The following is a 72,089-nucleotide window of genomic DNA, read 5'->3' on the forward strand; positions in this document are numbered from 1 at the left end:
AAAATTTCATTAACAAAGTCTTGGAAGACGGCAGGGGCGTTGCATAGGCCAAAGGGCATGACCAGATACTCAAAGTGTCCATCTCTGGTGTTAAATGCGGTCTTCCATTCGTCCCCCTCCCTGATGCGGATGAGATTATAAGCACCTCTTAAGTCCAGTTTGGTAAAGATGTGGGCCCCTTGTAAGCGATCAAAGAGTTCCGAGATAAGAGGTAAGGGATAGCGTTTTTTTACCGTGATTTTATTAAGTCTGCGGTAATCAATACAAGGGCGTAGGGAGCCATCTTTTTTGGACACAAAAAAAAATCCAGCTCCGGCAGGAGAGGAGGACTTGCGGATAAACCCCTTTTTTAAATTCTCCTGGATGTACTCCGACATGGCAAGAGTCTCTGGAGCAGACAGAGGATAGATTCTGCCCCGGGGTGGAGTAGTACCCGGGAGGAGGTCAATAGGGAACCGGTTTAAGACAGTCCTTGTGACAAGAAGTACCCCAGTTCTTGATTTCTCCTGTGGACCAATCAAGGGTTGGGGAATGGCGTTGAAGCCACGGTAATCCAAGAAGAATTTCAGAAGTGCAGTTGGAGAGGACCAAAAATTCAATTTTTTCATGATGAGGTCCGATGCACATTAGGAGAGGTTCCGTGCGGTAACGTACGGTACAGTCCAATCTTTCATTGTTAACAGAATTGATGTAGAGGGGTCTGGCGAGACTGGTCACCGGGATGTTGAACCTGTTGATGAGAGAGGCCAAAATAAAATTTCCTGCAGATCCGGAATCCAAGAAGGCCATAGCAGAGAAGGAGAAGGTAGAGGAAGATATCCGCACAGGCACAGTAAGGCGTGGAGAAGCAGAGTTGACATCAAGAACTGTCTCATCTTTGTGCGGAGTAAGCATACGTCTTTCCAGGCGGGGAGGACGGATAGGACAATCTTTCAAGAAGTGTTCGGTACCGGCACAGTACAGGCATAGGTTCTCCATGCGGCGTCGTGTCCTCTCTTGAGGTGTCAAACGAGACCGGTCAACTTGCATAGCCTCCACGGCGGGAGGCACAGGAACGGATTGCAGAGGACCAGAGGAGAGAGGAGCCGGGGAGAGAAACCGCCTCGTGCGAACAAAGTCCATATCCTGGCGGAGCTCCTGACGCCTTTCGGAAAAACGCATGTCAATGCGGGTGGCAAGATGAATAAGTTCATGCAAGTTAGCAGGAATTTCTTGTGCGGCCAGCACATCTTTAATGTTGCTGGATAGGCCTTTTTTAAAGGTCGCGCAGAGGGCCTCATTATTCCAGGATAATTCGGAGGCAAGAGTACGGAATTGGATGGCGTACTCGCCAACAGAAGAATTACCCTGGACCAGGTTCAGCAGGGCAGTCTCAGCAGAAGAGGCTCGGGCAGGTTCCTCAAAGACACTTCGGATCTCTGTGAAGAAGGAGTGTACAGAGGCAGTGACAGGGTCATTGCGGTCCCAGAGCGGTGTGGCCCATGACAGAGCTTTCCCAGACAGAAGGCTGACTACGAAAGCCACCTTAGACCTTTCAGTAGGAAACTGGTCCGACATCATCTCCAAGTGCAGGGAACATTGCGAAAGAAAGCCACGGCAAAACTTAGAGTCCCCATCAAATTTATCCGGCAAGGATAATCGTAAGCCGGAAGCGGCCACTCGCTGCGGAGGAGGTGCAGGAGCTGGCGGAGGAGATTGTTGCTGGAGCTGTGGTAATAGCTGCTGTAGCATCACGGTCAGTTGAGACAGCTGGTGGCCTTGTTGCGCTATCTGTTGCGACTGCTGGGCGACCACCGTGGTGAGGTCGGCGACAACTTGCAGTGGGACTTCAGCGGGATCCATGGCCGGATCTACTGTCACGATTCGGCTGGCTGGAGGTGGATCCTCTGTGCCAGAGAGGGATTGGCGTGGACCGTGTTGGTGGACCGGTTCTAAGTTGCTACTGGTATTCACCAGAGCCCGCCGCAAAGCGGGATGGTCTTGCAGCGGCGGTAGCAACCAGGTCGTATCCACCAGCAACGGCTCAACCTCTCTGACTGCTGAAGATAGGCGCGGTACAAGGGAGTAGACAAGAGCAAGGTCGGACGTAGCAGAAGGTCAGGGCAGGCAGCAAGGATCGTAGTCAGGGGCAACGGCAGGAGGTCTGGAACACAGGCTAGGAACACATAAGGAACGCTTTCACTGGCACAATGGCAACAAGATCCGGCGAGGGAGTGCAGGAGAAACACACTAATTAAGCCTGCTGCGCCAATCAGTGGCGCAGTGGCCCTTTAAATTGCAGAGACCCGGCGCGCGCGCCCTAAGGAGCAGGGCCGCGTGCGCCGGGACAAGACCGACGGGGAACGGGTCAGGTACGGGTGCCGGGATGCGCATCGCGAGCGGGCGCCTCCCGCATCGCGAATCGCATCCCGGCTGAGAGAGATATTGCAGCGCACCCGGTCAGCAGGTCTGACCGGGGCGCTGCAATTGCGAAGAGGTTGCGAGCGCTCCGGGGAGGAGCGGGGACCCGGAGCACTCGGCGTAACATCTACTCTGAGAACACAAGAATCGGGTACATTAAAATCCAACTGGATGGTCCTTTTTTCCATTGACATATGCCCTACACATGAGAAGGTTGGCAGATCATGCTGACATGGGAATTAAAAGGAGCTGGCCAATAAGGAATGGTCCTCAGTGACTTCTCTCGCCCCACCGGCCTTGATTGATAGATCTCTGCCTGTTTGAATATAGGGAAACATCTATCAATTAAGGCCAAGGGTGAGAGGGGCATTACAAGGACAAAGGAGAAGTCACTTGTGTCTACCCGTCCCCATGATTCATGGTTTAGGCAGCATAAAATTGATGGCAGGCTCCCTGTAACATAATGTTTATAGCTATCTTAACAAACAATTGCATAAGAGACGACTCAAGAACATATATAGATAAATAATACATCCTAAGATGTGTAACTTTGTCATTACCAAATTCCGAAATAACAGTCCTAGCGATTCACAAGAGAACTCATGCAAGCTCCAAACCATTGTGTTTAGGCAAAGTAAATCTTAACAACTTCACCTTGCCGGTAATGTACAGTCATTCATTTATCTTTCTCATCCACTGTTTAAACATAAGCACTTATAATCTAACAGTTCATTACACAAGCCATACAACCTTCAGAATGTGACTTTGATGTAAGGGGGTTGTAGGTTTGCTGCTTGGATTTCTTTATCAAACATCTGTGCGTAATTCAACGTCTAATGCTGATTGGGCTCGAATAAAGGAAAATGTCTCACAGTGAAGCCTAGAAATGAGTCTTAAACTGTGAGGGCACAAAAGTGTCACTTAAAAAGAGGTTCTTCTAATAGGACATAGTGGGAATTAACACTTTTTAATTGGAATATTTTTTAGATTAACGAGAAATTTGCCTCTCTTCTACATTTCATTATTGGTCTAGTATGCAAATCATTTTCCTTCCAAAATGACCTCTGAGTACTTCAGATCAAAATGGCAAAATAAACATTTGTTGCCTTAATTCTCTCCAGCCACAGTATAGGTAACAATCATTAAATAATGAGGAAAACAAAAAGCACATTCTATTTTTAGGGAACCGAAAAATTGCTTAATACCTGGAGGAGAGCATATTTAAAGGAAGAAAAACTACCACAAGAGGACATAGTTTTAAATTAGAGGGGCAAAGGTTTAAAAGTAATATCAGAAGTATTACTTTACTGAGAGAGTAGTGGATGCATGGAATAGCCTTCCTGCAGAAGTGGTCGCTGCAAACTCAGTGAAGGAGTTTAAGCATGCATGGGATAAGCATAAGGCTATCCTTCATATAAGATAGGGCCAGGGACTATTCATAGTATTCAGATTATTGGGCAGACTAGATGGGCCAAATGGTTCTTATCTGCCAACACGTTCTATGTTTCTATGTTTGTATGTCAATTAATGACCAAGACATTTTTATCTGGAATGTCTGATTTAAATGTATTAGAGAATAACTACATATTGTCAGACATTCTGCAATCAACGGGTGTGCGCAGGACATGCCGGCGCAAGAAGTACTCGGAAATGTGCCCTTTCCAAAGATGGCAATGCATTAATGAGTGGTTCCACTAAAAGACACATTATTTCTTTCTGCAGAAGTCTGAATTAGAATTTCCACAGAAGATTTTTCTGTTGCAGAAGTTCCTTGGCAGGCATGGTGCAGCAGAATCCCATTGAAAACCACAGGACTCTGCTGCAATGGAATTTCCGAGCTGAATATTTTCACTGGATTACGGTTTGAAATTCTGCCATGTGAGCGAGGTCTTACAGTTCATCATGGATATAGCCATTGTGTTGCAGGAAGAATAAGCAACTACCCATAATGGATTTATTTGTCATTAGGCAATATGCAGTTATACTGTTTTGTTTTTGTTTTGTTTTTGTTTAGTTTTTTTCAAAAAAGGGTGAAAAAATAAATTAAAATATCAAACCAACAGTTACCTCTCTGATCCAGCACTGGTCCCATGTTCATACTCCGATCAGAACCCAGTGCTTTCTTTTGGAGCAGACATCATCCAACAGCCATGCAAACGACCACAGGCCTTAGTATATGCATGTCATCCTCTGGGCATCATGTTTGTGAAATCTGCTCCAAAAGGAAGACCGGAATGTGTATATATATATATATATATATATATATATATATATATATATATATATATATATATATACATATATATATATATATATGGACATATATATATATATATATATATATATATATATATTTTTTTTTTTTTTTTTTTATATAAAGCTTTAATGATGAGGCCTGTTTTGACCTTAATGACTTAACTCTATTTTTCAGATCTGACAGGTCTCTTTTTAAAACAACCTATAAAATGTTTTTTTAATCCTTCCAGTACTTATCAGGTGCTGTATACTACAGAGGAAGTTGAGTTGTTTTTCTGTCTGACCGCAGTGCTCTCTGCTGACACCTCTGCCCATGTCAGGAACTGTCCAGAGCAGGAGAGGTTTGCTATGGGGATTTGCTCCTACTCTGGACAGTTCCTGACACAGACAGAGGTGTCAGCAGAGAGCACTGTGGTTAGACTGAAAAGGACAACTCCACTTCCTCTGTAGCATACAGCAGCTGATAAGTACTTGAAAAATTAAGATATTTTTTAATAGAAATATTTTACAAATGTGGAACTTTCTGGAACCAGTTCATATGAAAAAAAGGGTACTCCGCCCCTAGACACCTTATTCCCTATCTAAATAGGGGATAAGATGTCTGATCACGGGGCCCCGAATCTGAAGACCACCGCAATCTCTCCTGCAGCCTCCTGTCATCAGCTGCATGTAGCAAAGTTCGCTCCGCGCTTGATGACTCATAATACAGGTCCCCACCCCCTCAATGTAAGTCTATGGGAGGGGCGTGGCGGCCATCAGTGGCAATCAGATGCGGTGGTGATCAGATATCTTATCCCTATCCTTTGGATCAATCCTTTCACCGGTGTTCACTGTGCTGGATAAATAACATTATTGTTTAATAGTACAAGGTATAAACGTATAAACATGGCGATATATATTGCGTATTGAGGTTTTTTATGATAATACAGGGCTTTATTGGGAAAGGGATACTTAGTTATTTTTTGATGCTTTACTTTTTTTTATTGAAAAATACTATTTTATGTTTTTTACATCTGATTGCTGTTATAATATACTGCAGTACATCTGTATTGTAGCATATTATAAGTGTCAGTATACACTGACAGGTTGCCTGGACCTTACAGACTTCCATACTTGGCAGACAGGAGGCCATATTCTGGCCTCTTGCTGCCATAGCAACCATCAGGACCCCGCTATTACATTGTGGGGTTGCTGATGGGAGAGAGGAGGAGCTCTTCCCCCTGTTAATACTAGGAATGCCAAGCTCAGTACTAATCATGACATCTTTGTATCTATGTGGTTAACATTGCCATGACCGACCCAATCTCCGCCTTGGCAACTGCAGCGGGATCCTGACAGTAGGAGATAGACAGGACATATACATACATTTATTTGTGGGAATGTATCCACAGATAGGACTATGCATAAGTCCTGGGAAGGGAAGGATTTAATTTTTTTTTTTTTTTGAGAGCTGTTAGCAAAATAATATTTTATAATATGTCTTTCTTTATTTTGTCCAACTTGGGAACTTCAAGCAGTGATCATGTGATCGCTAGTACAATGCTTTAAAATATCATAGTATTCTAGCATTCTAAAGCACTGCTGTATGTTTATGTTCTATACATAGGCAGTCTGTTAGGATGTGCCTCTGGATGACATGGTAATCAATTGCACCCCGCAGTCTCTCCCATTCTCTATCATTCTCCTTACATGTCGCTATTGACAGATGACATGACCATGTTGTGTTCTGAAAAATTAGCAAGGGATACTTTTACTTATTCAGAAGGGACATCATATATTCATAAGTTCTATGCTGAGTTGAAGAAAACTGATCAATACCAGATCTGCGCATGAAGTTACGGTCAAGTGTTGGTCACAGGGTCAACTTAGAGCCATTAATACACAGCTTCTGTTATAAAGACATAAAAACTACATAGAGAACCAAGTCATACCAATAAAGACAAAAGTATGCTGTGCCTTGGGTTACAAATATTTTCCAAACAATGTCCGACACAATCCTTAAAGGAGTACTGCAGTCTTTGCCACTTATTCCCGATCTGTAGGTCTGATCACGGAGGGTCCGACCACTGGGACCCCCTGCGATCTCCCAAATGAGAACCCGGAATTGCCGCGGCTCTGCTTGGCTAATGCGCGTTTCGGCGACCTCACTGAGGTCAACAACATGCCCCCTCCATACAGCTTTATGGGAGAGGTGGGGATACAGAAACACTGCATCTCTGCCTTTCCCATAGAGATACATGGAGGGGGCGTATCGGCCTCGGCATCATGCTGCGGCTGACACATCTCTTGCACAAGAGAGCTCTGTACAGGAGGTCACGGGGGGTCCCAGCAGTCAGACCCCCCGCGATCAGACACTTATCCCCTATTTTGTGGATAGGGGATAAGTGTCTATGGCTGCATATCTCCTTTTCTTATTGTATTTATTTATTTATTTATTTATTTATAAGTCTTTGATAAGCCTTTTAAATCACTTCACTTTAGGAATGTTAATGTTAAAAACCTATAGATGGGGAATAGATGATAATAACTCTGATTCACAGATCTATGTCTCATACTACGTCACCAATCCTGGCGTGATACCCATTAGAGGAATGTTCCAAACTTTTCATTTAAGACCTGTTTTGTTTTGTTCCCATTGACTACAAAAAAAAAAATTGATCTGCCAAAAGCATACAGAATTTTCAGTACCTCAAGTTAAATAATGGCCCTTTATATTGTTCCTTCACTGATGCTCCTCAGAAAACAAAGGGACAATTGACCTACGGTGTCTATGTTTACGGTGTATATGGTGTCTACGTTTTTAGTTTTTTTTTATCACACTTTAGTCTTATTTAACCCCTTAAGGACACAGCCCAGTTTAACCTTAAAGGGGTTATCCAGGAAAAAAACGTTTTTTTAGATATCAACTGGCTCCAGAAAGTTAAACAGATTTGTAAATTACTTCTATTAAAAAAATCTTAATCCTTTCAGTACTTATGAGCTGCTGAAGTTGAGCTGTTTTTTTCTGTCTAAGTCCTCTCTGATGACACGTGTCTAGGGAACCGCCCAGTTTAGAAGCAAATCCCCATAGCAAACCTCTTCTACTCTGCTCTCTGCTGACATCTCTGCTTGTCTCGGGAACTGCACACTGTTGCCAGACAGAAAACAACAACTCAACTTAATCCTTTTCATTATTGAAAGGATTAAGATTTTTTTATAGAAGTAATATACAAATCTGTCTAACTTTCTGGAGCCAGTTGATATATATAAAAAAGTTTTTTCATGGATAACCCCTTTAAGAACAAAGTCAGTTTCATTTTTGCATTTTTGTTTTTTCTGGCTTCTAAAATCCATAACTTTTTTTTGTTTTTCCATCCACAAATGAGGGCTTTATTTTGCGTGACCAGTTGTACTTTTTAATGACACCTTTTATTTTACCATACAATGTACGGCATAACCAAAAAAGTTATATTTTGTGGGGAAATTGAAAAGAAAAATGTTTCACCTTTTAGAGGGTTTAGTGTTTTACGCAGTGCAAAATGACATGTGTGTAGAAATAACATGATTTATTTATTCTGTGGGTCAATAGGATTAAAATAATACCCAAGTTTCCACTTAACTATTATTGTTCTACTTAAAAAAAAAATCTAACTTTTTAAACAAAATTAGTATGTTTTAAATCACCCTATTCTGACCCCTTTAACGCTCTCATTTTTCCATATATGGGCTGTATAAGGGCTCATTTTGGGCCATGATCTGGTGCCTGCATCATGTACAGGACATAAATGTATGCCCTGGTGCACCAAGTCCCAGCACATCATGATGTACAGTTACGTCCGTTGTCCTTAAAGGGGTACTCTGGTGGAAAACTTTTTTTTTTTTATCAGCTGGTGCCAGAAAGTTAAACAGATTTGTAAATTACTTCTATTAAAAAATCTTAATCCTTCCAGTACTTATCAGCTGCTGAATACTACAAAGGAAATGTTTCTTTTTGGAACACAGAGCTCTCTGCTGACATCATAACCACAGTGCTCTCTGCTGACATCTCTGTCTATTTTAAGAGTAGGAGAAAATCCCCATAAAAAACATATGCTGCTCTAGACAGTTCCTAAAATGGACAATGATGTCAGCAGAGAGCTCTGTGTTCCAAAATCAAAGAATTTCCTCTGTAGTATTCAGCAGCTAAAAAGTACTGGAAGGATTAAGATTTTCTAATAGAAGTAATTTACAAATCTGTCTAACTTTCTGTCACCAGTTGATCTAAAAAAAAAAAAAAAAAAAAAAAAAAAAAGGTTCTCCACCGGAGTACCCCTTTAAAGTTTAACAGAAATTATTTTCTGTTTTTCTTCACCTGAGATGCCCTTTTTGGGGGAGGGGTGTCAGTAAAGATTTTTCCAGAAGAAAGCATGCACTGGGTATAGCATCTGATTATCTGATTTTCTGTAAGTTTATGGCTTTTATTTTTGCTTAAAAAAGGCCTTGACTATAATTACGTTGTCTTGTTGTTGGATTTTGTAGCATTTTTCCCTGTACAAAGCAAGTGTATGAAAGAATTGTTGTTGATTTGTGAGACCAGAAAATACAGGCTCTAAAACATATCATTTAAAAAAAAAAAAAAGAGACACAAGAAAAAAAAAGTACATATAACATAAAAATCCACTGGTGTTTTTAGTCAATTTTAGTCTTTTTATTTTATTTTATTTTTTATTTTTTTTGTACCCAGTAAACAGATTCATATGCACCATGAATAACTGAGTAAATAAGGAAGCATAGTATTCACACTGTTACAATATACCTTAACCTTCTTTTATCACTTGGGTCCCATATTCCCCAGCAAATCATAGCTATTACGAGGCCATAAAAGCCTTTCTACAGCCGCTATATATTGTTCTGTTATTTGAGTTCCATAGTTTACATATAGCGCGGCTCGTAATTAGGGCTGAGAATGCACACAAAGGTATTTACCTCGACTTATACAGCGGCTGGAGAAAAAAAATTATTTGACAGCTCCCACCGGAAAATGCCTCCAGAGATGTATATGTTATGCTTCTTTTTTTAGTATAGTCAATAATATTTTAGCACATTTTATGCATAACTAGAAGTCGATCTTTAACTCTGACACTGCAATTAGCCTTCCTGTCAAAGTAATCTATGGAGAACGGTTGCGGATCCAGTCGAATCCCCTGACCGAATTGTATGTAACATTTTTATTTATTTATTTATGTTTATTGTTTTTTTTTCTGGGAAGGGGGTTTGGGGATCAAGAGGTATTGGTTAAAATAATTTATAGCGTTATTTTTTTTTCTTTGTAAATGTTTTTTTTTTTTTTTTTTTATAAGTCTAATAGTATAGAGCAAACCAGTAATACAACAGAATGTGGGGATTTTAATCTAAAATTATAAAAAAATAAAATTGTAAAATTATAAAAAAATAAAATCTAAAATTATAAAAAAAATTGTAAGCAATTTTACATTTCCTGAAAATACACCCTACACCCTAAAAATAGGCCCTAGCTGTATTATATAAGCCCTACCCTGAAAATAAGACCTAGGCCTGTGGTCTTCAACCTGCGGATCTGCCGCTGTTGCAAAACTACAACTCCCAGCATGCCCGGACAGCCGTTGGCTGTCCGGGCATGCTGGGAGTTGTAGTTTTGCAACAGCGGCAGGTCCGCAGGTTGAAGACCACTGACCTAGACAATGCCCGGGCTGCAGATATTAAAAAACAAACTTAAACTTACCTTCATCCTCCGTTCCCCCGTTGCTAAGGAATCGGCCTCACTGTCCTCCTCTGTTATCGCTGCTTCCTGGTGTTGGGACGTCACAGAGCCTTCAGCCTATCACTGGCCGCAGCGATGTCCCTCCTCTGCAAATGATAGGCTGAGCCCACTGTGATGTTAGAAGCCGGCCGGCTTCTTACATGACAGTCGGCTCAGCCTATCATCGGCCGAGGCGGGACATCGCTGCGGCCGGTGATAGGCTGAAGGCTCTGTGACGTCCCAACACCAGGAAGCAGCGATAACAGTGGAGGGACCATGAGGCCGGTTCCTTAGCAACGGGGGAACGGAGGACGAAGGTACGATAAGTTTAAGTTTGTTTTGCAATACCCTATTTGCAGCCCGGGCACAGGAATAGATACAATGCAGCGGCCAATCATTATTTGGGGGGGAGAGAAGCTGGGCTTGCAGGTGACAAACGACGATTATTACCCCAATGTGGGGTGCTGGGCTGATAAACGGGCCGGGGGGTGGGGGGGGGGGGGGGAGAGGGACGTTGGGCTTCAGAGCTGCCCCATCACATGATAATAATGGGGGGGGGGTGTAAATACCGTTGAACCGCCATGTTGTTCAATGTGCATACCGTACTGTAAATAAGTAAGCCCTACCCTGAAAATAGGGCCTAGTGTGTTTTTTGTGGCTAAAAGTAATATAAGACTTGGTCCTATTTTCGGAGAAACACGGTATTAGTTTTTTCTGTAGAAAAGAATTGAATTGATAGGATGGTGCTATGCCGTCTTACGGCTAACTATATCAGTTACCTACATTACTCCATGCCCATTCATAAAAAATATATTCAACAACATAATCCAATAAACTTTTCGTTTGTTTTGCCGTCTGCCAATATCATAGGAAGTGCATTTATCTTTCAGTATATTTTAGAAGTGAGCAAGGCCCAAATGAGAGAACATGAGGAAAATGTAAAATCTTAATGGAAATATTGTCTTGCCACCATATTTAAAGAAAACATGCGACCACTTTCATGCTGCCTGAACCAAGAGTCATCGGGTAGTCCCTGGTGAGTATACATGACTGTGAAATTGCATAATTGATCTTGGTTTTAAATTCTTAGTAGTGGGTACTACTTCTCATTGAGGAGAGCATATTTTTGTCCTAATAGTAAAATTCTAGCATGTCCATGTGGTATTCTGAATTGCATCAATGGTGATATCCAGGAATAGAAAAACAGACCTATTTTTTTTTTCATTTTTTTTTTTTTCAGAAACAGCACCACACCTGTTCTCAGGATGTGTAAAGTATAACACTTTGGCTCCATTCAATTAATGGAACTGAGCTGTAATACCACACACAACCTGAGAACAGGTGTGGTGCTGTTCTTGGAAGAAATTGTCTCTGTTTTTCTAATCCTGGATAATGAGGGAGATTTATCAGAACATCTGCAGATAATAAATTGACTAGTTGCCCATAGCAACCAATAATATTGCTTCTTTCATTTTTCACAGACCTTTTTAAAAATTTAAGAAGCAATTTTAGTGGTTGCTATAGGCAACTGTTGCCCTTATTTCTCTGCACAGGTTTTACTAAATCTTCCCCAATACAGTGACCCCCCCCCCCCCTGACCTACGATGGCCCCGATATACGATCATTTCAACATACGATGGCCTCTCAGAGGCCATTGCATGTTGAAGGCAGCATCAACATACGATGCTTTTGTATGTCGGGGGTCATCACATAAACAGTTATCCGGCAGCACAGACTGCTTCAGCTGCCACCGGATAGCCGTTTACGGTGCCCCGTGTGGTCCGCTGACAATCACTTACCTGTCCTCGGGGCTCCGGCGCATCCTCTTCGGGATCCCCTGCATCGTCGGTGCTCTCCATCGTCGTCATTACGTCGCTGCACACGCCGTCCCGTCATCCAATAGGAGCGGCGTGCGTAGCAATGTGATGGCGGCGACGGACAGTGAGGATGTCGGGGAACAAGAGGCCTTGCCGGAGCGTTGGGGACACCCCGGGGACGCGGCAACAGCGATGGAAGGCGACATCCAGGGCAGCGGTGACGAGCGGTGACGGTCCGGAGCGGCGGGGACACGTGAGTATAGCCTCCAATAACAGTGGTCTTTAGCCTGCAGACCTCCAGATGTTGTAAAACTACAACTCCCAGCATGCCCGGACTGCTGTTGGCTTTGCGGGCATGCTGGGTGTTGTAGTTTTGCAACATATGGAGGTCCGCAGGTTGAAGACCACTGTCCTATACTTTACATTGCACAGATGCCTCAACATACGATGGTTTCAACAACGATGGTCCATTTGGAACGGATTACCATTGTATGTTGAGGGACCACTGTATCTTTAATAACAGGCTTATTGCTGGCTAAATGTACGTTGATACCACGTTTATACAATTCCCAAACCCACATAGTCACATCATTATAACAAATTAAAAAATGTTTTATGTACAAGGAAGAAAGAATTTCAAATTGGAATTGTGAGAAATCCCGGAGAGCAGCTGGGAATCTGAGATTTTTCTAGCAGCCTTTGTCCTGTCAGTGATCTTCTCACAGAGGCTGTCACTATACGGTGATGTGCTATGTACTGGGTTATTATTGGAGCATTCCTGCTTATCAAGAAAGCAATTGCATCATCATACAATTTCTTTACACAATTTTTATAGGGTTATGTGGAGGTTATATTAACCTCTTAAGGACGCAGGGCGTATGGATACGCCCTGCATTCCGAGTCCTTAAGGACGCAGGGCGTATCCATACGCCCGTGGGAATTCCGGTCCCCACCGCTAGCCGGTTGGGGACCGGAGCCGGATGCCTGCTGAAATCGTTCAGCAGGCATCCCGGCATAACGCCCAGGGGGGTAATCATGCCAATTCAGTCCAGCGATCTGCGGCGATTCCAGGTCAATCGGGTCTCCAGTGACCCGGTAACCCGGAATTACTGGCTGTTCGGGGCCGTCTCTGACGGCCCCGAACAGCCAGAGCCTGCAGGGGTGAGGTGCCACCTCACGATTGCCCTGATTCGTCGGCCGGATTGCCGGCCGACCAATCAGGGCGCCTGCTGCGGGTGTCTCTCCCGCACCCGCTCCGCCCCTCTTCCGGAGGGCGTGAGCGGGTGCGCGAAGACGACCCCGGGTGCTGGGGACCCCGATCCCCGGCGACCATGTTGGGATCGGGTCCCCAGGAGCGACGGCGGCGGTGAGGGACTGACCTGCGATGGAGCAGCAGCAGGAGGTGAGTTACAGCCTCCTGCTGTTGCTTAGCAACAGCTCCCAGCATGCAAAAAGGGCATGCTGGGAGCTGTAGTTATGCAACAGCAGGAGGCAGACCACCACAACTCCCAGCATTCCCTTATGGGCATGCTGGGACTTATAGTTTTGCAACAGCTGGAGGCGCATTTTTTCTATGGAAAAGTGTACCTTCAGCTGTTGTATAACTACAACTCCCAGCTTGCACAAACAGCTGAAGTGCATGCTGGGAGTTGTAGTGGTGCATCTGCTGGTTGCATAACTACAACTCCCAGCATGCCCGTTGGCTGTCGGTGACTGCTGAGAGTTGTAGTTTTGCAACAGCTGAAGGCACACTGGTTGTGAAACTCAGAGTTTTTTTTTACCTAACTCAGTGTTTCACGACCGGTGTGCCTCCAGCTGTTGCAAACTACAACTCCCAGCAGTCACCTTACACCATGCACCGTACATGCTGGGAGTTGTAGTTTTGCAATAGCTGGAGGCACACTGGTTTTGAAACACTGAGTAAGGTCACAAACTCCGTGATACATAACCAGTGTGCCTACAGCTGTTGCAAAACTAAAACTCTCAGCATGTACAGTCTGTCAGCGCATGCTGGGAGTTGTAGTTTTGCAACAGCTGGATGTCCCCCCCCAATGTGAATGTACAGGGTACACTCACATGGGCGGAGGCTTACAGTAAGTATCGGGCTGCAAGTTTGAGCTGCAGCAAATTTTCTGCAACAGCTCAAACTGCCAGCGAGAAACTACTGTGAACCCCCCGCCCGTGCGACTGTACCCTAAAAACACTACACTACACTAACACAAAATAAAATAAAAAGTAAAAAACACTACATATACACATACCCCTACACAGCCCCCCTCCCCAATAAAAATGAAAAATGTCTGGTAGGCCACTGTTTCCAAAATGGAGCCTCCAGATGTTGCAAAATAACAACTCCCAGTATTGCCGGACAGCCGTTGACTGTCCAAGCATGCTGGGAGTTTTGCAACAGCTGGAGTCTCCCTGTTTGGGAATCACTGGCGTAGAATACCCCTATGTCCACCCCTATGCAATCCCTAATTTAGGCCTCAAATGCGCATGGCGCTCTCACTTTGGAGCCCTGTCGTATTTCAAGGCAACAGTTAAGGGTCACATATGGGGTATCGCCGTACTCGGGAGAAATTGGGGGGTATTTTCTGCTTTAACCCTTTGTATAAATGTAAATTTTTTGGGAAACCAAGCATTTTAGGTAATTTTTTTTTTTTTTTTTTTACATATGCGAAAGTCGTGAAACGCCTGTGGGGTATTGAGGTTCACTTAACCCCTTGTTACATTACCCGAGGGCTCTAGTTTCCATAATGGTATGCCATGTGTTTTTTTTTTGCGGACCTGGCACCATAGGGGCTTCCTAAATGCGGCATGCCCCCAGAGCAAAATTTGCTTTCAAAAAGCCAAATGTGACTCCTTCTCTTCTGAGACCTGTAGTGCGCCAGCAGAGCACTTTTCACACCCATATAGGGTGTTTTCTGAATCGGGAGAAATTGGGCTTCAAATTTTGGGGGGTATTTTTTGCTTTAACTCTTTGTATAAATGTAAATTTTTTGGGAAACCAAGCATTTTAGGTAAATTTTTTTATTTTTTTTTTACATATGAAAAAGTCGTGAAACACCTGTAGGGTATTAAGGTTCACTTTACCCCTTGTTACGTTCCCCGAGGGGTCTAGTTTCCAAAATGGTATGCCATGTGGGTTTTTTTTTGCTGTCCTGGCACCATAGGGGCTTCCTAAATGCGGCATGCCCCCAGAGCAAAATTTCCTTCAAAAAAGCCAAATGTGACTCCTTCTCTTCTGAGACCTGTAGTGCGCCAGCAGAGCACTTTTCACCCCCATATGGGGTGTTTTCTGAATCGGGAGAAATTGGGCTTCAAATTTTGGGGGGTATTTTCTGCTATTACCCTTTTTAAAAATGTAAAACTTTAGGGAAACCAAGCATTTTAGGTAAAAATTTTTTTTTTTTTTTTTACATATGCAAAAGTCGTGAATCACCTGTGGGGTATTAAGGTTCACATTACCCCTTGTTACGTTCCCCGAGGGGTCTAGTTTCCAAAATGGTATGCCATGTGGTTTTTTTTGCTGTTCTGGCACCATAGGGGCTTCCTAAAGGTGACATGCCCCCCCAAAACCATTTGACGCTCCTTCCCTTCTGAGCCCTCTACTGCGCCCGCCGAACACTTTACATAGACATATGAGGTATGTGCTTACTCGAGAGAAATTTGGTTTCAAATACAAGTAAAAATTTTCTCCTTTTTACCCCTTGCAAAAATTCAAAAATTGGGTCTACAAGAACATGCGAGTGTAAAAAATGAAGATTGTGAATTTTCTCCTTCACTTTGCTGCTATTCCTGTGAAACCCGTAAAGGGTTAAAACGCTTACTGAATGTCATTTTGAATACTTTCGGGGGTGCAGTTTTTATAATGGGGTCATTTATGGGGTATTTCTAATATGAAGACCCTTCAAATCCACTTCAAACCTGAACTGGTCCCTGAAAAAAAGCGAGTTTCAAAATTTTGTGAAAAATTGGAAAATTGCTGCGGAACTTTGAAGCCCTCTGGTGTCTTCCAAAAGTAAAAACTCATCAATTTTATGATGCAAACATAAAGTAGACATATTGTATATGTGAATAAAAAAAATTATTATTTGGAATATCCATTTTCCTTACAAGCAGAGAGCTTCAAAGTTAGAAAAATGCTAAATTTTCAAATTTTTCATCAAATTTTGGGATTTTTCACCAAGAAAGGATGCAAGTTACCAAAAAAGTTTACCACTAAGTTAAAGTAGAATATGTCACGAAAAAACAATCTCGGAGTCAGAATGATAACTAAAAACATTCCAGAGTTATTAATGTTTAAAGTGACAGTGGTCAGATTTGCAAAAAATGGCCGAGTCCTTAAGGTAAAAAGGGCTCAGTCCTTAAAGGGTTAAAAATTAGAGTTACTTATAGAATAACAAACTTTGCAACACAGAATAAAACACTTGCTGAGTACCTGGCACTGCCTGGTGGAAGAGAAAAAGCAAAAAAAAATTATAAATAAAAGCACTCACCTCATATCCCAGCCTCATATCACACCTCATATACTGTCTCATATCCCATCCTTATATCCTGTCCTTGTATCCTAACCTCACATCCTGTCCTCATATCTCTCATTTTCATATCCCATCCTCATGTCCTATCATCATATACCATCTGTTACGTTATGCGCTCCGGCCGCATATGCTGGCCGTGAGCGCATGGTCCTGTTACCTGCTGCTGCCGGCGGGGCTGGGACTCGCATCGCGGGACACGCCCACATGCGAGCCCCAGTCCGTCACTCACCTGGTGCTTCTCCTGCCCCGCCTCGGCCTCTCTGCTCCATGTGTCCCTGTCCCCTAGGGCGCGTGTGTGCCGGAGCTTTAAGGTTTAAAGGGTCAGTATGCTCATTAGTGTAATTCACCTGTGGCTCATTGATAAATACCTCCTCACTTCCTTGCCGGATCTTTGTTGCCTTGTGTCTGAGAGAAAGCATTCCTGAGAGTTGCCTTGCCGTGTATCTGATCCTTTGCTCTGTGACTTGACCTTGCTTCTCTGCCACCTGCCTATTGACCTCCTGCTACGTCCTGACTACGCTACTGTGCCGCCTGCCTTGACCTTCTGCTATCCTGACTATGAGCTGCCTTATTCCTCCCATGCCTCGCATCTCCTCAGCCACCTGTGTGGTCTGTATGTCAGACAAAAACCCCCACCCTCACAAATGAGTGTGGGTTAGAGTTGCTTTAACACTATTATATTTTTAGTTGGCATATGGAACATGTTGGGCTGGGTTCACATATGGCCGGCATCTGGCATAGGGGAACTCAGCCTAGATCTCAACGCAACTGATGCTATAACTGATGACAACATGCATCAGTTGTATGGAATCCTGCGTCTATTGTTTCTTTGTTCTTCTGTCCGGTGCTCCCCGGTGAGTCAAATCTTCCGGCGTCAAAATTGAGACGCTAGATGATTGTGAACTGTCCCATTTAAAATAATGGGATCAGTTCTACCATCGGGTGCACGCCGGAGGGAAACTATGCCAGACGCCTGATACATGTGAACCCAGCCTAACTTGCTTAAAAGTGAAGGGAACTGATGCTAGAACTGAACCCATTACTTTGAATGGGACAGTTAAAATTTATCTGGTGTCTCAAATTGAACACGCCAGGTAGGGGAAATGCATCTTGGTGCGTTCCCCTGGCCTGCATTCAGAAGCAATGGACACCGGATGTTAAACAACCAATGAAAACTGATGCATGTTGTCATCAGTTGCGTTGAGTTTTAGGCTGGGTTCACGCTGGACATATTTTAACCCAGCCTAACCCTTTTCTTTCGCCATCTTGGTTTGATGGGTTCACATATATCAGTTGTCTGGCATAGTTTCCTTCTGGTGTGCACCGCAGGGAAACCGATGCTAATATTGATCCCATTCATTTCAATGGGACAGTTCACAATCATCCAGCATCTCAATTTTGCCCCAGATGGTTGGGCACGCTGGAGGGCATCGGATAGGGAAAAACAACAATGGTGGGCATGCTGGATGCCATACAACTAATGACGACTTCTCATCAGTTGTGGCATCATTTGCGTAGAAATATAGGCTGAGTTCACCTATGTCGGATGCCGGACATATGTGAACCCAGCCTTACTTTCAACTCTACTTGGTAGATGCAAAATGTGGTCAAGCATCAAGAAATGCATGACATCACTTGGCTGTTGCCATCCAATGTTTTTATTTGATTTTATTTAAATTTTTTTGCGGAATGACTAAAGACATTTTTGTGTTCCTTTTTTTTGATGGAGGGAAATTCACGCGCAAATGCAAAATAAATGATATATGAGCTGTTTAAAGTCATGGTCCCAACTCAGCTTAAATGTATTATAACCATGTTGGATGGTCATGGGCCAATGACCATTTTTGTCACAGATTCCAGACCACTCCCATTTAGCCCCCTATTTATATATTTTGTTCACAGCATGTAGAGTACTGGTGCCCAAACTGTGGACCCATGTAGAGCATTCCTTTACACAGTAAAGTTTTACAAATAAGTATTTCCTTAAACTTGAACTCTGGAAGTGTGTCTTTCATGTAACCTTTACGGACATGAATGAACATGTCTTTGGAACTGCTTCCAAGATTACCACATTGACCTCTGATGTAAAGGTTCTCTGTATCCTATGGGGGAAGCGCAGTAATTATTAAAATCATTAACAGTGAAATATAATTTTTTCTTTATAAAATGCTGATGGCTCAAATAGCTCTATATTATATCTGCAATCGAACAGTTCACGGTCATCCTGAAAATAATGTGTTATAGGAGATGTCATAGACTGAAGGACAATATGGAAAAGTTTATTTTTCTATGCAAAAGAATGTTATTTTTTTTAAAACATTGATTATACTGTTATATACAGAACAGCAGGGGCCCCGATTAAAATGGGCACTTTATGATAGTGTATGATTTTTTTCCTAATAAGGAGGAGCAGTAGGTCCTGAAGTGGGAATGTTGAGTCCTGCGTAGGTTATATCCAACCAATAGTAAAAGGGATCGAACGTCTCCCAAAGATGCTGCATGGTTTGCCTTTATGGAAAGCAGACCTTTAACCCCTTAAGGACCGGAGGTTTTTCCGTTTTTGCATTTTCGTTTTTTGCTCCTTGCCTTTAAAAAATCATAACTCTTTCAAATTTACACCTAAAAATCCATATGATGGCTTATTTTTTGCGCCACCAATTCTACTTTGTAATGACGTCAGTCATTTTGCCCAAAAATCTATGGTGAAGCGGGAAAAAAAATCATTGTGCGACAAAATTGAAAAAAAAAAACGCTGTTTTGTAACTTTTGGGGGCTTCCGTTTCTACGTAGTACATTTTTCGGTAAAAATGACACCTGATATGTATTCTGTAGGTCCATACGATTAAAATGATACCCTACTTATATAGGTTTGATTTTGTCGGACTTCTGGAAAAAATCATAACTACATGCAGGAAAATTAATACGTTTAAAATTGTCATCTTCTGACCCCTATAACTTTTTTATTTTTCCGTGTATGGGGCGGTATGAGGGCTCATTTTTTGCGCCGTGATCTGAAGTTTTTAACGGTACCATTTTTGCATTGATAGGACTTATTGATCACTTTTTATTCATTTTTAAATGATATAAAAAGTGACCAAAAATGCACTATTTTGGACTTTGGAATTTTTTTGCGCGCACGCCATTGACCGAGCGGTTTAATTAATGATATATTTTTATAATTCGGACATTTCCGCACGCGGTGATACCACATATGTTTATTTTTATTTTTATTTACACTGTGTTTTTTTTTTTATTGGAAAAGGGGGGTGATTCAAACTTTTAATAGGGGAGGAGTTAAATGATCTTTATTCACTTTTTTTTTGCACTTTTTTTTTGCAGTGTTATAGGTCCCATAGGGACCTATAACACTGCACACACTGATCTTCTATGTTGATCACTGGTTTCTCATAAGAAACCAGTGATCAACGATTCTGCCGGATGACTGCTCATGCCTGGATCTCAGGCACTGAGCAGTCATTCGGCGATCGGACAGCGAGGAGGCAGGTAGGGGCCCTCCCGCTGTCCTGTAAGCTGTTCGGGATGCCGCGATTTCACCGCGGCTATCCCGAACAGCCCACTGAGCTAGCCGGGATGCTTTCGGTTTCACTTTAGACGCGGCGTTCAACTTTGAACGCCGCGTCTAAAGGGTTAATAGCGCGCGGCACAGCGATCAATGCCGCGCGCTATTAGCCACGGGTCCCGGCCGTTGTTAGAGGCCGGGCCCGACCCGCTATGACGCGGGGCCACGCCGTGGCCCCGCGTTATAGATCGGGAGTGGACACATGACGTTCCAGTACGTCATGTGTCCTTAAGGGGTTAAAGGGTTTACCCCAAAATAAAAACTTATCCATTTTCCAAAGTTGCTGATCTCATTGCACAGCTAGTTATCCTCTAGTTTTTTTGTCTACTTCAGTGAACTACACATGCAGCTTATACACCTTATGAAGACAATCATTTGGTTATTACATCCCAAAAGATGGTACCATTTTTAACTATATATAGTGATTTTACATGTGGGCACAATTTTTGGATAAATAAGTTTAATTGAAGTGAATTCGAGTGAGCTGCACTATCACACACAACTCATTAACAGGCAGGGCACTGGTATTAGACTAAATCAGCGACCTGTTACAACCTCCTTAAAGGGGTACTCCACCTGTGTGACGTCATGCCCCATCTCCTCAATGCAAGTCTATGGGAGGGGGCGTGACTGATTTAGACGGGGCGTGACGTCACATGGGGGTGGAGTCGTGACGTCACGGACTTCCGTTCCGGTGGTCGGGACCCAGACCCTCCAGCGCTTCCGGAGCATAAACAGGTGGGTGCGGCATGCTATATTGCGGGGGTCCCCAGCGGCGGGACCCCCGCGATCAGACATCTTATCTCCTATCCTTTGGTGAACCTATTACCTTTACTGAGCCAAACATATTCTACCAGTGACTATGGCCTTTTTTTTATTTATTTATTTCTTTTCTTTCTAACCTCAAAAATTTTAGTCTATAAAGTTTTTGAGTATATGTTCAGGAAACAGACCAATCATAATCACTAGTAGACAATTTTCAGTCCAACGTTCAGTCAATGGGCAACCTCTGAGTATGGTGGCAGTATATGTTGAGCTACCTTTTTGCTGCTATCCTTACATACTGAAAACTGGGAAATAGCCCAAATATTTGATGTTTAGGGAGACTAACTTGAAAAATATGAAAATGAATCCTTTCTTAATTTGTATTAGCTGCATATTCACATATTGTATGACAGGAAGAAATTAGTTTGTCCACTCCCCACACATTGAACAATTGAACAGAATCACTATACAAATAGTACCATCAAGAAGAAGGTATACCATCTGGTATAAATCTGAAAATTACATATTGAAAGACTTCTTGCAAGATATAGATGTGACAATTTTTTTTTTTACTAGAGTTACAGTCTGATGGTCCCCTACATACTGGGTGGTCAGACAGGTCTTTAACCCCCCCCCCCCCCCTTCCCGACACCTATTAGGTGTCCTCACAATCTCTGGACATGCAGCTACTATAGCTACACCCAGCTCAACGCTTACAATATCATGGCACATTCTAGCATCAGGAAAATGGGCTCATGCACACTACAGACATTCAGAATGAACTATGACATGAAATCACTTGCTGCAGAACCCTATTGATCTCAATGAGATTCTGTTGCTCAGTGTACACTATGGAAATTACGTAGCAAAACTTCTAAAACTGCTTTGGAACCTATTTCTTCTTTCAGCCTAATATGCTTGTAACTTTAATTTCCTAGGGTTAATTAAACCGCATGGTCAATGGTGCACGCATGGTCCAAAAAATTCAATAAGTCCTATCAATGCAAAAATGGTACCGCTAAAAACTTTAGATCATGATGCAAAAAATGAGCCCTCATACCGCCCCATAAGCGGGAAAAAAAAAAGTTATAGGGGTCAGAAGATGACAATTTTAAACGTATATATTTTCCTGCATGTAGTAATAATTTTTTCCAGAAGTACGACAAAATCAAACCTATATAAGTAGGGTATCATTTTAATCGTATGGACCTACAGAATAAAGATAAGGGGTAATTTTTACCGAAAAATTTACTGTGTAGAAACTCGAGCCCCGAAAATTTACAAAATTGTGTTTTTTTTTTTCTTTCTATTTTGTCTCACAATGATTTTTTTTCGGTTTCACCATACATTTTTGGGTAAAATGACTGACGTTGTTACAAAATAGAATTGGTGGCGCAAAAAATGAGCCATCAAATGGATTTTTAGGTGCAACTTTGAAAGAGTTATGATCTTTTAACGGTAAGGAGGAAAAAACAAAAATGCAAAAACAAAAACCCCGGGTCCTTAAGGGGTTAATGGCTAATCCTATAGTGGAGTGGGGAGTCCAGTTTGTATGTTCTGTGTCCCAGTGTGAACAGTGTCCTATATTTATATCCTGTTTAGTTGATCTGATCTTTGTCCTTTGTACTTGTACCTGTTTGTGAACAGTGTCCTATATTTATATTCTGTCTGGTATATCTGGTTGTCTAGTAGTTTTCTGTTCCTGTTCTGGTTTGTGACCGACTATGCATATTATGTGTTTTTACGCCACTGCACTTTAGCGCAGGAAGGAACCGGACCCCAGTTGTCGATCCACCGTTTAGGGTGGATGGGCAAGTAGGAAGGGAGAGCAGTTTTAGGGTCAGTTTAGGGCTCACTCTCCCTGTCCCCTGGTCAGTCCTTGACACTACTAAATTAAGTTTCTGGGTGTGCCCCTTCCTTCTTTTAAAACATCTTTATACAAAGAATTTAAGAATTTACTGTATATGTGAACTGAAGAAATACTAAGTATATATGTAGAAAAAAAAAAGGGATTGAGTAACTATAAATTGCAAAATAAAGCCTCAGAGACCTATAATCAGAGCCTGTGCTGTAATTATTAGCTTTTAGTCATGAATTAAGCTAATGGTATTATTTATGGCACAGGCTTGTACAGTACAGTACACATTCCTACAGAGCTCATGCCTTGAAAAGGTTGGTTAAGAGGAGGCGCTCGGGTGAGGAGTCTTTTTGCCAATCAATAATATTGTTCCCAGAGGCATTACAAGGCATTTTATGACTCACTCTCATGAAATCCAGCCGTAGCCTTCAACTGCATGAGTGTTAGATTGTCTTACTTGCTGACAGAAGCTGACCTAATTCATACATGTCTTCTGCACCGGTCCTGAGTGGCATGCATGGAGTGGCCGGGGACAAGGAGGTAAAACAAACAATGAACTGTCCCTGTATATTAATAGGAAAGTGTCACAGTCACGAGCAGGGCCAGATGACAGAATGTGCATTTCATCAAATCTTTCTTGATGTTACAGTCTAGTGCAGTGAAGTAGCAAAAAGATACAAAAAGTTGATAAACTTAAGGGTCTGGAGTCCTTAAAGGAAACCAACCATCCAATTTTTATATAATGCGTGCCAAAGTGTTATATATGGTAAAATCTTTATTGTCACCATCCCCAGGTGACATATATGGTGAGGATATGAAGTCTGTAAAGCTTCCCCTGCCACCTCTATAAGTAGTCCCCTGGGTGGGGAGCTATACCTACCTTGTCCCGTTGACTGCACTATAATCACGCTCTCTCCACATGATTGACAGCCCATGTCCCTGCTCTACTCTGTCTGCTTAGGGAGCAGAGCGGTGACGCAGGCTCTAATTTAGTAGGTAAGTTCTGAGATGCCTGGAAAACACTGCACACACTGAAAAGAGGAATCCTGCTCTGCTATATCTCTAGCATACCATCAGAAGCAGTAGTATGGAGGACCCTATAGAGCAGCATTGAACAGTGTAAGCTGTCAATACAGAACTGGGATGAGATATAGGGAGAGATTTATCAAAACCTGTCCAGAGGAAAAGTTGCCCAGTTGCCCATAGCAACCAATCATATTGATTCTTTCATTTTGCAGAGGCCTTGTAAAAAAAAAGGAAGCTAGTTGAGTTGATTGGTAGCTATGGACTACTGGGAAAATTTTCCTCTGGACAGGTTTTGATAAATCTCCTTGAGGCTAGGTTTCCACTTGGTTTTTTTTCTGGCAGTTTTTGGAAAACTGCCACTAGAGTTTTTGAGCCAAAGCCAGAAATGTATTCAAAAGGAATAGGACATATAAAGGAAGAACTTATACTTCTCCTCCCTTATGGATCCACTTCTGAATTTGGCTCAAAAACTGCAGTGGCAGTTTTCCAAAAACTGCCAGAAAAAAAAAAAAAAAAACAAGTGGAAACCTAGCCTAATAATATATACAAAAAGTTTCTGTTTTTAGCTTTTTCTAGCCACTGCCTTCTTTCCCTCTCCATAGATCTGGATATGGGCAGCATGTTGCCAGATCCATCATTGAGCAGATTGTCCATCTCTTCTCTCAATATGGGCTCTCTAAACTTAAGGTGTGGTGGAGGTTCATGATAATTGTGCAATATTGTTAAATAGATGCAATAGTGTTCTTGTGATCAATGTTGTTTAAATGGTTGTGTATAAATGTACTTAATGCTATATGACAGATCTTAGCTTTTTAGGGTATCCTGTCTGTGAATGATGTGATGTAGTGAGGTCATCTGTTGGCTGGAGCCCCACAGATCTGCAGATGCCCACAGCTTATTTCCTGCCTGTTTAACCACAAAACACTAGAATACATTTTTCTCTTAGCTTACTCTACTCTCAGTCACTTACCCTTGATTCACCCTTTTCATGTGATATTCCAGGTGACAGATTAAAATGTTTCTCCTGACTTTTCCAGACTTTTTTTTTTTTTAAATATAAGGTGATGACATATGAAGAGTTTTCAGGTCAAAAAACTAACTTAAAGTTTTCTGTGTGTTCATCATTTTTGGTCCCAATGTCACTCTGTACTTAAAAAAAAAAACAACAATTCAAAAATAAATAAATAAATAATATATATATATATATATATATATATATATATATACCAGACAGGGTCATGATGTCCATACTGACATCTGTCAGGTGTCCTCTGCCCAAAGCTTCTACAATTAGCATGAGAACTGGAACATGGAGCATTAGAATAAGACATGCCTTTTTATATTATGTGGACTGCCAGGTGCACGTCACTTATCTGGGAAAGAGAATGCACTATGATGACTTTGGATGAAATCCAAACTGAAAGCGGCAGTGTGATGGTTTGGGCTCTTGCATTTTTTTGGATGTTACTTTGACACAGACCACCAACTTATTGTTGCATGACAACTTTTTTCTCTAATGGCAGTGGACTTTATCAGCAGGACAATGCCCCCCGCCATACTGCAAGAATTGCTCAAGAATAGCTTATAGAACAAGATGAAGGGGGAGATTTATCCAAACCTGAGGAGGACTTTTCAAAAATGAAAGAAGCGATCTGATTGGTTGCTATGGGAAACTCAGCAACTTTTCCCCTGGACAGGTTTTGATAAATCTCCCCCATAAAGTTCAAGGTGTTGACTTGGCCTCTAATCTATATGTGCATCTGTAGAATTGTGACATTGGTGAGAGCATGGTTACGTGAGAGCACACATGAGGAACAGGCTTTAGATGGCCCAGAGAGACCACCGATAGAGAGGATTGTTTGAGCGACCAAGAAACATGAGCATCTCAAAGAGCTTCCACAGTTTCCTTGTCCACCATCCAGACACAGATGGTATCTTCATTATACATCTTGTCTCTGTCTGAATAATTTCCAGGTGCCTAGCAGAAGTATTTGGTGTTGTCCATTACATGTCCTCCCATGACGAGCCAACCACTGATGCAGTGATCACAGTCCAGAACAGTTTGCGTTCGGCACTGAACTTCCACTATTTAAATCTTTCTGCTAGGCTTTTCCAACACACTGACCCTCTCTGTGCTCACATACAAAAGTTGTATGCATGGATACGTAGAAATGAAGCACTCAACAGGTCTCGAGGTAAATCGCCAGTTCCTTTTATTTCATTTGTAGCTTACAGCGATGTGGTAGGTGCAAGGAAGAGCGGACAGGTGAAGCAGGTGGGGGAAGGGAATGGGTGACGGTCTGTTATCGCGCTTGCGCGCTTCGTCAGGCCCCTCGAGCGATGTGGTAGGTGCAAGGGAGAGCGGACAGGTGAAGCAGGTGGGGGAAGGGAATGGGTGACGGTCCGTTATCGCGCTTGCGCGCTTCGTCAGGCCCCTCGAGTGATGTGTTAGGTGCAAGGGAGAGCGGGCAGGTGAAGAAGGTGGGGGAAGGGAATGGGCGAAGGTCAGTTATCGCACTTGCGCGCTTCGTCAGGCCCCTCGAGGGGCCTGACGAAGCGCGCAAGCGTGATAACGGACCGTCGCACCTACCACATCACTGTAAGCTACAAATGAAATAAAAGGAGCTGGCGATTTACCTCAAGACCTGGTGAGTGCTTCATTTCTATGTATCTACTGATGCAGTGGTATTGTGAACCTTTTTTTTTTAAATGGGACCCTATGTATGACGGAGGCTACTAAGTGGCACCCATCATAGGTTTAGGTTAAACATATATCAGCTTTGGATCTTAGCTGCAGAAATCCATGTTGAATTCAGAGTTGCGCTTTCGTGACAACTAGAGAGCCACCGGTTGGGGAACTCTGTCCTGATAGTAAAAGCCTCCAACCTTTCAGATTTGTGACTCTCTATGTGATTTACTCTGGGTGTTGTGGGACCTGCATCTCATTTTGTCTCATAATTCGCCTTGTACGATGTGTTCTAAACTCGCTGCCCAACTTTAATAAGTTTAATCTAAAAGCGTTTTAGTGGAAAACAAAATGCAATTTGGCCTTTAAATGTCAAGCATCCCGTCCTCCGCGAGTCCTCCCCTTTGACTGTTAAACTTTGATAGAAGGACTGATATCCCTGAAAGACTGGATTAATATCAGCTGCATGTTGTACTCAGCGATGCCTTAAATAATCATCACATGGTTGTGGAGCCTGTTCTGTGCTGTCAGCACCGGGTAGGTCATAATAGTATAAGATAAGGGCTGTTCAAAGTGACATACTACTAACCAAGTTGAGAGGCACATGACTTTCTACAGTTAGTTATAATATGACCTTCAGCTGAACTTTGGCTTAGATTTTAAGAGCAGAGTGCAAATACTGTATACCTCGGTGCTGGGGACTCGCAACAGCAATAATTTACCAGATCATTAATTCCACTTTTAAATGAAGGCTGCAAGGCAGAACTAAATATGCAAATCTTCTCCAGTTTTACCTTAAACCCACATCTGTGCATAGAGCTGCTTGTCTGCGATGCCATCCATTTCTAATAATCTAAGCGAGAATCATCGCAGTTCCAAGAAGTGCAGGAAAATCCCTTGTAAATACTCAGTTCATTACAGTGCGGACGGGTACACGGGAAAGAGGGCTTCTCTGCATCTGCCGCGGAGCCTGCCTGCCATAGACACACACAACCCCTGCTGGCTTATACAGAACAGCACCGCACAGGCTCAAAAGGAGAATATTGTAGCATCAAAGTCTTTCCAAAAATAACTTGTAATATGTTATTTTTTAATATATTGCTTTGTCTTTTAAAGGGATTATCCAGGAAAAAACTTTTTTTTTTTTAAATATATATATATATATATATATATATCAACTGGCCCCAGAAAGAAGCAAATTTGTAAATTACTTCTATTAAAAAATCTCAATCCTTTCAGTACTTATGAGCTTCTGAAGTTAAGGTTGTTTTTTTCTGTCTAAGTGCTCTCTGATGACACCTGTCTCGGGAACTGCACAGAGCAGAATAGGTTTGCTATGGGGATTTGCTTCTAAACTGGGGGTTTCCCGAGACAGGTGTCATCAGAGATCACTTAGACAGAAAAGAACAACCTTAACTTCAGAAGCTCATAAGTACTGAAAGGATTAAGATTTTTTTTTATAGAAGTAATTTACAAATCTGTTTAACTTTCTGGAGCCAGTTGATATATATAAAAAAAAGTTTTTTCCTGGAATACCCCTTTAACTCCATCTCAGAGTCTAGTAGACATAGTAGCAGAATGAGCAGATTAATCATATTAAAAGGGTATTCCAGAGAAATAGACTTGTCCACAGAATAGGGAATAAGTGTCTGATGGGGGGGGGGGGGAGACTACTGTGACACCCAATGTTTTCCTGTATTTGGCCCAGCTACTCACCAGTCCCGGGAGAGCGCCTGTCCCCTTCTTCGGTGACAAGCAGTGATGCCTTGGCCAATCACGACCATTCTAGCTTGTCTCTGATGGGGGCAAGAGAGCTCTAGGGACTAGTGAGTAGCCAGGTCCTGAGCCCTGAGGGTGGGAACCAGAGCTCAATGGACTTGAAAGTAAAGTGATGAGGTTGGGGTCCCATAAAACATTGTGGGAGTCCCAGCTGTTGGAAGCTCCGCATTCAGACACCAATCCCCTATCCTGTGGATTGGGGATAAGGTTATTTCCATGGAATACCCCTTTAGGGTGCTTTCGCACGCTATGACTAGCAGCCGGTTTCCCGCTGCAGGAATCCTGCTGAGAGTTACGCAACCATTGATTTAAATGGGTCCACAGACATTCCGCAATAGTGTCAGATTTGCGGACTGTCCGCGGACCCATTCATATGAAAGATAGCGTAACTCGCAGCGGGAAACCCGCTGCTAGTTACTACCGTGCGAACGCACCCTTAGCGGAGGGTCACACGTGCTGTATTTTGCTGCATATTTTCTGCACCTGATTTTCCTACCAATTGTCTTAGAAAAAAACACAGTAGCAAATATGCAGCAATTTACACATCAACATACAGTTCATGTGACCAAACCCGTAGGTTGTATTCACACGTACAGTATGCTGCACATATTTAATGCGCAGCATTTGAAGCTGCGTTCAGTCATTTGGTTAACTTAAAATCTGCAGCTTTAAATCCTGTGCATCAAATAAGTGTGGTATACCGTATGGTAGGGCACTGGTTCCCAACAAGGGTGCCTCCTGATGTTGCAAAACTACAACTCCCAGCATGCCCGGACAGCCGAAGGCTGTCCGGGCATGCTGGGACATGTAGTTTTGCAACATCTGGAGGCAACATCTGGAGGCAGTTGTAGTTTTGCAACAGCTGGAGGCACTCTGGTTGAGAAACAATGGGGTAGGGTATTTTTGGCAGCTGATTTAGCTTATTTTTTAAAAAGGCCTCTGAAGCATGAAACAAATTAATCTGATTGGTTGCTATGGGCAACTGCACCCCCCCCCCCCCCATTGATTTGTTTAATGCAGAAAGACTGCACATTTTCTGTAAATGATCTCCAAAAGATTTGCAGCAGATACTCAGCAAATCTGCGGTTTACCCCAAGCAGCCAATGACTGGTCTCGGACATTGGCACAACTGTTGCACTGTAGCCACTAGATATTTTTTTTTTTATATAATATTATAGGAAATGCCACTTCCATTTTTTCATTAAATTAGCACCAACCTATTCCACAGTGCTGTACAAAGATTGGCTTCACTTACTGTACCATCCACATTGGGGCTCACAATCTAAATATATGCCACTGGAGTAGTTATTTTGAGAATTTCCATGCTCAATATGCAGGTGGATTTTGTTTTATGGGTAATATAAACCAGGGTCCTCCTCCCATGGACCTTAACAAAAAATCTGCAATAGCCTCTTCCCCCTCCAGACTGATATCTCCGTAAAGGGGTACTCCGGTGGAAAACTTTTTCTTTTAATGATTTGGTGCCAGAAAGTTAAACAGATTTGTAAATTACTTCTATTAAAAAATATTTATCCTTCCAGTACTTATTAGCAGCTGTATGCTACAGAGGAAATGTCTTTGTCTTGTCCACAGTGCTCTCTGCTGACACCTCTGTCCATGTCAGGAACTGTCCAGAGTAGCATAGGTTTGCTATGAGGATTTTCTCCTGCTCTGGTCAGTTCCTGATACGGCCATCAGGATGTCAGCAGAGAGCACTGTGGACAAGACAAAAAAAGAAATTCAAACAGCAAAGAATTTCCTCTGTAGCATACAGCTGCTAAAAAGTACTGAAAGGATAAAGATTTTTTTTAATAGAAGTGAGTTACAAATCTGTTTAACTTTCTGGCACCAGTTGATAAAAAAAATAAAAAAAATGTTTTCCACCAGAGTACCCCTTTAAGTGAAAATGGACTTAGCTTTGCACATTAATTTTCATTTACACTAATTAGGAATTGGGATTTATTAGAAGGAGTCCTCTGTCCAGGATCCTTCATATTGGCCAGAATGGAGGAAGACCTGTCCTATATTACACAGATAATCCATTGATTTGAGCAGGTACTGTGTAATGCCTAATTTCCCTTGTGGTGACGCTACTGGGAAATTGAACTGCCGCATTGTCCTACAGATAACAGGTGAACACTGGGCATCCAAGCAGAGAGACACTTTGTGATCTGCTTATAATTGAGTAAGGATCTGACAACTAGGGATTACAGTGGTCCCTCAACATACGATGGTAATCCGTTCCAAATGGACCATCGTTTGTTGAAACCATCGTATGTTGAGGGATCCGTGCAATGTAAAGTATAGGACAGTGGTCTACAACCTGCAGACATCCAGATGTTGCAAAACTACAACACCCAGCATGCCTGGACAGCCGTTGGCTGTCCGGGCATGCTGAGAGTTGTAGTTTTGCAACATCTGGAGGTCCGCAGGTTGAAGACCACTGGTGTTGGAGGTTATACTCACGTGTCCCCACTGCTACGGACCATCACCGCTGCCTGGATGTCGCCCTCCACTGCTGTCGCCGCATCACTGGGGTGTCCCCGATGCTCCGGCAAGGCCTCTGCTTCCCCGGCATCCTCGCTCTCCGTCGCCGCCATCACGTCGCTACACACGCCGCTCCTATTGGATGACGGGATGGTGTGCGCAGCGACGTGATGTGTACAATGGAGAGCGCTGACTATGCAGGGAACCCCAAGAGGACGCGCCTGAGCCCCGAGGACAGGTAAGTGATTGTCAGCGGACCCCACGGGGCACCGTAAACGGCTATCCGGTGGCAGCTGAAGCAGTCTGCGCTGCCGGATAGCCGTTTATGCGATGGCCCCGACATACAAAAGCATCGTATGTTGATGCTGCCTTCAACATGCGATGGCCTCGTAGGTTGGCCATCGTAGGTTGGGGGGTCACTGCATTCAAAGGCTAGCCATGAAAACAAGGTTTTAGGCATCCATGACCCTCTTGTTCATTCAATAGTTCTAGCTATCACCATTTGGTACTTGTCAGGGTTGTTCAAATACTAATACTTGCCCATTGTCCTTCTCTTAACCCATCAGGTACCATCATTCAGTCGATGTTATTCACTTTACCTCTCAGGGATTTAATTGGTATAGATGACTGGCCACTAGACGGATAGATAGAAAGATAGATAGAAAGATAGATAGATCATTATTATGAAGGGTGGCCATATTGCCTGAGTTGAGAAGTCCCTGTAGAATTGTGAATGGCCTGATCTTATCTCATCTATATACTTTCATTGTAATCGTGTATTTGATGATAAGGAGGAGACGATTAGAAAGTGATCTCTACAGGACAGCAAGTGTTAGCTTATTATTAGGCTTAGCAACCAGAGCGATAACATATTTTTGATGACACGTTCCCTTTAATCCAGTTATTACAGCATGTACAATTTGCATCCTGGCAAGCAGCATTGTGCGCATTTTCTCTAGCAAAGTTGATTTCTCATGTACAAAGAGTGACTGATCATAAGCAGACAGACAAAAAATTCAATTACTAAACTGTTAGTACAGCACCATCAAGACAAACACTGCAAAGTTACCAGGAATTCTTCGGAGATCCGTAATACCAAATATTGTTTTGTCTCTTTGCAAAAGATAATGGAAGCATTTTTCTCCGGTAATAATTCCCAATTAATTAGCTCTTTAGGACAAATTCTCTCTGTTTGGGGACTCTCCCGCTACCTCCACTAATTTCAAATTCACTTCTAAACTTTTTAAGCTGTACTTCTCAGTCTTCATCGAATTCTATTTAGCTCAAAAAAGCTTAATATTAGTAAATTGGCCCCATTGGGAAACCGGTTGAAAGAAGTTGGAGTTCTCTGAAAAGCTTCCATTCTTTGGTAATGACTTCTAGTTTTAGCTTGGGCTTGTCAGTTCCGCATACGGCTAACGGCTTAATGACTGATGAGGTCATAATAAAGTAATTAAATTACTAGGTATGGACTATCAGATGCTCCATTTGTGCTGAGGAACAACATTTCACTTCTTAAAGTGGGTGATAAAAATGTTCAGTTTAACTTCCAAATGAGCTGTTCATATTGTCTCCTGGCTTATACTGAAGCCTTAGGCAGTCGTACCCTGCAGGAAAACTTTCCCTGGCAATGGGGAGGATGAGATCAGGAGATGCTAGTGAAGTTGTCATTTTCCTACAGCGTGGGCAATGGCTTCTGCATAAACAGGAGCATCGCAAATCCACCAGGCAACCTACATTATAACTTACTGTGTGGCCAATGCCATATTCATCAGTATAGTGACTTCATTCCCCAATGACTAAGTCGTGCATAAAGACTGAAGGATCATTCCAGGCTCAATGCTGCTTTTAAACAGATTGGAAATTATTTATTTAGGAAGGTTGTATATAATAGGATGGGGAGAATTTATCTTTCCAAAATTGACAATTTCCTTTTGTTGAGTATCTTCAAGTGTCCGGATACTGTCTATATAGAACTTTTATGAAGGGGGGGAGGGGGGAGCATGCACATACTGAAGCCATGAGCCATTAGTGATAACTGTCCTTACACATCTCTTCCAACTTACTTTTGACCACCTACAATTTGGCTTCCATATTTAACAATCTACTGCCCCCGCCCTAACCAAAGTGACCAATGAACTGCTGACCATCAAAGCCTCATGCCATTATTCTGTATGATTTCTTCTTCACCTTTGTCAGCCTTTGACACCGTCGAACATTCCCTCCTGCTACAAACTCTCTCACCCCTTGTAAGTCACATTGGTCCTCTCCGGGATCTCCTCATACCTCAGCAAGCATACACCACCTTCTCATCTCATCCTCTCACTATTGGAGTCCTTCAAGGCCTTGTCCTGGGGCCCCAGTTCTTTTCCATCTATACATTTGGCATGGGATAGATCAGAGTCCCATGGCTTTAGGTACCACCTCTTTGCTGATGACGTTCTAATGTACAGTATTTTTGGGTCAGGATGTCACCTCTCTGCTGTCCAGCATCCCAAATTTGATTTTAAAAATACAAAGCAAAGGCGCTCCCTGTGGAGGATCACACGTGCTAATGCCGGACAGGGATACAGGTGGTCTCTTACCTGCTCCGGTTGTGTACCGAAATACACAACAATGGTTAGCACATGTAGAAAGAAAGATTTATGTGTTCGTCTGCAGCCTTCCCATAAAAGCTTGTATAATCCATTGAACTTCGTAAAGGGTAGGGAATTCTCAGGCGCTGACAGGAACAGAGAGGCTTCAGGTAGAAGGATTCAGATATAAAAGGCTTTATTCAGCCAAGATGCAACGCGTTTCACTGCGCAAGCGCAGTGAAACGCGTTGCATCTTGGCTGAATAAAGCTTTTTATACCTGAATCCTTCTACCTGAAGCCTCTCTGTACCTGTCAGCGCCTGAGAATTCCCTACCCTTTACGAAGTTCACTGGATTATACAAAATTTGATTTTAAGGCATTGAACAGTTGTATTACATCTTAAAATATACATGTATTTATTGTTGATGTAATGCCACCGTTTTATGTACTTCTTACATGCATTTTGACAAATTTGTAGTGCTTCTTTTGCATTAATAACACCCATAAACCATGCAGAATAATGCAAAATAATGCAAAAAAAAAAAAAAAAAAAAAAAAACCTTGCTATAAAATTTACATAAAAATGATAAAAAAAAAAACACTTGAAATATAAGGCTATTTGTCTGTTGGGGGAAAGTGTTGAGGCCCCTATATGCTTTAGAGGGTCAGCGGGTCCTGCTGAATTTGGTGGGTGGTCAACTTTTGACTAGTAGTATGGGGCAAAAAAGAATGTGAATGGGGCATGAGCCTGAGCTGCATCAAGAAATGGCTCTACCAAGTGTCTGAATACTTATGCGGCTTACGTTGGCTCAGAGGACTTGTTTTATGTGCTTAACATTCTTAAACTGAACAACCAAAGCATGGGTAGATGGGGAGTGAGTCAACGCGACAAGACTGCTAGGTTAACAGTCGTGCTAAAAAGAAATACTTCCAAGGGGAATGAAGTGAGTAGACTGTGATTGGGAAAGAGCTTCATCTTAAAGGGGTTATTCACCATGAAGTGACATTAGTACGTACCTGCCAGACAGTAATGGACATGCTAAGAAAGCATCTGTGCTTGTCTTGGGACTATCAAAGGACTATCCATGTAATGCAAGGACTTACTGAGTCCTCCAAACAGAATATCTATCCTCTGCTTTAGCTGATCGGTTCAGTCTTCAGTCTCCTCCAGTCTTATTATGTTATATTGTTGCCGCTATCCCCATTCGGGTAAATTGTACATTTTGGGAGCTGTATTATTGTAATGTATTACATCAAGTCATCAGCTTGCTTATCATGTATTGTAAATGTACCTAAACGTTTTTTTTTTATGATTTTAGACTTGGAAATGGATGGTGCTTATAGTGACCCTAATAAGCAGTTCTGTGTAGTAAAGAGCTATTAAAGGGGTAGTCCAGTGGTGAAAAACTTATCCCCTATCCTAAGGATAGGGGATAAGTTTGAGATCGCGGGGGGTCCGACCACTGGGGCCCCCTGCGATCTCTCTGTACGGGGCCCCGGCTCTCCGCCGAGATAGCGGGTGTCGACCCCCGCACGAGGCGGCGGCCGACACGCCCCCTCAATACATCTCTATGGCAGAGCCGGAGATTGCCGAAGGCAGCGCTTCGGCTCTGCCATAGAGTTGTATTGAGGGGGCGTGTCGGCCGCCGCCTCGTGCGGAGGTCGACACGCCCCCTTCCAGCGGGCTGTCGGGGCTCCGTACAGGAGATCGCGGGGGGCCCCAGGGGTCGGACCCCCCGCGATCTGCAACTTATCCCCTATCCTTAGGATAGGGGATAAGTTGCTCACCACTGAATCACCACTGGACTACTCCTTTAACCTGTTAAATTGTCAAAGCATAAACTATATACAAAAGGTTTAACCAAGTTTTACAGTTTCTCTTTTCTACAATTAGAATGGATTGTTTTACATTCTGAACATGCTGTAGTCGGTTTACAGCTGCCATGAGCTGGTCTGAATTCCTAAAGTTCAAACCACTTAAGAAGAATGACATCCTCATCCTCAACGTGAATTAGCTGACAAGGCAAAAGAAGTGAAATGCTTTGTTTATTTTTCTGTGTAAATGGAGATAGGGACCTGGATATGGTTGTCAGCCGAGAACTTTGGACTTTTACTCTAATTAAAGCTCCATTCTACAGCTACCCAACCACTTCCTCATGCAAGATATAAATGGGTCGGTGATGGACATTTATCATCTATCCACTGTAGATGATACAGTAGCTGGGTGTTACACTGCTTGGGCCACCAATGATCCCTGCACTATGGCTCCCAAGATCCTTTTCCTGGAGTAACGGTCACTCATGTTCCCTGCCACTATGTTCATTTTTGCAGAGCCGAAAAGAAGTCCTTTTTTATCAGCACAATAGAAATTAAGTGGCGCAGAGGGGAACTTGGGTTGGCTTCTTCTCCAAACTTCTCTTCACTGAAGTCAAGAACAACCAGCCCTGTTTCTTGTGCCCTTGTGTCACTTTATATTACATTAAAACACTGAGCTAAGGTATGCTATACACAAGAAATAACCACCAACATGACTGTAAGTGTGCACTATTTCCATGGCACTCATTTGAATGTACCTTCAAGGGCATAGACTCCTGTCTATAGCTGGGATCCTTGCTTCTGTACAGTAGAGACCAGCATGACATATGCCAGTGGTCCCAAACTGTTGCCTTCCAGGTATTTCAAAACTTAAACTTCCAGCATGCCCGGACTGTCTGGGCATGCTGGGAGTTGAAGTTTTGCAACATCTGGAGGGCCACAGTTTGAGAACACTGACAAACATGTATGCATCACTGCTCAATTTACATTTAAAAGGTTGGGGAAGCTTTTCATATAGAGACCAGGAGGAGGCAGGCTTTTATATGAAGGGGATGAGTCATGTCACAAGTACAGCATCTGCTACTTGGGTGATGGAAGAAATATGTAGAAGTCATGCGATCCTTTCTGCATTTTGTAAAATTTGGTGCTCATTTCACTTGAGGCCCTACCCATGCTATGCCACTGCCCAACTGTACTTATCCTGTGTATAGGTGATAAATGATTTTCATGGGATAATCCCTTTAAAGTATTACTGACAAGAGGTCGTATGTCACAAATGCTTCCTCCAATAATCACATATGTGCTGTTTCTTAAACGGGCACTTGGGTGGAAAACACATAGATATATTGTTACGTTATGCGCTCCGGCCACACACGCTGGCTGAGAGCGCATGGTCCCCTTACCTTCTGCTGCCGACAGGGCAGGGACTCGCATCGCGGGATGCGCCCGTATGCAAGCCCCAGTCCGTCACTCTCCGGGTGTTTCTGCTGCCTCTGCCTCTCTGCTCCGGCGCGCATGTCCCCATCCCCTTGGGCGCACGCACGCGCCAGAGCTTTAAGATTTAAAGGGCCAGTACGCTCATTAGTGTAATCCACCTGTGGTTTATTTACAAATTCCTCCACCCTCCTCATTTCCCTGCCGGATCTTTGTTGCCTTGTGCCTTTGAGAAAGTATTTCTCAGTATTGCCTTGCCGTGTATCAGATCTCTTGGTCTTGTGACTTGACCTTGCTCCTCTGCCGCCTGCCTACTGAACTCCTGCTTCGCTTTGATTATGCTACTGTTCCGCCTGCCCTGACCTTCTGCTATCCAGACTATGAGTTGCCTTATCCCTCCTGTGCCTCGCATCTCCTCAGCCACCTGTGTGGTCGAGCCGTCCCAGGGGTAGCGACCTGGGTGCCACCTGCAGCAGCAAGTCCATCCCGCTTTGCGGCAGGCTCTGGTGAAAATCAGCAGCACCTTAGACTCCGCTCCCTGGTACGGTCTGAGTCATCTGCCACACAGGTCCAGCGGATCCACATCCACCGGGGTTCCTGTCTTCAGAAACGTAGTTGAACACTATGAACATTCATCCGTTATTAAACTTCCGTTTTCTGTGTAAAAACTGATGTATAATAATGGATGAAATAACGGGTGCTAACGGCTGAATAAATATTAATCTGTTAAGACCCGTTGTAACATCCCTCTTGTATGGCTGTAGCACCTCTGCATACAGACTCCCACAGCCGGGACTACTACTACTCCCATCATGGAACTGACTTGTTTCCATTATGGGAGTAGTAATTTCCTGGCTGCGGGAGTCTGCAGACAGCTGGGGAGGCTACATTAGTGTTTGTACTACTACCCCCATCATGGAACAGAGTATGTTCCATGATGGGGGTTGTAGTACAGGGGCTGAGGGATTGATTGCACGGGTCTCACTTCTGAGACCCGATGCGATCAGAAGTTATTAACCCCTTAATGACCAAGCCCATTTTCACCTCAAGGACCAGGCCAATTTTATTTTAGAATTTTAGTTTTTTCCTCCTCGCCTTCTAAAATCCATAACTCCTTTATATTTCCATGTACAGACCCATGTAAGTGCTTGCTTTTACGTAACCTATTGTACTTTGTAATGAAACCTCTCATTTTACCATAAAATGTAGGGCGAACCCCCCCAAAAAAATTTTTAGGGAGGAAATCTTAATGAAAACCAAAATTTTGCACATTTTGGAGGGTTTTGTTTTCACACTGTACACTTTACGGTAAAAATGATAGGTGTTCTTTATTCTGTGGGTCAATACTATTAAAATGATACCCATGGCTAGATACTTTCATATTTTTGTACCGCTTAAAAAAAATCAAAAACTTTTTGTACAAAATCAGTAATCTAAAATCCCCCTATTTTGACCACCTATAACTTTTTCCTTTTTCCGTATATAGGGTGGTATGAGGGCTCAATTTTTGCGCCGTCATCTGTACTTTTTTTAAATGTCACCTTTGCATATATAAAACTTTTAGATCATTTTTATAAAAAAAATTTTTCATAAAATGTGACAAAAAAAGCAGGATTTGTGGACTTTTTACATTTTTTACATTTATGCCATTCACCGTACGGGATCATTAACATTATATTTTGATAGTTTGGACATTTACCCACGCAGTGATGCTAAATATGTTTATTAAAAAAACTTTTTTTCGCTTTTTGGGGGTAAAATGGGAAAAACGGACAATTTTCATTTTTATTGGGGGAGGAGATTTTTCACTTTTTTTTTTTACTTTTTATTTTTACATTTTTCAACTTGTTTTAAAAACTTTTTATGTCCCCATAGGGGACTATCTATAGCAATCGTTTGATTGCTAATACTGTGCAGTGCTATGCATAGGACACAGCACTGCTCAGTATTATCGGTGATCTTCTGCTCTGGTCTGCTCGATCGCAGACCAGAGCAGAAGACCCCAGGAGACAGCCAGAACTAGGTAAGGGGACCTCCGGCTGTCATGCTGGATGATCGGATCCCCGCGGCAGAGCTGCGGGCGATCCGATTATCCAATCAAAGTGCGGCAATGCCGCAGATGCCGTGATCTGTATTGTTCACGGCATCGGAGGGGTTAATGGCGGACATCCGCGCGATCGCGGATGTCGGCCATTACCAGCGGGTCCCCGGCTGCTGCTAGCAGCTGGAACATGCTGTGTATGACGCGAGCACCCTTCCGATGCTCGCGGTCATACACAGGATGTAAATGTAAGTCCTGGTGCGGGATGTTCCGCCAAACCAGGACGTACATTTACGTCCGTGGTCATTAAGGGGTTAAGCAGGGGAGCGGGCGGCAAGCTCCACAACCCTGCGATGTATGATGTGCTTTAACTTTCATTTTTGAATCCCCCGCGGGGAGTCCTGAATGGCCGGTACTGAGGAGCCATTCAGGGCTCCCTGTGGAGTTTTCAAAATGAACATTGTGAGTGGCAGCGGGGGCCATATATATTTTAAAAGTGCTGTGGCAAGCAAGTTATATAGCGATGCAGATGGGCAGACATATAGCCTATATATCTTGCCCCCCCCCAGCTCATTTATAAGATGCCCCCCACAGCACATTAATAAATATATGACTCCTGCCAGCACATTTATAAATATATATACCCCCGCCGGGGCATTTATAAATATATACCCCCCCAGCCAGCGCATTAATAAATATATACCCCCCGCAGCGCATGTATAATATACCCTCCGTAGCGCAGCGCATCTATGTACAAATGCCACTGCAGTGCTATATGTGAAAAGCATTCGAGCAGCAGCATTGGCTGGCTCGATGATGCTGATAGAAATACTTTTCATACATATCACTGTGGCGGCATATGTATATAGATGCACTGTGGGGGGGGGGCAGATGACGCTATATGTCTGCCCCCCAGGGCATCTATATACATATACTCCTGCAGCACTATGAATGAAAAGTATTTCTATTATCAGGGCATAGTGCCTGCAGCCGGCGGGGGGTATATATGTATAAATGTGCTGGCGGGGGGTCATACCTTTATTAATGCGCTGCAGGGGGCATATTATAAATGCGCTGGGGGTTAGATATATAGGCTATATGTCGCCCCCCCCCCCCGCAGCACTATATATCTTGCCCCCCACAGCGCTTTTAATATACATATGGCCCCCTGCTACTCACAATGTTCATTTTTAAATCTCCCGCTGAGAGCCCTGATTGGCTCCTCAGTATCGGCCATACAAGATTCCCTGTGGGGGATTCAAAAATGAAAGTTAAAACACACAATACATTGCAGGGTTGCCGCCCGATCCCCTGCTTAATAACTTTTGATCGCATTGGGTCTCAGAAATGAGACCCGGTGCGATCAATCCCTCAGCCCCTGTACTAAAACCCCCATCATGGAACAGACTCTGCTCCATGATGGGGGTAGTAGTACAAACACTAATGTAGCCTCCCCAGCTGTCTGCAGACTCCCTCAGACAGGAAATTACTACTCCCATCATGGAAACAAGTCTGTTCCATGATGGGAGTAGTAGTAGCCCCTCAGCACTGCAGAAGTCTGCTGTTGTCACCTCTTCTGAGCATGCTCAAAAGTAATAACGGATATTATAAACCAGGTGCAAATGGATGACATAAAGGCTCATCTGTTTGCCATAGACTTCAATGATAAAAATAACGGCCGTTAATTTATCCATTTCTTGTGATCAGGGCCGGCCTTAGGGGTGTGCGAGCTGTGCGGCCGCACAGGGCGCCATAGCAACAGGGGCGCCGTGCGGCCGACACAGCTCGCACCAAGTATATATAATTTGTATTGCCCGACGCCCGGAATTTAGCCCTGCTTCGGGCAAGCAGCGCTAAATGCCGGTGTAATGAAGAATACTGTGCCCTGTAGTGGAATGTGACCCTCCGCACAGGGACACAGTTTTCTGCTTTGCAGGCCGCTCCCTCTCCTTACATTCCCACTACCCTCCCTCAACTGTGTCCCTATGCGGAGAGTCACATTCCGCTTCAGGGCACAGTTTTCTTCATTACACAGGGAGGTTTCACTTACCCCACCCTCCTCCGCATCTCTAGTTTGCTGGCCGGCCAGAGTCTGAAGAGGGACATCGCACATGTGACGTACCTCCGCAGACCCGCACAGGACCTCAGTGATGTCACTCATCCGCCACTGCCGGACAGAAGAAAAGTGCAGCGCAGGTCAGGTAAGGTTGTTTATGTGTATGTGTGCGTGTCTGTGCATGTGTTTGTGTGTGGTTGTCTGTGTGTGTGTGTGTGTGTGCATGTGTGTGTGCATGTGTGGTTGCCTGTCTGTGTGTGTGTGTGTGTGAGTCGGGGGGCGGGGGATGGGGGAACGACAATGCTACCGAATTTGGGGAAGGGAACCTGCTTCTTCCAAATGTGGGGGAACTATACTGCACCTAATGTGGGGAGCTATACTGCACCTAATGTGGGGCTATACTGCACCTAATGTGGGGAGCTATACTGCATCTAATGTAGAGAGCTATACTGCACTTAATGTGGGGCTATACTGCACCTAATGTGGAGAGCTATACTGCACCTAATGTGGGGCTATACTGCACCTAATGTGGGGAGAACTATACTGCACCTAATGTGGGGAGCTATACTGCATCTAATGTGGAGAACTACACTGCACCTAATGTGGGGGAACTATACTGCACCTAATGTGGGGAACTATACTGCACCTAATGTGGGGGAACTGTACTGCACCTAATGTGGGGAGCTATACTGCACCTAATGTGGGGGAACTATACTGCACCTAATGTGGGGAAATGTACTGCACTAATGTGGGGGAACTATACTGCACCTAATGTGGGGGGCTGTACTGCACCTAATGTGGGGGAACTATACTGCCAACCTAATGTGGAGAACTATACTGCACTTAATGTGGAGAGCTATACTGCACCTAATGTGGGGAACTAAACTGCACCTAATGTGGGGGAACTATACTGCACCTAATGTGGGGGAGCTATACTGCACCTAACGTGGGGGAACTATACTGCACCTAATGTGGGGAACTAAACTGCACCTAATGTGGGGGAACTATACTGCACCTAATGTGGGGGAGCTATACTGCACCTAATGTGGGGGAACTATACTGCACCTAATGTGGGGGACTATACTGCACCTAATGTGGGGGAACTATACTGCACCTAATGTGGAGAACTATACTGCATCTAATGTGGAGAACTATACTGCACCTAATGTGGGGAACTATACTGCACCTAGTGTGGGGGAACTATACTGCACCTAATGTGGAGAGCCATACTGCACCTAATGTGGGGAACTATACTGCACCTAATGTGGGGGAACTATACTGCACCTAATGTGGGGGAACTATACTGCACCTAATGTGGGGGAAACTGTACTGCACCTAATGTGGGGGAACTATACTGCACCTAATGTGGGGAACTATACTGCACCTAATGTGGGGAACTATACTGCACCTAATGTGGGGGAACTATACTGCACCTAATGTGGGGGAACTATACTGCACCTAATGTGGGGAACTATACTGCATCTGATTAAGGGGGGCAGGGGACTGGTGAAGGGGGACATGGGACTGATTAAGAAGGTAGGGGAATGATTAAATATATAAAAAAAATATTTGTTACAAAGTTTTTTTTCCTCTTTGTGTATGTTTATGGGGTAATGGGAGGGGGGGGGGGGGGGTGCCACAAGGTTAGCTTGCACAGGGCGCCTGAACACCTAAGGCCGGCCTTGCTTGTGATGGAAGAAAAATGAGAGCATGTTCCATTAATTCTTCCGTCACAACTAACGTCCATTGTTCATGACGGGCCAAAATGGATAATCAAAAAATCACACAGACTTTAATGGGATTTTGTAACGGACATTTAACATTCTTTTTTAAAGATTTTCTAACGGATATTTATAACAGATTTTTTAACGGATGAATTTTATAGTGTGAAAGCAGCCTTAGACCATTGCTAACAATCATATTGTTTCTTACGTCTTTACCATTCCTTTTTTGGTACCTTAAAAAATATATATCTGATTGTTTCTGATGGACAACTGATTTACTTTTCATTTGCACGTTTTTTTTAAACTTTTTATGTCTTTAAATGTTTTTATTCTCTACCGTATTCTCTCTCTCTCTTTTTCAGGTGGTCTAGATTTGCGTTTTTTTTTTTTTTTTTTGCGCCAGTTGTGGCAAAATTTGCACAAAAATCAAAAACAAGCAGATAATAAATTTGTGTCCACTGCATCCATCACTTTAAAAAATGGTCTAGCAACACCAAAATGTCAAAATTACGGATTTTAGATTTTGAAAAAATAAAAAATAAAAAACATTATTAAAGCGAAATTTAACAAAATTTGTAGATGTAGACCAAAAAAAGGAATAGAACGCAATGATAAATAACCCCTGGTATTCTTTCTAATCCATGACCATTTGCCTGAAAGCTTGTGTTGTATACTAAACAAGGTCCTTCACCTTTATTCTAAATCAGCCAAAGAAAATGGATCTGACGGGCAGAAAATGAGAGATATGCTTGGTCAGTGACTGGCATCAACATGGTCACTGCCCCCAGCCCACAAAGGTATCAGTCAGACTGACTGCAGACTAAATGGCTTAAGTGCAGCTTGATCTGCAGAATGATAAGCAGACAGCGGGAGAGTGAGGGAGGTGAAGAAAATGCCTGATAAACATAGCAACTTTACAAAAAAAAAAAAAAAAAAATCCTCTGTGTCTGGATACATTACACTGGCAACATTGACATTGCAGAAATGTAACTTTGACGTTTTTTGTTTAACCTAAAAACTGTATCCATAGACCTGATCATATGCGTGCAATTTGTAAAATTGAAAAAGAACCTCTTAGAGTAAGACGGCAACACACAGCACTGTCTATAGTAGACTGTCTGGACAGGATCCCGAACAGCGGCACAATACTTCCCTGGAATATATCTTTCGGTAGGCAGCTGTTTGATTCATAGAGCTGCACATTTGATGATATAGTTGTCCTACATATATTCTAGAATTTACAGGGAACCTTAAGGTATTGTATCTATCTATGTCAGTGTTTCCCAAGCAGGGTGCCTCCAGATGTTGCAAAACTACAACTCCCAGCATGCCTGGACAGCCTTTGGCTGTCCAGGCATGCTGGGATTTGTAGTTTTGCAACACCTGGAGGCACCCTGGTTGGGAATCACTGATCTATGTACAGATACAGCCAGCGCCAATTTCATAGTTGTCATACTTCATTTATAACAAAATGCACTATTCTATTAGCTGTGTGGTCAGTACCAGGGACTGGACGTTTGTTATATGGACTTTAAGTACACCTGTTGTTTAGGAAAAGCTGTCCATCCAGCTAAGCTGGACTAGGATCGCTGTAGGATAATACATCTATGACATAGGATAATAATCTGTGACATTTCAAAGTTTTTTAAAATGTCAGGGACACTTTAACCCCTTAAGGACTCAGCCCATTTTGGCCTTAAGGACTCAGACAATTTAATTTTTACGTTTTCATTTTTTCCTCCTCGCTTTCTAAAAATCATAACTCTTTTATATTTTCATCCACAGACTAGTATGAGGGCTTGTTTTTTGCGCGACCAGTTGTCCTTTGTAAAGACATCACTCATTATATCATAAAATGTATGGCGCAACCAAAAAACACTATTTTTGTGGGGAAATTAAAACGAAAAACGCAATTTTGCTAATTTTGGAAGGTTTCGTTTTCACGCCGTACAATTTATGGTAAAAATGACGTGTGTTCTTTATTCTGAGGGTCAATACGATTAAAATGATACCCATTATTATATACTTTTATATTATTGTTGCGCTTAAAAAAAATCACAAACTTTTTAACCAAATTAGTACGTTTATAATCCCTTTATTTTGATGACCTATAACTTTTTTATTTTTCCGTATAAGCGGCGGTATGGGGGCTCATTTTTTGCGCCATGATCTGTACTTTTTTTTGATACCACATTTGCATATAAAAAACTTTTAATACATTTTTTATAATTTTTTTTTAATAAAATGTATTAAAAAAGTAGGAATTTTGGACTTTTAAAAATTTTTTTCGTTCACGCCGTTCCCCGTACGGGATCATTAACATTTTATTTTAATAGTTCGGACATTTACGCACGCGTCGATACCAAATATGTCTATAAAAAATGTTTTTTTACGCTTTTTGGGGGTAAAATAGGAAAAAACGGACGTTTTACTTTTTTATTGGGGGAGGGGATTTTTCACTTTTTTTTTACTTTTACTTTTACATTTTTTTACATTTTTTTTTACACTTGAATAGTCCCCATAGGGGACTATTCATAGCAATACCATGATTGCTAATACTGATCTGTTCTATGTATAGGACATAGAACAGATCAGTATTATCGGTCATCTCCTGCTCTGGTCTGCTCGATCACAGACCAGAGCAGGAGACGCCGAGAGCCGCACGGAGGAAGGTGAGGGGACCTCCGTGCGGCGTTATGAATGATCGGATCCCCGCAGCAGCGCTGCGGGCGATCCGATCGTTCATTTTAATCGCGAACTGCCGCAGATGCCGGGATCTGTATTGATCCCGGCACCTGAGGGGTTAATGGTGGACGCCCGCGAGATCGCGGGCGTCGGCCATTGCCGGCGGGTCCCTGGCTGCGATCAGCAGCCGGGATCAGCCGCGCATGACACGGGCATCGCTCCGATGCCCGCGGTTATGCTTAGGACGTAAATGTACGTCCTGGTGCGTTAAGTACCACCTCACCAGGACGTACATTTACGTCCTGCGTCCTTAAGGGGTTAAAGGGGTATTCCAGGAAAAAAAACTTTTTTTTTTTTTTTTTTTATATATCAACTGGCTCTAGAAAGTTAAACAGATTTGTAAATTACTTCTATTAAAAAAATCTTAATCCTTTCAATAATTATCAGTTGCTGAAGTTGAGTTGTTGTTTTCTGTCTGGCAACAGTGCTCTCTGCTGACATCTCTGCTTGTCCCGGGAACTGCACATAGTAGAAGAGGTTTGCTATGGGGATTTTCTTCTAAACTGGGCGGTTCCCGAGACACGTGTCATCAGAGAGCACTTAGACAGAAAAGAACAACTCAACTTCATCAGCTCATAAGTACTGAAATGATTAAGATTTTTTAATAGAAGTAATTTACAAATCTGTTTAACTTTCTGGAGCCAGTTGATATATAAAAATAAGTTTTTCCCTGGACAATCCCTTTAAAACTGCTAACCAATAGGCTTAGGCTTTATGCATTTTAGGATACCAGTGTACAAGAACTAGATAGCAGAGGGGTGGGTGAGGAGCTCAAAACTAAGCAACTAAAGTAATACAGATGGACCCTTCCGTACCTTTACTAGAGATGAGCGAACTTTTCAAAATTTCGATTTGTCCGATTTGCCAATTTTTTTTGAAAAGTTTGCCGCAAAACTATATTAAAAACGGCTATTTCTGGCCTACAGAGAGCCCCAGTAGGGGTGGAGAACACTTTGCCTTGCTGTAACATGCATAGGGAGTGTGCTGGGTTAGTGAAATCATACTGTTATTCAATATGACATGCAGATTGCAGGCATTGCCATTAGAATCATTGCTGCAAAGCGTCTATGTGGCAGCAGGGAGACCGTAAGGTGTCAAAATTGAAGAGGATAAAGAGATCTTTTATGTCATATTTAATGTAATTTGATGTGAAAATTAAATTTTTTCATTACCCATTCTGGTGAGCATCGAGCTGGCGGTCCTCCACTAGGGGAGATACCACCTGTTCCAACCCCTGCCTCTCAGTGCCCCCCTGATTATGAAAGTACGAATGTTTCATTTAATCAATTATGGTTCATTGCTATTGCTCCAACACGTTACATTGGATTCTTGTGATAATTCCACAGGTAATATGATGTCGATGGCCAAAGGACCTCAGTCTTAAAAAAATTACAACCCATAAGATTAAAAGATGAATGTTGAAATCTCTATTGAAGATGTATGTTAGCTAGTGCTACCATCCAAAAATGTAAAGCCCAAGACCGGCAGCATACGTAAACCAAGTAGTTCCTGAAAGACACAGTCAGAAGAAGGCATCGGCAGTACACAAGAGGGTTTCATAACCCATAAGATTGAAAGATCAATTTTGAAATCTCAATTAAGCATGTATGTAAGCTAGTGCTAACATCCAAAATTTAACCCCTTAAGGACTCAGGGTTTTTCAGTTTTCGCACTTTCGTTTTTTCCTCCTTACCTTTTAAAAATCAAAACCCTTTAAATTTTCCACCTAAAAATCCATATTATGACTTATTTTTTGCATCGCCAATTCTACTTTGCAGTGAAATTAGTCATTTTACCCAAAAATGCACGGCGAATTGGAACAAAAATCATTGTGCGACAAAATCGAAGAAAAAACGCCATTTTGTAACTTTTGGGGGCTTCCGTTTCTACGCAGTGCATATTTCGGTAAAAATTACACCTTATCATTATTCTGTAGGTCCATACGGTTAAAATGATACCCTACTTATATAGGTTTGATTTTGTCGCACTTCTGGAAAAAATCATAACTACATGCAGGAAAATTTATGCGTTTAAAAATGTCATCTTCTGCACCATGATCTGAAGTTTTTATCGGTATGATTTTTGTTTTGATCGGACTTTTTGATCACTTTTTATAATTTTTTTAATGGTATAAAAAGTGACCAAAATGCGCTTTTGTTGACTTTGGAATTTTTTTGCGCGTACGCCATTGACCGTGCGGTTTAATTAATTATATATTTTTATAATTCGGACATTTACGCATGCGGCAATACCACATATGTTTATTTTAATTTTATTTTACACTGTTTTATTTTTTTTATGGGAAAAGGGGTGTGATTCAAACTTTTATTAGGGAAGGGGTTAAATGACCTTTATTAACACTTTTTTTTTACTTTTTTTTTTGCAGTGTTATAGGTCCCATAGGGACCTATAACACTGCACACACTGATCTTTTACACAGATCACAGGCGTGTATTAACATGCCTGTGATCAGTGTTATCGGCGCTTGACTGCTCCTGCCTGGATCTCAGGCACGGAGCAGTCATTCGCCGATCGGACACCGAGGAGGCAGATAAGGGCCCTCCCGGTGTCCTGTAAGCTGTTCGGGACACCGCGATTTCACCACAGCGGTCCCGAACAGCCCGACTGAGCAGCAGGGTCACTTTCAGTTTCACTTTAGAAGCAGCGGTCTAAAGGGTTAATACCGCACATTGCCGCAATCGGCAATGTGTGGTATTAGCCGCGGGTCCCGGCCGTTGATGAGCGCCGGGACCAACGAGATATGATGCGAGATCGCGGCGCGATTCCGCTTCATATCGCGGGATCCGGCGCAGGACGTAAATATACGTCCTGCGTCATTAAGGGGTTAAGGCCCAAGCCTAGCAGCATCATAAAAACCATGTAGTTGCTGAATGACACAGACAGGAGCAGTCAGCAGCATGGGTGCACAAAAGGGTTTTATAACCCCTAAGATTGAAAGATCAATGTTGAAATCTCAATTAAGCATGTATGTAAGCTAGTGCTAACATCCAAAAATGTAAGGCCCAAGCCCAGCAGCATCAACCAAGTAGTTCCTGAAACACACAGCCTGGAGCAGGCATCAACATGAGTTTATAAGAGGGCTTCACAACCCCTAACATTAAAGTGTTAATGTTGAAATATGAATAGAAGATGTATGTTAGCTAGTGCTAACATCAAAAAATGTTAGGCCCAGGCCCAGCAGCATCACTAAACCATATAGTTGCTGAAACACACATCCTGGATCAGGCAGCAGCAGAAGTACACAAGAGGGCTTAATAACCCCTAACATTAAAAGGTGAATATTGAAATCTGTACAGAACATGTATGTTAGCTAGTGCTAACATAAAAAAAAAAAATCAGGCACAGGCCCATCAGCATCAGTTATGCCAAGTAGTTCCTGAAACACACAGCCTGGATCATAAGAGGGCGTACATAAGAGGGCTTCACAACCCCTAACATTAAAAGATCAATTTTGAAATCTTTATTAGGCATGTATGTTTGCTAGTGCTACCAAAAAAAAAAATTAGGTAATATCCAAGACAGTCCCAGCAGCATCAGAAAACAATATATTGGCTGAATGACACAGCCTGGAGGTGGGGAAAGCATATGGAGCCCATATAGTGTCTAAATGGCACAGTCTGGAGGTGGCTGAAGCATGAGGATACCACATAGTGGCTGAATGGCACAGCCTGAAGGTGGCATCAGGAGTCCTGAAAGTGACCCTAATGCAAGGAATTACTGAAACTGGGGACCAGCACCTTAATTATGTTTTGCAGTATCCATGGCAGCACAATGAGAGAGCCTGGAGGTGGTAGCATCAGCATGAGGAGACCATAGAGCAGCACAATTATAGAGCCCGGAGGTGGCAGCATCAGCATGAGGAGACCATTGAGCAACACAATTAGAAAGCCTGGAGGTGGCAGCATCAGCATGAGGAGACCATATAGCGGCACAATGACAGTGCCTGGAGATGGTAGCATCAGTATGAGGAGACCATATGGTGGCACAATGACAGAGCGTGGAGGCAGTAGCATCAGAATTTGGAGACCAAAGAGCAGCACAATGAGAGAGGCTGGAATTGGCAGCATCAGCATGAGGAGACCATAGAGCAGCAAAATGAGAGAGGCTGGAATTGGCAGCTCAGCATGAGGAGACCCTATTGCGGCACATGCCTGGAGGTGGTAGCAGTAGCATGAGGAGACCATAGAGCAGCACAATGACAGAGCCTGGAGGTGGCAGCAGCAGCAGGAGGGCCATGCCAACTGAGGGTTGAGTGCGAGGAACCCACCGACTGTTGACTTGGGGTGTCGGATGTCACTTGAGATGAAGTGGATGACCGAGTGAACAGATCAATCACGGCTGCTGGGTTGCTGGTCGCGACACGACTACTGGCTGACACCAGGAGCTCAGGTCTCTCGCTGCGACTTTAGCTGCCGCAAACCCCTACTCTGGTGCGACCTCTGCCTGTGCCTGATGAATTTAGGCCTCTGCCACTACTCTGTGCATGTCCTGGCAATACTCTTCCTGACATACTTATTGCGTATATATGAGGGGAGTACAATACGCTTCACTACACTTAAAACAGTATTTGTCTAGAACAGCAGCAGGTGTGTACTATTGGCTGTCCTTTCACAGTATCTAGGCCCTTGACAGAGTAACAAGTACAAAATAGTACACTACTTAGATGTAGGTATGCGGTATGCACTGATTAGGGAAGAAAAATGCTCTACAATACACCTAAAAACTCGTACACTGAATGTTTGTAAAACACCAGCTGATGAGTACTTTTGTTTGAGCTTTCACAGTATGTAGGCCCTTGACAGATTAACAGGTACAAAATGGTACACTTCTTAGATGTAGGTATGTGGAATGCATGTATGAGGGCAAAAAAAATGTGCTACAGTACACTTGGAAAACGTATTTTCATAAAACAACAGCCAGTGATTACTTTTCCCTGGCCTTTCACTGTATGTAGGCTTGTTACAGATTAACAGGTACAAAAAAAGTGCACTACTTAGATATAGGTATGTGGTATGCACGTGTGAGGGAAAAAATGTGCTACAGTACACTTGGAAAACTTATTTTCGTAAAACAACAGCTGGTGATTACTTTTGCCTGTCAACTACATGGTTATTGGTTACCTTATGACTTCCAGTTAAAGGGGTACTCCGCTGCCCCAGGGTTCGGAACATTTTGCCCCCTCTTGACATCACACCCCGCCCCCTCAATGCAAGTCTATGGACGTCACGCCCCCTCCCATAGACCTGCATTGAGAGGGCGTGTCGTGACATAACGAGGGGCGTTACCGTGATGTCAAAAAACCCCGCCTTCCGCATCCTGCATTCAAAATGAATGCCGGGTGCTGCGCACTATTTTTTGGATAGGGGATAAGATGTCTAAGGGCGGAGTACCCCTTTAAGCCAACATCTCTTCAGGCATGTCTTTAAAAAGCATAGGCTCTCATAGTGGTGCCTCTAATTATATGTTATGCCAATTTTGTACATTATGCAGTTTTCTTCCTATACAAAAGACAATGGGGGACATTTATGAAAGTATTTAGTACCGTATATACTCGAGTATAAGCCGACCCGAGTATAAGCCGAGACCCCTAATTTCAACCCAAAATCCCAGGAAAAGTTATTGACTCGAGTATAAGCCTAGGGTGGGAAATACCTCATCCCCCCCTGTCATCATCCAGACCCGTCATTAACATCCTCATCATCATCCCCTTGTCATCATCCCACACATCCCCCCTTCATCATCCCCTTATCATCCCACACATCCCCCTTCATCATCCCCTTGTCATCATCCCACACATCCCCCCTTCATCATCCCCTTATCATCCCGCACATCCCCCCTTCATCATCCCCTTATCATCCCACACATCCCCCCTTCATCATCCCCTTATCATCCCGCACATCCCCCCTTCATCATCCCCTTATCATCCCACACATCCCCCCTTCATCATCCCCTTGTAATCATCCCACACCCCCCCCTTCATCATCCCCACCCCCCCTTCATCATCCCCACACCCCCCCTTCATCATCCTCTTCTCATCATTCGCCCTCAGTGGTCTTCAACCTGCGGACCTCCAGAGGTTTCAAAACTACAACTCCCAGCAAGCCCGGGCAGCCATCGGCCTTCAACATCATCCAGCCCCCCTCTCACCCCCTTTAGTTCTGAGTACTCACCTCCGCTCGGCGCTGGTCCGGTCCTGCAGGGCTGTCCGGTGAGGAGGTGGTCCGGTGGGGAGGTGGTCCGGGCTGCTATCTTCACCGGGGGCGCCTCTTCTCCGCGCTTCCGGCCCGGAATAGAGGCGTTGCCTTGACAATGACGCAGAAGTACGTTGGCAATGAACGCACCTCTGCGTCGTTGTCACGGCAACGTGACTATTCTGAGGCCGGGCCCGAAGCGCTTAGAAGAGGCCTCCCCGGTGAAGATAGCAGCCCGGAACCACTATCCCACTGGACCACCTCCTCACCGGACAGTCCTGCAGGACCGGACCAGCGCCGAGCGGAGGTGAGTACTCAGAACTAAAGGGGGTGAGAGGGGGCTGGATGATGTTGAAGGCCGCAGTGGTCTTCAACCTGCGGACCTCCGGAGGTTTCAAAACTACAACACCCAGCAAGCCCGGACAGCCGATGGCTGCCCGGGCTTGCTGGGAGTTGTAGTTTTGAAACCTCTGGAGGTCCGCAGGTTGAAGACCACTGCGGGTGGGGGAGTTCACTCGAGTATAAGCCGAGGGGGGTGTTTTCAGCACAAAAAATCGTGCTGAAAAACTCGGCTTATACTCGAGTATATACGGTAGGTTTTTTTTTTGCTTAAAATTGTTGCAAAAAAGTTGCACTTGCGACTACTCTCTTTTTTCTGCAATTTTTTGCATGGAGCAGAAAAAGCCACTAACAAAGCAAAATAAAAAGAAAAATTGCTTACATGAAAGAAATTTATCAGCAGGCTGAAAGCAGTTGATAAATAAGTTGTACATAAGCAAAAAAATTGTAAGAAAAAAATTACTAAAAAAGGAATACATAAGCAAACATCCTCCAATGTGTTTTTCATTGTACATCTACACATATCATCACTTCCTTTATATGAATATAGACATATCTCAGAAATTATCTTTACACGTTGGCTTTTCTTCTGATAAAGTCTTTAGATTAGATGAAGGTGCTAAGACATTGTGTATGTCTATCAGGTAATTTCCTGCCTTTCCATTTATAAAGCCTATACAATGTATGTGAAACAATGCTCGACCTATGGAGAGAGATGAAATCCCACATGTGCCCTTTACAGCTTCCCAATGATAGATTTTAATCAGCCTTGCTGTATTCATTAACAAAGCCTTGATAGGTGAACATTTGCCCCCTATACAATGTACACATTATTATTTGCATTACAATGTCATTGTTGAAGAGACACTAGGTTCTGCATGCCTGGAGGTTATGTTACAGCTACTAATTGTGGTAAAACCTTGAACCATGTAGTATATATAAGGAATGCAAGTGCATGTCAGCAAAATCATGACAGGAGACAATCCCTAGGACTTCCATCAATGCACATTGTACACTAGACAATTTCATTCATTTATGATGGCATTCTTAAAGCAATCACTCTATGAAAACCAGTGTACATTGTCCATACAGTGGGGCAAAAAAAGTATTTTGTCAGCCACCAATTGTGCAAGTTCTCCCACATAAAAAGGTGAGAGAGGCCTGTAATTTTCATCATAGGTATACCTCAACTATGAGAGACAATGAGAAAAAAATCCATAAAATCACATTGTCTGATTTTTAAAGAATTCATTTGCAAATGATAGTGGAAAATAAGTATTTGGTCAATAACAAAAGATCATCTCAATACCCTTTGTTGGCAATGACAGAGGTCCAATGTTTTCTGTAAGTCTTCACAAGGTTTTCACACACTGTTGCTGGTATTTTGGCTCATTCCCCCATGCAGATCTACTCTAGAACAGCGATGTTTTGGGGCAGTCATTGGGCAACGCGGACTTTCAACTCCCTCCAAAGACTTTCTATGGGGTTGAGATCTGAAGACTGGCTAGTCCATTCCAGGACCTTGAAATGCTTCTTACGAAGCCACTCCTTTGTTGCGTGGAGCCCCAGATCGAGGGAAATTATCAGTGGTCTTGTATGTCTTCTACTTTCTAATAATTGCTCCCACAGTTGATTTCTTCACACCAAGCTGCTTGCCTATTGCAAATTCAGTCTTCCCAGCCTGGTGCAGGTCTACAATTTTGTTTCTGGTGTCCTTCGACAACTCCTTGGTCTTGGCCATAGTGGAGTTTGGAGTGTGACTGTTTGAGGTTGTGGACAGGTGTCTTTTATACTGATAACAAGTTCAAACAGGGGTCATGAATACAGGTAACAAGTGGAGGACAGAGAAGACTCTTAAAGAAAAAGTTACAGGTCTATGAGAGCCAGAAATTTTGCTAGTTTGTAGGTGACCAACTACTTATTTTCCACCATAATTTACAAATAAATTCTTTAAAAATCAGAAAATGTTATTTTATGGATTTTTTTTCTCATTATGTCTCTTGTAGTTGAGTTATACCTATGATGAAAATTACAGGCCTCTCATCTTTTTAAGTGGGAGACTTGCACAATTGGAGGCCGACCCAATACTGTTTTGCCCCACTGTATATGACTAAAAGTTACATTGATTTCTCAAAACATATTATTCATGTAAAGTTTACATATTAACATATTAGCAAACCATATTAACGTTATACAGATTCCACAAACACATTGCACATGCGTTAAAGGGGTACTCCACCCTCAGACATCTTATCCCCTATCCAAAGGATAGGGGATAAGATGTCTGATTGTGGGGGTCCTGCCACTTGGGGACCCCCGCTATCTTGGGCTGCGGCACCCCAGACATCCAGTGTACAGAGCGAACTTCGCTCCATGCCGGATGACTGGCGAAACAGGGTGGAGGCTCGTGATGTCACGGCCACGCCCCGCTCATGATATCATGGTCATGTCCCCTTTAATGCAAGTCTATGGGAGGGGGCGTGATGGCCGTCACACCCCCTCCCATAGACTTGCATTGAGGGGGTGTGGTTGTGATGGCACGAGCCTCCGGCGCTGCACCCAACGCTTTAAACAAATGCCGGGTGCAGCAGGGAGATTGCGGGGGTCCCCAGCTGTAGGACACCCGTGATCAGACATCAGACAAGATGTCTAGGAACGGAATACCCCTTTAAGTCTTACTGAGCTGCTTGAAAGCAGGTACAGATGAACTACACACAGTGTATACATTACTCCCATCTAGTTCAATCTATATGATTGAGCAAATGTTATTTCCATGCTCAATCTCCCTCCAAGTAGAATGTAGAAGAGACACACTTTGTTGCTACAAAATTAAGATAAGACCACCCAAAAGTACTCTCAAGGATGCCGTAAATATACCTGTTGCAGGTTGTTTGCAAGCTGTATGGAATTCTTTTATGGTGCATATGCCACTGAATATACTGTATGGCTCAATATATGCTTCTCCAGAGCCAATAAAATGTCAACAAATTCCCCAAAACCTTTTTTCTTTGTCTAGTTTAACATTAAAATATTTGATTTGTTAGCATTTGTAAAAAGCTTTAGTCCAAACAGTTCCATTCTGTATATCTAATCTATAATGCAAGAGCATGTTTAAAAGCAATATGAAGAAACAGATGACTTGGGCTCAGCATCCCCTGTGGGAAGTCTATTATGGAATATAATGTTTTCTTCAACGAATCAACAGCACAAAGATTTCCTTATTGTAAACTCTGGACATAATCATCACCAAAAAGCAGGCATCCACTAGCATCATTGGGCACCTGTCATTAACCCTTTACCGACACAGCCTATCTGACTTTGTCTATTTGTTTGCTTGCTTGTTCTTTTTTATTTTGTTTGTTTTGTTCATCCCCTGCCATAACTTTTTTTTTTTTTTTTACTTCTCTGTTGATAAAGCCATATGAATATTTGTTTTTTTTCACAATAAGTTCTAGTCTTTAATTACACCATTTTGGGTCACATGACGTGCTGAAAAAAAAATGTATTTATGTTTTTGTATTTCTTTTGTTTTATGTTCTCTCAATAGAGCTGTTCAAAAGCTTTTTGTGTTGTTTTATAGGTACAATTTTTGGGTACACCAATATTTTGATTACTTTTTTTATTCTGGCATAAATACCATAGATTTCAGTATCTGGTACACAGTGGGGCAAATGTGCCAAGTTTATTGAAGGGAGTCTGGCGGATGGTTTCACATTGTGTAACTAATTTCTTTCCAGCTAGGGTTAGATGCACCTTCATTGAAGTACCATAGAGTTGTGAATTTCCACTTATGAGGGTTTTTCTTAATTATGCAAATAAGCAGCAAGTGCCCACAGGCAGGGCTACTTGATTTAAGTGCCCAACATTTCCATCCCCTATGACTGCTTCACTCCTCCTCCTGCATTTTATTTACAGCCTCTATGCTATCTACTGCAGGGGAATTAAGTGCTGGGGATTTAAGGCGATTGGTCTAGCCACATTTTGCTCTGTTGTGTAATTGAAAAAAATAAAATAAAAAATAAATAAATATATATATATATATATATATATATATATATATATATATATACCGTATATGCCGGTGTATAAGACGACTGGGCGTATAAGACGACCCCCAACTTTTACAGTTAAAATATAGAGTTTGGGATATACTTGCCGTATAAGACTACCCCTCCTACCACTATGTACAGTACCTTATAGTTCCCCCACATTAGGTCGGCAGCATGTTCCCCCACATTAGGTCGGCAGCATGTTCCCCCACATTAGGTCGGCAGCATGTTCCCCCACATTAGGTCGGCAGCATGTTCCCCCACATTAGGTCGGCAGCATGTTCCCCCACATTAGGTCGGCAGCATGTTCCCCCACATTAGGTCGGCAGCTCCCCCACATTAGGTCAGCAGCATGTTCCCCCACATTAGGTCGGCAGCTCCCCCACATTAGGTCGGCAGCTCCCCCACATTAGGTCGGCAGCATGTTCCCTCACATTAGGTCGGCAGCATGTTCCCCCACATTAGGTCGGCAGCATGTTCCGCCACATTAGGTCGGCAGCATGTTCCGCCACATTACGTCGGCATTTCCCCCACATTAGGTCGGCAGCTCCCCCACATTAGGTCGGCAGCATGTTCCCCCACATTAGGTCGGCAGCTCCCCCACATTATGTCGGCAGCTCCTCCACATTAGGTCGGCAGCTCCCCCACATTAGGTCGGCAGCTCCCCCCTCCCCCCCACCTTAGGTCGGCAGCTCCCCCCCCCCCCCACAATAGTAGGCAGCTCCCCCCACAGACATACAACTTCCAGCCATATAGAGTGTATGGCTGGAGGCTTTATGTCTATGTACTGCCCCCCACAGTGTTCCGGTCACCGCTCCTCTGGCCCGGGGTCACAATCTACTGCTATGGCCTATGGACCATAGCAGCAGTCCCGGGACCAGATGAGCGGTGATCGGAACACTGTAGATGACGCGCCGCCGGTCACTCACCAGGCCCCGGCCGCGCTCGTCCTCCTCCGGTCCTCCTGTGCCTCTATGGTTATACGCACGGGACGTCACTGACGTCACGTGCGTACAACCATAGAGAGGTGGAGAAGCGCAGAAGGAACGGAGGAGGACGCGCGGCGGGCGGGGAATGATAAGTGACCTGCGGACATCCTTATGTCCCGAAAAGATTTTTCGGGACACAGGGATGTCCGGCATAGGAATACTTACGATTATCGTGCCGGCTCCTGTGTGTGGCTGCAGGCGGGGGCCGGCCAGAGCATGTAAAAACTAATTCATGAATACTAAAAACCAGGGTGCCTCCAGCTGTTGTGAAACTACAACTACCAGCATGCCAGGACAGCCTTTGCCGGTCCGGGCATGCTGGGAGTTGTAGTTTCACAACAGCTGGAGGCACCCTGGTTTTTAAGTATACAGTTATTAGTTTGCACATGCTCTGGCCGGCCCCCGCCTGCAGCCGCACACAGGAGCCAGCACGATAATCATAAGTATTTCTATGCTGGACCCCAATACCCGGCGTAAAAGACGACCCCCGACTTTTCAGAAGAAAATTCGGGGTTCAAAAGTCGTCTTATACGCCGGGATATACGGTATATATATATATATTTTCTTAGCTCAGCAGAAATTCTTAAATCTGAAGATACGCTTGTGAAGGTACTTTTAACCCCTACCTGATTAATTACATTAAATAAAACCATCTTGCAAATTTTCTATAACAGGACTGCACACCTAACTTCAGTGCACTTTGCAATGAGACAATTGAAATGACACACCAGATCCCTCCTGTACATTACTATCCTGAGTATCCCACCTATTCATGTCTTTTTCTACCCCAATCCTATCTATTATTGACTTTTGAATATATTGTTTATTCCCATATAATTTATGCACTGGGTATGACAGAGATTTACATGTAAACTGTCTTTGTTCTTGGTGCTAGTAATCATATACATTAGTTGGTGTATACATATTTGGTATCACTGTGAATGGGAGTATATGACTATCTGAGGTAAAGATTATTAATTAAAGAAACTGTCTTAGAGCAGAAATAATCAATAATATAAATAAACAAGCACATAATAATAATAAGAAATGAATAAATCATTTCTAATAACTATTTGGCCTATCTAGTCTATCCAATATTTTGAACACTCTATATATAGTCCTTGACCCTAAGTTATATGAAGGATAGCCTTATGCATTAAGTTTAAGGTTTTAACTCCTTCATTGTATTTGCAGCCATCTCTTCTGCAGGAAGAATATTCCATGCGTCCACTAAAGGCATCACAATGTGATTTTCTAATTGCTGCTATAACGAACGCTGTGGTGTACGCAGTATAACAAAGCATTTTTAACTAAGTAATTAATCTACTGGAATACTGCAAGTATTTTTTTCCTTCTTTGTAATTATTATTGTTATTATTATTGTTATAATTATTACTATTACAGCTACTTTTTTATTCTTATCATTATTATTACTACTATTATGATTTTAATTATTATTATTATTTTATTTCCCATATTAGGCATACAATCACCTACATTGTAAAGCAGTGTGAATGTGTTACAGCTTCATCAATAAACATACCTTACTGAATGAATGAATAAATAAATAAACAAACGTAATATTACATAATACTTATTATTATTATTATTATTATTATTATCATTATTATTATTATTATTATTATTATTATTATAGTATTCCAGTGGATCACTTTTTTTCCTCCGGGCATCAAGGCCCAAAATACTCTTGAATGGGTTAATCCAACCTCAGTTTTTGTCTTTATGCATTCTTTATGAATACATTATATGTCATCATCCAGCAAGCCTTAAATGTTTCCCAATAGATATTTGAAAAGTTTCAAGGCAATAATGAAAATTCTAAAGGAAATAATAATTTTATTAATAACCCTCATCCTTATCATCAGTAATGTAATTCATTTGGTTAAACAGTACCACTGGATTCCCAGGTTCTTCGTTGGTTCAGCCCACATCTCCCCTCTGTGTATGTGTCCACCAAATAAATTGAGCGGACTCTGTTTAGCAGCTAGCCCCAGGGTGTAATAAATGAATAAATCCTGAATAAGTAACTATCCTCTGAGGATATGAAAGCGTCTATGCCTATGACCCTCTAGCCCATGTGTTTTTCTGACTGGATAAATGGTCAGTGGTACAGAACACCTCGCAGAGTAAACCACGAGCGGCTGTTAATGTGCACACCAACTAGAAAATAAAGTGTGATTTGACTTTAATGACTTTTTTTTATCATGGGACACATTTATAATGAATTATATGACAGAACAAAGCTCCCTATTGCTGCTGAGGAAACACATGAAAAATGAAAATGAGCTGGAAAAATATAGATACAGCCCTGAATGGAAGCTGCTGTGGTTAAAAAAAATGCATTACAACCTGCTAGGATGTATTACAATCTATGTTCCATTGCCATGTCTGTAAATAATAATTGTATAACAATCTGATTGTGATGTCAGAATCTCGTGATCATACAGAGAATGACAGTATAAAGGTGCTGCTCACGTCTTTTTGATATATTGTAGATCACTTTCTTCATCCACTTGTGTCAACCACTGATTAAAGGGGTATTCTGTCTCCTAAAGTGAGGGGCCACAGCACTTATTCAGGACTGCAGGCTGTTCACTGTTTTCATCCTGCATACTACTGCTCCCAGACGTCCAGCTGTGCTGGTAATTGTACCTGGTCCCATTCACTTAAAGGGGTATTCCCAAAGGATAAGGGGATAAGATGTCCGATCGCAGGGGGCCCGCTATTGGGGACTCCCCGTGATCTCGGCTGTGGCACCCCAGGCATCCGGTGCACGGAGCAAACATTGCTCTCTGCCGGATGACTTTCGATACGGGGCAGAGGCTCGTGACATCACAGTCACGCCCCCTCAATACAAGTCTATGGGAGGGGGCATAATGTCTGTCAAACCCCCTCCCATAGACTTGCATTGAGTAGGAATGGTTGTGACGTCACGAGCACCCATGGCCGTGACGTCATGCACCTCCAGCGCTGCACCCGATGCTCTAAACGAACGCCGGGTGCAGCAGGGAGATTACGGGGGTCCCCAGCCGTGGAACCCCCGCGATCAGACATCTTATTTCCTATCCTTTGGATAGGGAATAAGATGTCTAGGGGCAGAGTACCCCTTTAAAGAGGCTCTGTGGCCAACCTTCAAAACTTAGATTTTACTATTGGATAGTTTAGGATGCCCTGATCACACACCTTTATTTTCTTGACACGTCCTCCTGTTCCCGAGATATGGAGGTTTATAGTTTGTCAGACAATTCAGAGAATCAGTCAGATAGGCGTGAATTCAATACTAATAATGGAGGGTGATGGGTGGGATTATACAGTCAGTGGGGTGTGTATGCTTTACATTGAGTGGTGTGTATGCCTAATACAACCCCTTCACCCCACACCTCTGACTGTATAATCCTGCCTTTTGCCATACATTTTCAGTCTTTTCAGTAATAGAGAATAGGTAAGCTGCAATCAGATATTTCAGGTGGTAGCCTATCTTCCCCAGGAATAAAAGTTTAAATATATCATGCCCAATTCCTCTCTATCCCCCGGTATGTATGACCAGCTTAAAGTGTACCTGTCAGATCACCCCCCCCCCCAAAAAAAAAAAAAAAACTGTTATATGTTGCTCAGTATCTCATTCTGATCATGTACATACCATTTGTATGTGTCTATGACCTATATTTCTCTCAGAATTAGCTTAATTTTGCAATTACCTTAATGTTGTCGACCAGAAACAAGGGGGCGGGTCCCTTTCTTCTCCTCAGGCGATAACCACTCCCCCTCCCTCCCTCTCCTCAGTCACTGGTCTCAGGAGTGAGCATCTGTAACCCTTTCCCTTCTGGTTTTATGCTACACATACACTGTGTGCTTACAGCTTTTGCAAAATTACAGCTCCCAGCATGCCCACACATCCTTTGAGTTGTAGTTTTGCAGTAGCTGGAGGCACATGATATGTAAAACTCAGATTTACAGCAGGGTTGCTGCAGGCTGTGTTCCTCCTACTGTTGCAAAACTACAACTCCCAGCATGCTCACACAACATTTGGCTGTGCAGGCATTCTGGGAGTTGTAGTTCTGCAACAGCTGGAGGCATATGATTGTAGTCCCCCTGTATTAGATACACTCTCACACAAACGACTTCATTTATTCATACACATGCACATTACCTAGACAACACAAATTTACACACATACATCCTAACACACATATATACATGCAGGGACACTTACTTTTTAAACAAAAAATCCTCCATTCAGTCCCCATCTTCAGTCACCAGCTTCTTACATCATCTGCTCACAGGCAGCAGTGTACTCCCGCCCCTTCCCCACTTCTCCTCACATGAGGAGATTGTGAAGTAAACACAGACAGTGAGGGAGCCGATCACAGCAGCTTTAGATCTGCAGACCTGTCAATCATGATGTGGGTCCATGACATAGGTGATGACGAGTGGACACAGCCAGGCTGGTATGTATCCCAGGAGGCAGGGAGGCAGTTTTTAGAATGGCTTTTTCAGTATGAAATACTGATATTTTTTTAATGAAAGCATTTGCAAAACCTATTGGTTTTGCATGCTTTACAACATATCAAAAGTTTTTATATCTGACAGTGCCGATTTAAGATTTAGGGATATAAATCTCATCATTCATCAGAAATGGTGCCAGGTCATGTATCCTGATAATATACAATACTTTATTATATACAATACTTAAATTTTTTACCTCTTTTTCCCACTCCACCTTTTCTTTCCACAGCTAAATTGTCAGACATGAAAGACAAGACCATACTGTAATGTAGCCAGCATTGCCATCTGGGACTATGAGGAGGCCAAGTGCAGATCACCCAGTGATTGTGACTATTAAAAGATTGCCCCATAAGCTGACTCGGGTTAATTAGTCCAATCTGAAAATAACTTGCGAGCCCAAGCCAACCCCATTAATACTCAGCAGTCCTGGCAAATGTCAGCCTCCAAGTACTATACTTTCACATACTTTCAAAACAGTTTGAATGTGCCAGTCACCTGAACGCTCATGATATAGAATGCCTACTGTTTTCTTTACCTCGGTGCCAGGTGCATTTCTATGGTTGTGATTTTAACATGAAGAAGGATCATACAACTCGAAACGCATCATTAGAAATAAGACATTTTAGTATTTGAGTGATCCTTATTTTTTAGGTCATGTAATTTTATTTTTGGGATTGATAGCAGCTTCCTATCCAGTGTTCTTTTTTAACCTAGTACTACTTAAAAAAATGCTACATTTAAATAAAAATCTTAATGTTATGATATCATGTGAGCTAGCCTGCCAGTCATGTACTGTAGTAGATAAACCATTTATTGTTTTTCTATCAGTCCGATAAACATTTGTTTAATCCATTGGATAGTGCCATTATATATCCGTCTTCCACAGGATTCTTCCAAACTTCCACCACTGTTCTTCATTGCTCCTTGCTGGATGTTGGCCCCTCCTTCTTGCTAGAGAAGGACATCTCTGTATATATTTACATGTGATATATATATATATATATATATATATATATACACACACTGTTATGCCAAGTACTACCCCTCTCACCAATTTGTGCCACCTACTACCCTACTACCATTCCTAAAAAGTAAAAGGAGAACACTAGTAGATAGTACCTTCTTTCCAGTTTTTATTTCTAAATTCTCACTAAAGTAAGATGTAAGGGTATTCTTTGCTATAGTCCTTCTGCTACATAATAACTGCTTCATGTTAATATCCCTTAACTGACGCCTCGTAGAGACGTATCAAAACTTTTAATTGGTGGAGGTCTGAGTGCTGAGACCCCCATCAATTGTTTTGGTGAGTTTCCTTCTTCTCTCTGTAGTCTTGTATACTCGTTGGTTGTCTGCCTAAGTTTTGATTTTGACCCGCCCATTTCCCGCCCTGTTCATTAGCATGGTCTGCCTCTATGTGTGCTGTTCTGAGGTCGGCTTGTTATTATTTCTGAGGTATGCTCGGTGTGACCAATCAGAAGTTTCCGTGGCACGCAACCTTGCCATTGGCCTGTCTGCATTTGTTTACTTACTTTTGACCAATCAGCATTGTTGGTGCCTTCACACATTTTAGACATTTAGAGACACCTGAGACAAGAGATCAAGATCCATGGACAACAACACAATGTATATAATAAGTTAAACAAAAAGGCACTTCACCGTGCATGCACCATCAACAAACATAGACACACCCACTTACCCAAACACACACCAATCAACGCATGCACACACGAAAGCAGACTAGTGGTGCAATAAGTTTCCCACTTCAAGTTTGAGATGCGGCAAATTTTCTGCTGCAGCGGGAAACTCACTGTAAATCCCCGCCCGTGTGAATGTACCCTAAAAACACTACACTACACTAACCCTAAACAAAGAGTAAAACACCACATATACACTACACCCTTACACTGTCGCCCCCCCCCCAATAAAAATGCAAAAAAAGTCTTGTACGTCAGTTTTTCGAAAACGGAGCCTCCAGCTGTTGCAATATAACAACTCCTAGTATTGCCGGACAGCCATTGACTGTCCAGGCATGTCGGGGGTCTTGCAACAGCTGGAGGCACCCTGTTTGGGGAAATCTGATGTACAGTATTTTTGATGGAGGAGGCAAGTGTAATGCTTGCATCTGGGTACACCCCTATGAAAATCGCTAATCTGGGCCTCAAATGCGCATGGCGCTCTCTCACTTCGTCGTATTTCAAGGCAACAGTTTAGGGCCACATATGGGGTATTTCCATACTCGGGAGATATTGCGCTACAAATTTTGGGGGGCTTTTTCTTCTTTTACCCCTTATGAAAAGGTAAAGTTGGGGTCTACACCAGCATGTTAGTGTAAATATTTTTTTTTTTTTTACTCTGACATGCTGGTGTTGCCCTATACTTTTCATTTTCCTAAGAGGTAAAAGGAAATAAAGACCCCCAAAATTTGTAATACAATTTCTCCCAAGTACGGAAATACCCCATATGTGGGCATAAAATGCTCTGCGGGCGCACAACAAGTCTCAGGAGTGAGAGCGCACTATGTACATTTGAAGCCTAAACTGGTGATTTGCACAGGAGTGGCTGCTGGTTACAGTGGTTCTGACATAAACTCAAAAAAAATAATTACATCCCTCTTGGAAAGTAACAAGGGGTACAGTGAGCATTTACGCCCCCAGGTGACAGATTTTTGGAACAGTGGTCCGTGAAAATAAAGAATGTCATTTTTAATTTGCACAGCCCACTGTTACAAAGATCTGTAAAATGCCTGTGGGTTGTAAATGCTCACTGCACCCCTTGTTATGTTCCTTGAGGGGTGTAGTTTCCCAAAGAGTGTGCCATGTGTTATTTTTTTTCACTGTTCTGGCACCATGGGGGCTTCCTTAATGTGACATGCCCCCTAAAAATCATTTCAGCAAAATTTGCTTTCCAAAAGCCCAATGTCGCTCCTTCCCTTCTGAGCCCTCTAGTGCACCCACAGAGCACTTTACATTCACATATGATATATTTCCTTACTCGAGAGAAATGGGGTTTCACATATTGGGGGACATTTTCACCTATTACTCCTTGTGAAAATGAAAAATTTGGGGTAACATCAGCATTTTTGTAATTTTTTTTTTTTTTTTCATTTTCACATCCAACTTTATTGAAAATTCGTCAAACACCTGTGAGGTGTTAAGCTCACTGTACCCTTTGTTACGATCCTTGAGGGGTTTAGTTTCCCAAATAGTATACCATGCGGGGTGTTTTTTGCTGTTCTGGAACCATAGGAGCTTCCTAAATGCGACATGCCCCCCAAAAACCATTTCCATAAAATTCGCCCTCCAAAATCCCATTGTCGCTCCTTCTCTTCTGAGCCTTCTAGTACGCCCACAAAGCACTTTACATCCACATATGAGGTATTTCCTTACCCATGAGAATTTAGGCTACATATTTTGGGGGGCTTTTTCTCCTTTTACCCCTTGTAAAAATAAAAGAATATGGGTCTACAAGAACATGTTAGTGTAAAAAATTAAGATTTAGAATTTTCACCTCCACTTTGCTGCTATTCCTGTCAAACACCTAAAGGGTTAACACAACTGTCTGAATGTCATTTTGAATATGTTGAGGGGTGCAGTTTTTATAATGGGGTCCATTATTGGGTATTTCTAACATAAAGACCCTCAAATTCACTTCAAAACTGAACTGGTCCCTGAAAAATTCAAATTTTGAAATTTACTTGAAAAATTGGAAAATTGCTGCTATACTTTGAAGCCCTCTAATGTCTTCAAAAAGTAAAAACATGTCAACTTTATGATGCAAACATAAAGTAGACATATTGTATATGTGAATCAACATTTGAGATGTCTATTTTCCTTACAAGCAGAGAGCTTCAAAGTTATAAAAATGCAAAATTTTCAAATTTTTCATGAAATTTTCAAATTTTTCAGCATGAAATGATGCAAGAATAGAAGAACATTTACCACTAACATAAAATAGAATATGTCAAGAAAACACTATCTCGGAATCAAATTCATAAATACAAGGATCCCAGAGTTATTAATGCTTAAAGTGACAGTGATCAGAATTGCAAAAAATGCTTTGGTCCTTAGGGTCAAAATGGGCTCGTCCCCAAGGGGTTCAAAATGTGAACAGCAAACCCTAAGTGACCCTGTGTGCCAATGAGACCCCAAAAGTCTCCTCTGTATAGTGAGATGCAGGGGAGGAGTTAGTCAGTCTAGTACTGGACATTAGCCTGTCTAGTTCCATCCAGGCTTCTGAGCAACAGCTAAGCTCAGGTGTGATGTGTTGTGTGTCCTAAGCAGAGGCCTACTTCAGTTTCACACTTACTACAAGTGTCACTCGCGGGAGGATTACATGCCCCTACTAGTTATCATACAAGTGTCACTCGCGGGAGGATTACATGCCCCTACTAGTTATCATACAAGTGTCACTCGCGGGAGGATTACATGCCCCTGGAGAATAGTCTACAGTGCCTTGGAAGGACCCTAGCTACCAGAATTGCACATTCTACAATTCCATCCGTTGAGAAGCACGACAAGTCTCAGAACGGCAACAAGGTTCGCAAGGGGTAGGCTGCACTCTCACACTAAGGCCAGCTGTTTGTGTTATACCAACTTCACAAGCTCAGTAAAGGCAGTTAACTGTAACCTTATGTCGGTGTGTTTATTTGCTCATTGCGTCTGGCCCAGGAACACTGGCTTCCACCTTCGGACCGTAGATCGGATAAACAGTGCTCTGGCATCACAAAAAGAACAAGGTATGTCTAGTAACACCCAGTGGCCGCCAAAATTGCCTTTGTACCCTTAAAGTGCAGTGGAATTATTATTGTTATTATTACTGGATTGGTAGGATCTGATTACTTCATAGTGGAAACATTTGTAAAATGTGTATAATCATGTGTAAAATTAGATTTCTGTGTTCTAGAATGAAGAAAGGACTGGCTGCTCGGCGCATGAAGTCTGGCCCACTTGTACTGTTACTTACTGTACAGAAGCCAACTTTCTTACATAGCTGAGAGGCATCAAAACCCGTTTACCTTGAAAACCTTTTTGCCTTCAGTGATAAAACACGAACTGCAGAAAGACAGCCACTCGAGCAGCGATAAATCATATATTATGCTTTAGGTCAAAAAGTTGTTTTTTTTTCTGCTTCTATCTTGGTGTCTGTCACTGACACTGCAGCATTGTGATTTAACTGCTTGAAGTGTTGTCTCCTCATGTCACTGTCACTGTGCGCGTTCAGCAGCTGATTTGTTATGGTAAGTCAACTTGTCACTTAGACATGCGAAGGCAGTAAAACACAACAAATACTCTACCAATACTATTTCTGTGTAGATCAAAGGACCTGTACAGTCAAGGGATCCTCCTCAGGAATGTCTTGTGGTTGTAAGTGTGTGAAATAACATACATGTCCACCAAAATCACAGCTCAGACTGGCAGGGCTCCGTCTAGCACGAGTTATGAAGAATGATTTGACAATGTGCTTTAAATTCCATTATGTCATCTGCTACCAGCACATTAAATATGTATGTTCTTCAGCATCTAGAAGGTACATTTTTAGCACATTCTGGCTAAACATTCTTTTGACCTTCGTTATGCTTTGTATGATTTTCTTAAGTGAAATATAAGTAGATTGCACGTTTTACAGAAATAGCTGTAAAAAAAATAAAAAAATAAAAAAGCTGAATCATTTGTATGAATTTAAAGAAGGTTTCCTACCATGAGATTTTAAGGAGAATTCATATTATGGCCTAAAGCATGGTATTCTTTTGAAAATGGCTGCTCGTCTCTCTAAAAGCACATTCTCCATCTGAACAACTGCTCAGTGATAATATATATATATATATATATATATATATATATATATATATATATATCCCACATAAGTGAGTCTACTACTCACATTGTTCATGTGACAACACTGAAGAAATGACCCTCTGCTACAATGTAAAGTAGTGAGTGCACAACCTGTATAGCAGTGTTTAACCCCTTAAGGACCGGAGGTTTTTCCGTTTTTGCATTTTCGTTTTTTGCTCCTTGCCTTTAAAAAATCATAACTCTTTCAAATTTACACCTAAAAATCCATATGATGGCTTATTTTTTGCGACACCAATTCTACTTTGTAATGACGTCAGTCATTTTGCCCAAAAATCTATGGTGAAGCGGGAAAAAAAATCATTGTGCGACAAAATTTAAAAAAAAACGCTGTTTTGTAACTTTTGGGGGCTTCCGTTTCTACGTAGTAAATTTTTCGGTAAAAATGACACCTGATATGTATTCTGTAGGTCCATACGATTAAAATGATACCCTACTTATATAGGTTTGATTTTGTCGGACTTCTGGAAAAAATCACAACTACATGCAGGAAAATTAATACGTTTAAAATTGTCATCTTCTGACTCCTATAACTTTTTTATTTTTTCGTGTATGGGGCGGTATGAGGGCTCATTTTTTGCGCCGTGATCTGAAGTTTTTAACGGTACCATTTTTGCATTGATAGGACTTATTGATCACTTTTTATTCATTTTTAAATGATATAAAAAGTGACCAAAAATGCACTATTTTGGACTTTGGAATTTTTTTGCGCGCACGCCATTGATCGTGCGGTTTAATTAATGATATATTTTTATAATTCGGACATTTCCGCACGCGGTGATACCACATATGTTTATTTTTATTTACACTGTGTTTTTTTTTTTATTGGAAAAGGGGGGTGATTCAAACTTTTAATAGGGGAGGAGTTAAATGACCTTTATTCACTTTTTTTTTTCACTTTTTTTTTGCAGTGTTATAGGTCCCATAGGGACCTATAACACTGCACACACTGATCTTCTATGTTGATCACTGGTTTCTCATAAGAAACCAGTGATCAACGATTCTGCCACATGACTGCTCATGCCTGGATCTCAGGCACTGAGCAGTCATTCGGCGATCGGACAGCGAGGAGGCAGGAAGGGGCCCTCCCGCTGTCCTGTCAGCTGTTCGGGATGCCGCGATTAGCCGCGGCTATCCCGAACAGCCCGACTGAGCTAGCCGGGAACTTTCACTTTCACTTTTAGCCGCGCGGCTCAGCTTTGAGCGCGCGGCTAAAGGGTTAATAGCGCGCGGCGGCGCAATCGGCGCTGCGCGCTATTAGAGGCGGGTCCCGGCTTCACTATGACGCCGGGCCCGCCATGATATGACGCGGGGTTACTGTGTAACCCTGCGTTATATCAGAAGAGCAGGACCAAGGACGTACCGGTACGTCCTTGGTCCTTAAGGGGTTAATGTTGGGCCCCCTCAAAATAACTCAGCACTAGTGTTGAGCGGCATAGGCCATATTCGAATTTGCGAATATTCGCGAATATATGGACGAATATTCGTCATATTCGCGAATATTCGCATATTCGTAATATTCTCATTTTATTTTCGCATATACGAATATTCGCGCGTGCGAAAATTAACACATGCGAAAATTTGCATATACAAAAATTAGCATAAACGAAAATTCGCATATGCGAAAATTAGCATATGCTAATTTTCGTATATGCGAAAATTCTCACACAGTAGTATTAGAGCCTTCTTACACCACATAAGCTGGAAGCAGAGAGGGATGATCACTGTGATGTGTACTGTGAAAAAAAAAAACGAATATTCGTAATTACGAATATATAGCGCTATATTCGCGAATATTCGCGAATTCGCGAATATGCGATATTCGCAAATAAAATTCGAATTGCGAATATTCGCGAGCAACACTACTCAGCACACAACCATTAATGTCTAAACCTTGGCAACAAAATGGAGTACACTCCTAAGTGAAAATGTCCAAATTGGGCCCAAAGTGTCAATATTCTATGTGGTCTCCATTATTTTTAATCACTGCCTCAAGCCTCTTGGGCATGGAGTCCACAAGAGCTTCACATGTTGTCACTGGGATCCTCTTCCACTCCTCCATGACAGCAAGACCTTGTGCTCCCCCACCTTTCATTTGAGGGTGGCCCATAGATGCTCAATAGGGTTTAGGTCTGGAGACATGCTTGGCCAGTCCACTACCTTTACCCTCAGCTTCTTTAGCAAGGCAGTGGTCGTCTTGGTTGTGTGTTTGGGGTCATAAACATGTTGGAATACTGCCCCTTTGCCCAACATGAGGGGACTGTGGCATTCATGGTTCCTCCAGTGAACTTTAGCTCCCCAGTACCAGCGGTACTCTTGTGGGCCTAGACAATGACTATGTAGGCCTAGACCACCATCATGCTTGACTGCAGGCAAGACACACATGTTTTGTACTTCTCACCAGGATGTCACTGCACACGCTTGACACCATCTGAACAAAATAAGTTTTATCTTTGTCTTATCACACCTCAGGACAAGGTTCCAGTAATCTAGTCTGCTTATCGTTAGAAATTTTGAGAGCATACACCATTAAAAGGTCTTACATTAACCTCAACAATTAGGCTACCTTTTAAAAAAAAAAATTATATTTTCTCACATGAACCATCCCATTGTGTAAGGGTGCATGACAACTCATATAGCATTAAATTATTTTGGTATTCAGATGAAGCAAGTTCCATCTGTATTACTGGCTAACTACTCTGAGTGCTGTGCTATTGTAAATGTATAAGCATAGTGCACTACTCAAAAAGCATTATGGATTCATATTTAAAGGGGTACTCCGGCCCTGAGACATCTTATCCCCTATCCAAAGGATAGGGGATTAGATGTCTCACCGCGGGGGTCCCGCCGCTGGGGACCCCCGCACTCTTGTATTTGCCACCACCTGTTGGAGCTGCACACCGTGGTGGCAGCTCGCAAACAGCCGGGTGGCGACCGCGGAGTCGAAGTATTCTGATGTCTCCCTTTAAATAGAGTAGCGAGCCACCATACAGATGAAACTTGCTTTATCTGCGCCACACCAGTCAAAAATTACAAGTAATTCTTGACTGTGCCAGATAGTTGATGGAAATGCATCATACACAAATGGACATATTTACATACATGGTGATCCTGTCCTCCTGACCCCAAATCTTTCTGGGACCAAATGATTTATCACATTAGTCTAAAATGAACAAATAGTTGAGGAAGTTGAAATCCAAGAGCCCAATCCTCACCACCTCTACGATTGGAAAGAGTTGGAACGTCACTACACATGTTCCATCATATACTTGTCCTTTCAATATCTGCACATTCGGCTGACATTTCTTTAATGTATATAGCCAACTTTAAAGACCACAAAATCTCCCACCCTTTAGTCTCATACCTAAAAGTTCTTTGTTTCATTACCCTCAAGTTTCAAAAAAAAGAACATTGGAAAAAAAAGGAAAAACAGGGCATCCAAACAGAGCATGGTGATTGATAAAGTATAGCACGACCTTGGTTTATTTTATAGCCAGTTTTGAATATTTGTAGAAAGGTTACTGATTTAATACCCAACAATACATTCGTTTGGCTTCCCTCTAGTTAAAAAGTTTCTAGGTTTCTCACAGGCCGCACAAGCCTGAGATAACATACAAATTCTGGAATGGAATGTTGTCCCAGAAACCAACCAAAACTGGTCAAAGGAGAGGGCTTGTCATACATGATGAAAAATACTTCTCAGAAGACATTTTTCACACTGAAATACAGAATGTGGTACTTTAACCAGCACAATGTATTAAAAAGCTATTTTCAAAGTACAACAATATTAAACAAATGAACCGTAAACTACATAGAGGGGTATGCAGTTCCCCTCATGGTATTCATCTGGAAAAATAAAAAATAAAAAATAAACTATACAGTCCATCAGACATTTCATTTTGTAAAAGTAGTAATGGTTCCCTATAGAGTACCTTTTTGTATACCAATATACTGCATATTAGGGAAGAGCATGACCAGTAGTTATTTAAAATGTAGTTAGTTTGTTATGTTGCTTCTAGTTTAATCTGAATAAAGGATGGGTACCGTATTTTTCGCCCTATAGGACGCACCGGCATATAAGACGTACCCAATTTTAAAGGTGCAAAATCTCGAAATAAAAGATTCTGCCCCCAACAGTGATCTTCAACCTGCGGACCTCCAGATGTTGCAAAACTACAACTCCCAGCATGCCCGGACAGCCGTTGGCTGTCCGAGCATGCTGGGAGTTGTAGTTTTGCAACATCTGGAGGTCCACAGGTTGAAGACCACTGGTATAGGAGGTAATACTCACGTGTCCCCGCCGCTCCGGACCCGTCACCGCTGCCCTGGATGTCGCTCCATCGCTGTCGCCGCGTCCCCGGGGTGTCCCCGACGCTCCGGACGTCTTCTTCCCCGGGATCCACGCTCTCCGTCGCCGTCATCACGTCGCCGTCATCACGTCGCCGTCATCACGTCGCCGTCATCACGTCGCTACGCACGCCGCTCCTATTGGTTGACGGGACGGCGTACGCGACGACGTGACGACGTCGAAGGAGAGCGCCGCCATGCAGGCACCGAGGAAGCAGGTAAGTTCCCTCCCAGTGTCCTGTAAGCTGTTCGGGACGCCGCAATTTCACCGTGGCGGTCCCGAACAGCCCGACTTTCGCTTCAGACGCGGCGGTCAGCTTTAATCGCCGTGTGTGAAGGGTTAATACAGGGCATCACCACGATCGGTGATGTCCTGTATTAGCCGTGGGTCCCGGCCATTGATGGCCGCAGGGACCGCCGCTATAGGTGTGTATTCGCCGTATAAGACGCA

General features: G+C 42.8%; 1 long non-coding RNA gene across 1 annotated transcript; it reads left to right on the forward strand.

Moving 5' to 3' along the window:
- The first annotated feature begins 10,551 nt into the window (after positions 1–10,551).
- Positions 10,552–58,226, forward strand: LOC130301189 (uncharacterized). The gene is made up of 3 exons (XR_008851877.1): positions 10,552–10,710; positions 11,284–11,429; positions 58,107–58,226. It is a non-coding gene; the product is annotated as an uncharacterized LOC130301189 (long non-coding RNA).
- Positions 58,227–72,089: the final 13,863 nt, after the last annotated feature.

This window comes from Hyla sarda, chromosome 1, assembly GCF_029499605.1.
Source record: "Hyla sarda isolate aHylSar1 chromosome 1, aHylSar1.hap1, whole genome shotgun sequence".
NCBI classification, from domain to species: Eukaryota; Metazoa; Chordata; class Amphibia; order Anura; family Hylidae; genus Hyla; species Hyla sarda.